The 72,089-nt window shown below is 32.4% G+C and overlaps 4 protein-coding genes across 4 annotated transcripts; all 4 read right to left on the bottom strand.

Annotated features, from left to right (window-relative positions):
* Positions 1-9,837: 9,837 nt before the first annotated feature.
* LOC145335468 (uncharacterized) lies at positions 9,838-11,398 on the bottom strand. Its single transcript, XM_080181229.1, has 2 exons — positions 11,344-11,398; positions 9,838-10,852 (listed from the first exon to the last, which is right to left on the bottom strand). Exons 1-2 carry the CDS (start codon positions 11,359-11,361, stop codon positions 9,947-9,949), a joined length of 924 nt encoding a protein of 307 aa, XP_080037355.1. The 5' UTR covers positions 11,362-11,398; the 3' UTR covers positions 9,838-9,946.
* A 7,552-nt stretch (positions 11,399-18,950) lies between these two features.
* LOC145304646 (uncharacterized) lies at positions 18,951-26,525 on the bottom strand. Its single transcript, XM_080146577.1, has 13 exons — positions 26,465-26,525; positions 25,776-25,880; positions 24,758-24,823; positions 24,242-24,319; positions 23,248-23,316; positions 22,822-22,866; positions 22,513-22,637; positions 22,260-22,385; positions 21,980-22,088; positions 21,463-21,546; positions 21,171-21,251; positions 20,798-20,893; positions 18,951-19,291 (listed from the first exon to the last, which is right to left on the bottom strand). The coding sequence occupies exons 1-13, from the start codon at positions 26,490-26,492 to the stop codon at positions 19,230-19,232; spliced, it is 1,074 nt and encodes a 357-aa protein (XP_080002703.1). The 5' UTR covers positions 26,493-26,525; the 3' UTR covers positions 18,951-19,229.
* A 12,251-nt stretch (positions 26,526-38,776) lies between these two features.
* Positions 38,777-41,296, bottom strand: LOC145335475 (U-scoloptoxin(01)-Cw1a-like). The gene is made up of 4 exons (XM_080181235.1): positions 41,236-41,296; positions 39,974-40,116; positions 39,407-39,532; positions 38,777-39,257 (listed from the first exon to the last, which is right to left on the bottom strand). Exons 1-4 carry the CDS (start codon positions 41,255-41,257, stop codon positions 39,144-39,146), a joined length of 405 nt encoding a protein of 134 aa, XP_080037361.1. The 5' UTR covers positions 41,258-41,296; the 3' UTR covers positions 38,777-39,143.
* Positions 41,297-64,994: 23,698 nt separating this feature from the next.
* Positions 64,995-67,821, bottom strand: LOC145304699 (pancreatic secretory granule membrane major glycoprotein GP2-like). Its single transcript, XM_080146642.1, has 3 exons — positions 67,762-67,821; positions 66,921-66,998; positions 64,995-65,660 (listed from the first exon to the last, which is right to left on the bottom strand). The coding sequence occupies exons 2-3, from the start codon at positions 66,988-66,990 to the stop codon at positions 65,233-65,235; spliced, it is 498 nt and encodes a 165-aa protein (XP_080002768.1). The 5' UTR covers positions 66,991-66,998; positions 67,762-67,821; the 3' UTR covers positions 64,995-65,232.
* Positions 67,822-72,089: the final 4,268 nt, after the last annotated feature.

The following is a 72,089-nucleotide window of genomic DNA, read 5'->3' as shown; positions in this document are numbered from 1 at the left end:
CGATGTTTAAGCTGAGCCATGGTTTCCTCAACTCTAAACTGCTCAACCAGAGTCCAAACACCAGCATGGTGGGGAATAGACAGAGCAACGGCGTTGTTGTATCCTTCACAAGTGTTGGTGGTAGTGTCATCACCAGCCTTCACTGCATCAAAGCAGGACCACTTGTCGTGGCTGAAGATTGGCGGTCTCCTGTCCTTGGACTTGTACTTCGGCGTTCCTATCCATGTTCTTTCAAAATAAGCAATAAAATTTAGGATGTTTTTAACATCTAGGTCATTTTCATCTTCCTCTGGTATTATGGGCTCAATGATCTCATTCCAAACTTTTTGAACATCAGAGGCTGGAACCAGTGCCAATGCCCAGAGGTGGCTGATAAACAGTTGGAAATAAGAATCTGTATCATACAATCCTTGAAGATGAAACTTCTGGATGTTCTTCCTTACTGCTCGCTTGAAGTGAACATCACAGCAGCGTATAATAGCAGATGGGTAAACCTGTGACACAGCATTGCTAATAGCATGTTCAAAATCACTGTAAACAGTGTTAGGTGTACACTTCAAATCTTTCAGTGCGGCAAACAGTGCTGTGTATGTCTTAGTTTCTTTATCAGGGCACAAGAAATAAGCACACGGAACAAAGGCACCCAGCTTTGTTTTTGCTGTAATTACAAAAACTTGCCATCAGCAAACCACTGCGACGAATTCCTTAATGTCTGAAGGCCAAAAGGACTAGCAAACCCAAGGATCTTCTTGGAGGTAACAGTATCCAACACCTTGTCCAAGATAAGGAACTGCTGGTTGTCCTTGGTCACCTTCAACTGGTCGGGCACAATGACTTCTTCCCAGGTGGTAGGGTTGTTTGGAGAGCCAATCACATCTTTCCGTTTACGCTGGACAGCCCTCTTAATGGCACCAGCCTTGGACATAAACCCAATGCCACGCCACATGGCACATCAGCTTTCACCTGTAAAGAATTACATAGTAAGTAACATATTATAAGCAAAGTTATACATGACTTAAATTCTATAACATTCTATGTATGTGAAACAATTAGATAAGGAAATCATTATTAGTTAACACCAATCCTATCTATAGTTTAAATTCTTGACAACTCATTTTAACAAACAATCTTACATATGGACATCACATACTTATAGAGTAGCCGAGTTACAAACTAAAGGATATAATTTACTAACATCTAAAAAAATCACCAAACCTTCCTTTTAAATTAAAAATACATATACCTAATCTTTTTAGACAGAATAAATACCTGGCTGGTTAGGTTTCCAATTATTGTCCTAGTTGAAACAGTTGGGTTTTTTGCAGCATTGTCAATAGCCTCCTGTTCTAAAGCTCTAACTTTCTTCTTCATAAGGTCATTATTATGTTCATGATTGCCATTTATTTTCAAAACTGCCTTTGTCTTGGCATCGATGGCCAGGGTCACTTTGCAGTTGTACCTGTACAATTTATCATTCAAAAATTTATTCCTTTCAACAATACAAATTGTAATTTGCAGAAGAATATCACAAAAGATAGCTTAATGAGCTTAATAAAGCGGGGTAAGAATAGTTTATGAATAAAATGATTAAATTTCCATAAATAAGTGTGCAAATATTTTTAACATTTTGTCGTTAGATATCATTGTATATATTTCTGTTAAGACAAACATTTTTACCTCTTGTGATCTCTACAGTGGTAATAGATTTTATTACCCTTTTGTAGCCTCTTGGTGTATTGAAAATTGTTCAATTCCAGACCAACACCACCTTGCTTCCGCTCCACAAAAGTCGGGATATTATTTCCTTCCATGTTCTCAGGTTGAAATGTTAAGAAACAATGAATAGTTTCTATAAATTCGAACATTTTTTCCATTAATTTTCGAACATTTTTACCCTAATTTTGGAAGATTTTATTTTTTACAAATTTTTAGGACGTTTTACTTAAGAGATGTCGCAGTAGGACGTTTGTCGCTTAGGACGTTTGTCGTTTAGGACGTTTGTCGCATTAGGACGTTTGTCGCATTAGGACGTTTGTCGTAGTAGGACGTTTGTCGGTGTACCGAAAAATCAACATGTTTAAAATGGACGTAAGGACATACTGGTAATGATTATAGAGTTGCTACGCTTTCTAAATCATACCTAACTACTATAGGAACCATCATGCAAAGTTTGAAATCGATAGGACAATTCTAACATGCCTAAATTAACGAATAAAAGCTATCTATCTCGGACGGACGTACGGACGGACCGATCCTAATTATAGAAAAGCTTCGCTTTTAAAAACTATTATACCTTAGATTCTAGAAAAATAATATTCTGCTTTATGTACTATGCGGTTTATGTGAGAACTTTATACACACAAAATATGTGCCATACAATTTCTAAAGGGATGCAGGGAAAGAATAAAGGAAGGCAAATTTATTTTGCTGTGCACTCATTATTGCCTCCTTTTACTAGCTGAAAAAGACATTAGAATTGTGTAATTCAACAAAACCAATTTTTCTAGCAATTTTGAACACCGAACCATCCTCTCCCGCTTTTTAAAAATTTTTTGATAATATAATGATAAAATTTCTGGAATAAATTTTAATTCAACACTCTTTCATACTTTACATTAAAGCTTAAATAAGGGTCTGCAAAATATTTTATCATTTTTTGTAGATTATGCATCAGCAGCTTATTCAGCAGCGTAGCTGCGTTAGCGGCTGCAAACAAACTTTACAGTTGTACTTACAGCTGGGGGCAGATTAGACTGAGTGTGGATGAGAGTGGCTTTATCTGAGAATAATAGTGACTGCGGTAAAAGGTTGCTGAATTAATTTTTGATGTTTGCGGTTAATGCTTCAGCAAAGCCGCTGTAAGTTGTAGATCAATGTTATTGTTAGTTTGAAATTACTAATTCTACGAAGCCACCATTTAACTGGACCCAAACAGTTAAGAAAAGTTGCATAAAATTATTTTAGATAATTTTTACTAAAATAATCCTAAAAGATCAACACAGAAGGGTTTTAAACATGTCACCTCAAAGTTAAAATATAGGATCCAATTTTCGTTATATAACCATAATAGGATAAAAATTATGAAGTTGGAATATTTAAAACCTATTTCGCTAGATCATTGTCTTATTAATTTTGTAGAACCTTGTAAAGTTTTACACCAATATTTGGATAATAAATGGATGTCTGTGTAGTGTGTACCTTTCTAATAGATAGATAGAAAGATAGATTTTGTTAGAGATAGAAAGATAAACACTTCTAACTTTAAGGAGACAAAAATGTACTGAACTATTAAACCTAAACAATCAGAGATGGCGTTTGACAACCACCCCCCTCCCCCCTCTCTTACACATTTTCCAATCTAATTTTCTGTGTGTGAAAGATAGAGGGCTATAATTAGTAGATTATTTAAATCACTGACTTTTTAAATATGGATATGACTATAAATTAGAGCACAGGATGCAAGCAAACATGGCTGGGTCATCCAGGTAAAGAGTAAACGTTTTGGTTTTTTTTTTACTTAAACTAAGCATTTTATGTGACAAAAGTAATAGATTATCCTTTTTATAACACAATATGAAGTGTTCAAGTCAATTTCAGGTTTTGATCCTGTATGTCCTTATCCTCCAGGTCTCCAGCCATCTTTACATGGTTCCTGTGACGGCAATTTTTTACTTCGATACTTAAATTTTTTACTCAATCTTTTCTAGCATGTCATGTAGACATAAAATGTTAAGTTTCAGTTTTCCTGCCGACCAACGACTTTAGTTTTAACTAAAAAAATATACTTAACTTTTCTGAAGTAAAAGAATATGTTTGTTCATAAAATATGTACGTTTTATTATGTTTGCCTACAATAAATTTATACACTACTACAACAGTGGAGTGTTTTCACTAAACAACTAAATTTTAATTATATTAAATTCTAAACTGTTAATTTAGTCATTTATATTTGGCCTAACGATTTCAAACTTTGCATAATAATTCATTTGACAGTTAGGTACGATTTGGGAAGCATAGCAACACTATAATCGTTACCAGAATGTCCGTACGTTCATTTGAAGTATATTGATTTTTAACCTATTTGACAACAATTTAATATGTTATAAAATATCCTTTTCATCTGACTTTTGGAATACTGATTTCTATTAAAACAATATTATAAGCGAAGCATCTTAATAATCAAGTCCTAAAAATGTAGGTATATGTCCTTAAACAGTTTTGTGTATTAAAGCAGTTTTGCAACAAATTTACTTACAATTTTGTTTCTACAAGTGTTAATGTTTGTTTGTTCTACCAGGTCAGAGCTTAGCTTTTATGGATGTTTTCATCTTGTTATTTTTAAAGAAAAAAAATTGCAAAATTGAAAGCACACCCCTGTATACACTATTGAGTAAGAAATATGATAAATTGTTTCTGTGTTTATAAAAAGTATTCTTTATTTCCGAGTTGTATGTTGTATATATTATTGTGAAACAACTAAATAAAATTACAATATAAACAAGACCCTTAATAGTAATAACTTGAAAAGATTAAATGGGAAGCATTTTATTTATCTAGAGGTTTAAAGTTAACTGGAAGCAGCAGTATTAGAAAAAAAATTCGGGTCATGTAAAGGAAACGAAGTTGCGGTTTTTGTCATTTTTTCACAGTAGCTTTTTTCCTATTTCCAGCCCCTGCGGTGGGCTCTAAACCAACGAGGCAATCACCTAATTTAACCCAACCTAACCCAAAATAACAAGCAAAGCCTATGTAGTTTGTATTAGTTTAACTTATTCTCGAGCATAATGATTAAATCTAAATAAGACTTCTAAAATTTCTGTACATGGAAATCTTTGTTTGTTTGGTATGTTCTATGTGTAGTAGTAGGTATACCAGTGTACATTCACTTCCACATATGTTTTACATTATCAAATCATCAGAACTGCATATTTCTGCAACACCACAAACTGATCTTCCCCTTGTGCTTAGATAATATTGTAGCGGGACCGACTTACCTGTGTATTCTATTATCCAAAGAGACAAAGGTCCTAAAGCGACATCTCTTAAGTAAGACGTACTAGGCCTTTTTTTAAATTATGAAATAAAAAAATCTTCCAAAATTTGAGAACAAAATCATCTAACAAGAAAACAATTGAACATCATAATCCAATATGGCGATAAAGCACATGGAAATAATTTTTAACTGCAATTTATTTCTTGGATAACTTTATACATATGTTAAATTTTAAAAGTCTCTCAGACAATTTTCCCAAAGTCTGATCTGGCTACCGAACAGAATAGTTTTAAAACTGATTCAACACTGCATAGCAAAAATCAACCTTATTTTTTTTAATTATAAAAAAAAATTTAGGAGGCTTAAGAAGAGAAGTTGTTTACATTTGTCCGATAGGATGTATGTCCTTTCTGGAAAACAGGACCCTGTTTAACCAAACCTATGTATAGTATTAATCTGGTTGTATATCTATTTTGGTTAGTTTATCTTTGATCTATATTGAAATACAAACAACTATTAAAATATTTATTGTTTGTGATTAAATATCTCTGAAGCGAAGTTATTGAATTGTCCATCTGTACGTCAACCGTTCATCGCAGCAGCTCGCAGACCGTTTCAATACAGGGAGGGAAAGAGGGGACATTGCGCTGTTTATTACACTAGTCCCCAAAGTTTTATAGTGATGTTTTCTTATTCGTTGGCTTAACAACTTTGGAGGCTTTTTAAATTTGATTTGTTGGTGCACTTTATTGAGTGTCAAAACGTTTCAACCACCAATGGTAATCTACAGATGGGGTAATTTGTGTATCATCATTTAGGATGTACATGAATTTATTGGCCATTGTCTTATATAATTATAATGGTTTTCAATATAATTACACAAGTTAAAAAATAACTCCTTTTCATGTATTGATATTATGTTTCTTGTAAATATGATTCTTTTGAATGTTGTAATATGTGGAAGTCATTGCACACTGCTAGTATAGTAGTGTTTATTAAGAGATATAAGTTTTCCGGAATTTTAATGTAGGGAGTAGATTTGAAATCTGCATCAAATTTTAAGGATTTTTTATAAAATTCGTTTTTTGTATAATTCTTTATCTAAAAGCGGAAATACATTTTAAGTAAATTAATTTTGACCAATAGGATAGTTGGATTTTAAACTACCTGCGCTCTAATTGGTTTAATGATGTACGACATCCAATCAGAGCGCAGATTTTTTAAATCCACCAATCACGGATGCCAAAATTAATTAACTTAATTTGTATTTCCGCTTTTGGATAAAGAATTATACAAAAAATGAATTTTATAAAAAAAATCCTTAAAATTTGATGCAGATTTCAAATCTACTCCCTACATTAAAATTCCGGAAAACTTATATCTCTTAGTGTTTATACCATTTCTCATTCCCCGGCTATAAATTTCAAGTGATTTATGAAATTGTTTTCAGTTTGTATTATAAAATGTATAAAAATATGTGTTTATATTTATAATTATTATTTTGTATGCTTATGTTGAAATACATATTTATCTAACTATTTGTTACAGATTGAAGCGTTCTGCATCTATACTAGGATTATTATTACATTTGAAAAACTACTATAAGGATAAACATATGAAAAAATTTCAATTTCATAGAACATTTTTTTGTTATATAGGCTTGTTTTGTATTGGGTAAATGTAAATTTAAAAGCAAAGGTCTAAAGGGATAATACAATTAACGACAAAATGATGTACAAACAGTTACACAATAATAGACCAAATGATCTCCTACGTAGAACAAAAATATCGGTGGAAAAGTATGCACACCGCAAGTTTAAAACAACCAATCAAGACCTTATTGAAAGAACACAAAATTGTTATGCAAAACAATAAGAGATCATATTTCTTTTTAATTTTGGGTACCAGTGTCCCCTTCCTCCATTGTAAAAACAAGGATGACAACATCCATAAAAGCGAAGCACTGAAACGGTAGGACAAACGGACATTAACACTTGTATAGTATCTGAACTGAAAAATCAGAATTTAAAAGTATAAGAGTCGAAGCTAAATTGTAAGTAAATATGTTAAAAAACTACTTGAAGCAGGATAATGTTTATGGACATACTTACATTTTTGAGCTTGATTATAGAGTTGCTTTGCTTATAATATTGTTCTTTGTTGTCCCAGGAATCAATATACCAAAAATCAGATCAAACGGATAATAAGAACACTTGAAAATTTGTTGTTAAAAAAGTAGAAAAATCAACATGTTTAAAATGGACGTACGGACATTCTGGTAATGATTATAGAGTTGCTACGCTTTCTAAATCGTACCCAACTACTACAGGAATCATCATGCAAAGTTTGAAATCGATAGGACAATTCTAACATGCCTACATTAACGAATAAAAGCTATCTATCTCGGACGGACGTACAGATGGACGAACGGACGGACGAACGGACGGACGTACGGACGGACCGACCCTAATTATAGAAAAGCTTTGCTTTTAAAAAGAGTACTGAGGATAGTAAATTTAAGATAACATATCTAAATAGTAAGACTTGTTTTCGTGGTATCAACTGTATGAGTGTAAGTAAGTGCTATTTTATGGCGAGGGAATGTTTGTTTTTAAAATTAGAAAATTATTTTTTATACAATCTGCCTTTCTTTTCAAGATTTTATAGAATTAAGAATGATATTATACATACAAGCGAAGATTTACAAATAAAATAGTCTGAACAAAAATTGTAAATAAATTGCCCTAAGAAAAGACATTACAAAAATCAGATTATTAGAAATACAAAAATCAGATCATTAGAAAAAACATATGGACATTACCTCAACGTCACAGGAATCCTCAGACATATTTTTTTCTCAATAGGATAAATCTAGAATTATTAAACTAATGATCATGTTCGTTTGTACGAACGTTAGGACGTTCTTTAAGAAATACAATGTTAAATCATCAAAAGCCTGAAACCTTTTCAGCACAAATTTATTGCATGCATGGTAAACGTACAAAGTGTCTCAAATAACAGCCATGTGACGTCATAAAATAAGGATTATCCATCTCTTTTAATAGGTTTTCTTTCCCACTTCTCCTCTTGTCTCCCTCATTTTTTTGACGTCACATGGCTGATTTTTAAGACACTTTGTCTAGTTACCATCCATGAAAATATGAACAACAACAATATATTTCAAAATAAAATCAAATCTTTATAGTAACAAGAAAAGTGTAAGATTTGAAAGTGATGGAAAATAAAAAAAAGTTTGAATAGTTTTTCTCTTTTTTCTGTGGAATCAATTTAACTTTTCACTCTTTTCCAGAGTCTTTACATCAATAGGAGTCATACAATATACTATAATTTTACAAATAATTAACAAATACGGAAAATTTTTCTACTATCTAATTTACGTTTACAAAAATTTCTATCAAACTATTTCTATAATATATATTTTTTGTCGAGGTTCTTTTTTTATTTTAGGCCAAGATAAATAGAAAAGAGTTTATGAGAGATTCCGTCAATTTATTATATGTCCATAATAGATTGAATTATTTACATTTACAATGATTTTTTCTTCAGGGATAGGACAATAGGGAGGGGACATCTCGGATCTTCCCAGGCAGTTAGAAAATGCTTGTGCAATTAAATGGTTGGTTGTCTCATAGCTAACTATTCCTTTCTTAGAAAGGGTCATTTGAATTATCAAAAAATTTAATTTAATGGTTATATCAAATCCTAATAAATTGCATGGAAAATGTTGGAAAAAAAAGAAAAAATAGCTGTCAAAAATTGTAATTTTTGTAGGACCTTTTCATACTAAGAATGGATTTAACAACATCCCAACATAAGTTAGGGCATACCTAGAAATTTAAACAAATAACTTTTATCAACATTATATTTAGATCTAATTAATTCTTCATTTTTTTTTATCTTTTATTAATCTGTGTTACTTAACCCATACTTTTATAGAAAGTTGTAGCTCAATTTTAGTAGAAATAGCTCAAAAACACGTAAAAGCCAACCCTAAGTTTAAAACCCTCCCCCCCCCCCATCCCAAAAAAATCCTTTATAATATCTGATTCCAAGCCAATAGAGGTTTACCACAACCACGCTAAATAGAAAAAAAATCTGCTTTGGGACTCTAGTGCAGAATTAGCTATTGAGCCCTTTAGACTAAAGAATTTTGCCAAAGCATTCCCTCTACTCTAACTATTTTTTTCGCACACCTGACATAGCAGCGGCAAGAACCCCTTTTAACATCTTTAGATATGATTCGGTGTTAGGCCGGGATTCGAACCTATCAACTTCCCTACAACGAGCTAATTCGCTACAATTTCAGGTTTACTGAGCCCTTTATCAAACAGGCCCTGATTACGCCTATATAACTCACACACAATCAAAAACACACAAGAGTGGCAAAAACTTTGATGCCATTAAAATTTCAAAAGATTTCCAACAAAATCTGTAAATTCCATTAGGAAAATTTTTCTTTTTTTTGTTTGTTGTAAAATGGGACAAAGATAGTTATTATGATATTTATTTTTAAGTGATTATCTTAAAATTATCTTATAATTTTTCATTTAATATCAAACACTCTTAAAACTTGGTTCTAGTTTTTGATAAAATTGGTACGCAGATAACTTTTCTTTTATTTTAGCATACACATAAAATCAGCTTGTACCAACAATTAAATTAATTCGGAAAAAAATCACAAAACTTATACGTGTTTTCAGTTGTCGTTGGGGGGCAACACATTGTTAAATTGACGAGCTCTCCATTTGCCCCCCAAATATTATTTTAGAATTATTTCGCTTGTTGGTTATACCTTATTCCTGACATAAAATAAAACAACAATATTCAAAAATTAAATGTATTAAATATCATGAGATTTATGTAAAAATATCAACAAATAAAAAACAAATAAAATAAAAAACAAAAACTAAACAATAATAATCAGACATAAGTTTACCCATTAAAATTTATCTTGCAAAACATATACATTGCAAAATTAAACATACGCTGATATTCAATTTCTTTACTTTTAGGCCCTGCTACCTTGGATTTCCAATAGAAGTTCCAGCTCCTGGAGTCTTTAAGTTCAGGAATAATCTGATACTCTTTGCCATCAATTGTTCTGTAGACCTCGCCAGGAATGTAATCCTTTTCAGGTGATTCGCCCATCATCTCCGATTCCTCAGTATCTCTTTTGGTTACATGTCTATGAAGCATCAAGTCCTCAGCACTATAGATGTGTAGATAATCTCCTTGGTTATAAGGTTTTAGGTTCATACTTTTGGCTTGTCTCCTAGGGACCCTTCTTTCCCCATCAGTAATAGGAGATGGAATCAATTTATGAAGTATATTTGAAATACCATTTAATTTAAGAAAAATTCCATTTTCTTTTTCATTAACTAGGCAGGGGCATACTACTTCAGTATTCAAATTTATATTTCTAATCTCTTTGTAAACTTTTGATGCCATGTGCCACATCTCTAACATGTGCATTTGGTGCATAATTTCTTCTAAAGTAGTTGTGCCCAGTGAAAAAAATTGATCAGTATTGTCGTTGTTAGACATGATATAATCAAATGCTGCACCACCAGGAAATTTAAATACAGATGGACGTGAAGGGGCAAATGGTAGAACTCGGGCGCCTGTTAGATCTAAATTAACAGTGGGTACATTGTTTTCAACAGGGAACTTGTCATCAAAAAAATATTGGATATCCTCTACTGATATGGAATGTAAACAATGAGCAACATTATCTGAATATGAAGTGAAGTTGACTCCAACTTGTCTAGCTGCCTCACATTTGTCGTCAAGGGTTGGAACAGTGGCTGAGAAAACTGTAGCAGATGCAAACAAACATATCTAAAAATAAATAGCATTACTAAACTGAAAATTATATCATTTCATTAATAAATAGGACTAAATTTAATGTACAGCCCTAATATTAAGTAAATGGATATAAAATATATGTTAGGTAATAAAAGCAATAAAATAAGCATGATAATATCAATTTTCTATTTCTTGCTAAATTTCCTTTTAAAAGATATATATAAATTAACAATTCAATTTAAAGAGAGAGAAAAAAATATGCTTTGATGTAATTATTGTTTTTTTTTGTGTTTTGATTTGTAGGCTTTATTTCCTAATACAAAAGTTTACAAGAAGAGGTGTATTAAAACTATGATAAACAATACAGAGAATTTTTAACAAATGTTGATATATTTTTATATCTTTTGAAAATTTAATGCATACCTAATGGATATTGATATTTTAAAAATGCTTTTTATAGATCTTATTGAACACACACAAACTTTAAACTAGTTATATAGTGTAAACGAAAAAAAGATACTTACAAAGTATTTAAGGACCATAATTGGTTTTGTATGTGAACTTAGAAGAACTCCAAGATCAACTGAACAAAACTCTAGACAGCTAAATATTTATACATTTTCACGGCCCAAATATTTTCCTTACCCTTTTTTAGAAACCCTATAGACATTCATAGATATTGAGGAAGTAGTAATACAGGCTTTATGTGTTTTGTAATATACATATGTGTGTAGTACCACAGTAGTAATTTTATAGATAATATTATTTTTGAAAGCCGAACTTTCTTCTGCAGTCGCGGTTCTAGATTTTAGTTTAGCCGCGTACAAGCTACAATAGAATCTAAATAATATTACATTAATACACGTTTGGCAGTACCTTGGCTCTTTATCGAATAGAATAGTTTCTACCTTAAAACAAACTTCCTGGTTAGATTTGAAATTTAAAGAACATAACAAATCCCTTATCCATACATAAAAGTAACAGAATGTCTGTGTCAGAACCCCCCCCCCCCTCCAAATTTTTTTTACTTTTTAACTTAAATTGAAAACAGGGTTGGGGTGAACTTTTCATTCCCTCACCGCAGTGTTTCTAAAGGCCTCTAGGGGCATATCCACTACATGTATATCAGGAACCAAAATTAATTTAGAATTTAATTTTCAGGTTTGAATGAATTATAAAGTAAGTTATTAAAAATTCCACTGTTAACCTATTGTGGTTTGGTTACAGTTTGTAAGTAAAACTATAAAAAACAAGGATGACAACATCCAAAAAATGGAAGCACTGAAACGGTAGGACAAACGGACATTAACACTTGTATAATGTCAGAACTGAATAATCATAATATAAATGTATAAGAGTCAAAGCAAAATTGTAAGTAAATTTGTTGAAAAGCTGCTTGATTCAGGATAATGTTTATGGACAATGACATACTTACATTTTTAGGACTTGATTATAGAGTTGCTTCGCTTATTACATTATACTTTGTTGTCCCAGGAATCAATATACCAAAAATCAGATTAATCGGATGATTAGATCACATAAAAATTTGTTTTTAAAAAAGTAAAAAAAATCATTATGTTTAAATTGGACGTACGGACATTTTGGTGATGATTATAGAGTTGCTACGCTTTCTAAATCGTACCTAACTATTAAAGGAATCACCATGCAAAATTTGAAATCGATAGGACAATTCTAACGAAAAAAGCTATCCGTTACAGACGGGCGTACGGACGGATGTACGGACGGACCGACCCTATTTATAGAAAAGCTTCACTTTTAAAAACAAGAATTACAACCTACATAAAATTTGGAACACAATACTATTTTCAGCTATAAAAACCTTTATTTTTTGTACTGAAAAAAAAAACTCGCTCTATTTAGCTTAAATTACAGATGTCGAAGGAGCAAAGTGATTTAAGTAGTTGATTTGTATTTTTAGTTTAAGAGAACTGCAGAGAAAATTGCATTCCCACACACAATTAAAAATATAATACATACCGTTCTTGACGGACAGTCGGACAAAGTTAGTGACCAAACAGTTGCTACGCTTTCTTAATTGTACCTAACAGAAAACAGCATGCCAAGTTTGAAATCGATGAGACATTTCAAACATGCCTGAAGAACAACGATAAGAGCTATCTGTTACATACTGACGGACGTAAAGACAGACCTACCTCAATGATGGAAAAGCTTTTTTTAATGGGGACTTACCCAACCACCTTTTTTACAGGGAGGCAAGGATGTGACATTGGCGTTAGAATTAAGCGTTATCAACCCCGTCCCCCCTCTCAAATTTATTAAAAGGCTTTTAGTATATACTTTTTTAAAACAAAAATTTGGGGCACAAGTGGGGGAAATTTATTGCCCATTATGCTATCCCTGCTTTTTTTCTGAGTGGGTCACTATAATGTCTTCGATTCCGCAGAATATTACATTTTCAAATCATTAGAACCTCAACATATTATTACAACAGCACAAACTGCACAGCTCCTTTACTACTTCGCTCTTATCATTAAACACATTCTTTATTTATTAGCTAAAACACTTGAGCATGTGATTTTATCCGGAAGTAAAGGAACACCACAACTTCCCATTTAAAACTTGATTTTTCAAGCGCTCACTTACCTATTTTTATCTTCCTGGTTAGATTGGAAATTACCAGTTTTCCTTTTTAGGAATGCTTTGAATAAGAAGTGGATTAAACTAGTATTGATATTTAGGATTTAGCTTTATATAAAGACAAATAAATGGCTAACTAAGTAGATTTCTAAATAAAGAAAAGAACCTAAAGACAAGGATTTCTCAATAAAAATGTGTAAAGATGCAAATAATGGGTCAGATTCTGTTTTAGTAGAAACTTCTATAGGAAAAATGAAACCACACAAACATTTATAAATTTATCTTAGCCCTCTTGCTCAACCAAAAGATGCTTAAATAGGGTTGAAAAAGACGGGCATCGACCGCTCCCCCCCCCCAAAAAAAAAAAAAAATATATACATATTTATTTAACAATTGCCGGGGGCCCGCTTTTTAAGAAAAAAATAACATACAACATATTTTGTAGTTATTAATCAGTGATCTACTTCCAAAAAAAGTAATAGAAATATAATGTATTTTTTCATAACATAATCTACTGAATATTAAATTGTATTTAAGATATAAAATGTAGAATAAAGTTTGTAAGGTTTAGCATGGTATTAGCATTGTCTGAATAAATGGAAAAGCAATATCGAATTTGAATTTACTTAAATTAAATGTGCGTGTCTAATGTTTTCATAGAGAAAGAGAAATAAGAGTAAATTTATTCAAGATATTAAACATCATTCTTTTTTAAAGTTCAAGAAAGTTATATTTTTATTAAAGATTTGTAAGCTCTGCCTCCCTCGATTTTGGGTTAACAAAATTTTCCTATTCCCTGGCAAAACCCTGTGCATGCCACTGTAAACGAGAAAAACATGTACAGAGTAATAAAACTGCGGTATTTGCATAACGTGGCAACGCGGGGAGGTGTTGCGATTCTGGACCAAACCTTGTCTTACTAGAACGTCTAAAAGTGTACCTATTACTGCTATGTCAGGCGTGTTACATTAAATTAATAGTTAAAGAAGTTGTAATGCCCTGTTTAATAAACAGGCGCACTTATTAACATTCACAGAATTACAGACAAAGGTAATGCAATCAAATTTGTTGGATGGTACATTACATAATGCTCTGGGGGTTTGGACAGAAAAGGAGACATTGCTCCCAATATCTATCTTTGGTTGTTGGACCTGATGTAACAGTGTCATAGATAGAATGCTGCCTCGTCTACTTGAGCTAATTTATAAATCTTATTAGAAATCTTCGCATACAAATCCTATCCAAAAATATAACTTGTAATTTCTCTTATTTATTTCGTCTGTGGAATAGAATCGTGCTGAGGATTTTAGATGGATTTCCAATATCTATTTAATCAGGATCTGTCAGCACAACACATCAGGGAGGAATATTTAATTTCAACAATTTATATTTTACCTTCATCTTATCTTATAATGTAAAGTAGTAAGGTTTTTTTAGTCTGTAGCTCAAGATTTCGATAACTAATGAACCGATTGAGTTCTCCATATTATGAAAGTTTCTTATAGGGCCCTGGATAGTTTCAGGCTATTTATGCTTGTATCTTTTATGTTTGGTTTTAGGCCATTTTCCTTCTTTTCTTTTTCCTTCGAACACATAGCTCCTACATGCTAGGAGCGCAACCGCTAAGTCAAAATAAAACCTTCAAAACTTTACTTCATTGGTATAATTAATATTTTACTGGAAGCTATTAAAGACTATCTGTATAATGTCTTCCCTCTTAAAATTACCTCGTAGGCGGGATTCTCCTTCGATTTCAGTGATAATCTAAAGAATCCAGAGCATCCATAATTAAATCCATCAGACAACCAACCCTTTGATTGCACGACCTTTGTCTGAGAAGTCCTAACTGTGCTTGGTAATGAGTTGAGCCTATTTATGGGCCAAGGCATTCCCCCTACTCTTACTATTTATGTCGCGCACCTGGCATAGCAGCAGTAGGAACCATTTTTAATGTCTTTAGTTATGACGCGGTGTCGGCCCGAGATTCGAACATATCACCTCCCCGGCGACGAGCGAATACACTACGTGTTGAGCCACGATCATGGGTTATGTCTTTCCTCTTAGTAAAATTCTTGAACACATCTTCACTTGAAAGTTCCAGTGCACGTACGCTAGGCTTTGGAAAATAAAATAATAAATAAATCATTTTATACCTCAAAAAATATTTGATAATTAAACTCAACCCTTAAGTAAAATTAGGAAAACTAGGATAATTTTTTACGTTGTGTAAACATAATGTGGTGTGTGTGTGGGGGGGGGGGAGGGTTATTTTGGTTCAATTGTTGTCTTTTGAGATTGAACTAAATATTCTAGTAAAGTTATTCAGAAATTTCCATTTGCATAACTCAATATTTTATGAATATTTCTTATCACATAAAGAGTTATTTATTGTATGAAAATGAAAAGGATTTTTTTGGCAATTTCACCACAACAAAAAGGGAATCAAAAATCTTTTTGCTAACAGCAATGATGCAATTTTAGGTTGAGGTAAAACGTTGTTAAAAAAGGGTTATGAAAGCTACGGAAATAACTACATACACAGGTTTAAAACATTTTCGAAAAAAAGATGTTTAAAAATTGGAGTGGGATATTTGTTGTCCACTTGGTTTATCCTCCAGACTATGAGTAACAAAATTACCACTCATTTAAATTAATTCTTGGATGTTTTGAAGTCAACGAATATTGCTCATAAAACACAGCCAAGAGGGGTGTCAGGGTAAAAAGTCACATCTCTCTTAAACTTAAGGGGGTGATAGAAAAAAAATTGAAATAAGTAATAATACACCCCTATAGTTGTCCGTAATTTACCCCCTTCAGTTTTGGATCTATGACCAAAAGTAAAAAACCAAATGAGCGCCACTAGTTGGGGATAAGTAAAACTATTAAATCGGTAAAAAGTTAATCAATATTTGTCAAATTTTATCAATAGAAACCTAAATCTACCATATCTATTTCCATAGTAACATTATCTTAATACTTTACCTCATCAATTACCTCATACGGGCGGAGATGCTGTCAATGACATTTAATCGCCATGGTCCAACAACCCAGGATAACCCAGGGGAGCCAAATGTCTCCTTTTCCTCTAAACACTCGGAGTATTAGGTTAAGTTACAAACATCAGACAACCAACCCTTTTTTTGAGAAGTCCTAACTGTGCATGGTAGTAAGTTGCGTCTGTTTAAGGGCCAAGGCATTCCCCCAAATCTTATTATTAATGTCGCGCACCTGACATTGCAGCAGTAGGAACCATATTTAACGTCTATAGTTATGATTCGGTGATAAGCCAAGATTCGAACCTATCACATCCCCGGCGACGAGCCAGTAAGCTACGTGTTGAGCCACGGTCGCGGATTCCTTTTCAATACCTTATGTTGATCAGTAATACAACCTAACACGGATTTATCAGTGTATCAATATTCGGTGCAGGATGTCAATTCTAACAAATTCCAATCAGAATCAACATTAAATTTTCATTGATGAAATATTTCATAGATTACTTGTGACGTGAGTACTTCTGTCCTTAAATGGAATTTTAGATCTTAGATTTTAGCGTGTTAGAATCGATCTATCGATTCAAAACCTTACTTAGTTATTAAACTTATTTTTTTAACTGAAAATACTTAGATAGTGGGACAAAGTGACTTAAAAATCAGCCACGTGACGTCATAAAATGAGGGATTATCCATCTCTTTTTTAGGGGTTTTCTTTCCCACTTCTCATCTCACCTCCCTCATTTTTATGACGTCACATGCTGATTTTTTAGTCACTTTGTCCCACTACAATGCTTATGGGACATAAGGGATAAGATAATGAATGATAAATTAATATTCGTCCCCATCAAGATAAACAAATGTAAATTATTGATTAAAAGTTTGGATGCTATTTGTTTAAAACCAATCAAACAAAATTCAATAAAAGTATCAAAGCTTTTGAGCGAATTAATAAGATAAAAATTTGGGTAACAGTGTAATTTACATAAATAATAATTACTATCTATCATTATCTTTTTATTTCTTGCCTAATTTTTTTTTATGCAATAATCTACAAGGAGGGGGGGGGACATTGGACTGTTTATTACACCAGTACCTAAAAATTTATAATAACACTTTCTTATTTATTGAAGGTTGATTGGTTGGTTCAATAAGGTGGGTGTCCAAACGTTTCAACCATATACTGTAATGTACATTGAACATCAAATTATCAGCCATTGTCTTATCCCTTAAGATCCCTGAATAATAATATCTATGTAATGTTTAATCTATGCTATTTTACAATTCTGCACAGAACATTGAGGATGAATTTTGTCAATCTGTTTCTCTATTCTCTCCACAGGCCTGAGCCAGGGATCTAAAGGAAAACGACAATTTAATGTACATCCCCATTGATTATACAATTTTCCTTTCTGTAAATACAATTAGTGGTCGAAACGTTTGGACACTCAACACAATAAATCAACTAATCAAAATTTAATAAAAGTCTCAAAAATGTTATTCTAAAACTTTGGGGACTAGTGTAATAAATAGCCCAACGTCCCCTTCCACCCTGGGCCTTTGCACAATTTATATTCTTTGTTCTTTAAAAGACTGTCCGGGCTAAAAATATTTTTTTAAAGTAAGAATAATCTCTCTCCAGTAGTGGCGTGCACAGAGTTTTGTCAGGGGAAGCGTGAGTACCCTCGAAATTTGACACTGTCCCAAATTTTTACATTTACACTTAGGTGTGTGTTGCTCCTTCTCAAGGGGGTATAGTGGGGTGGAGTGACACCTGGAGGTGGGTTGTTTTTTAACCAAAGCGGGAAATTTCACATGATTTATACAAATAATATACACATCTGGTTGAAAATGAAATAGTCCAAAACTAACCACCCTACTAGGGGTGTTGTTACCCTCCACCTTCTGCACGCCTCCGGAGACGATTATATTCAGAGAAGCGCAAAACAACAGTGTGGAATAGATTTAAAGCTGTATGAGGCAAGAAGAGGTAAAACTGGAATAAGAAACATTTAAACATGGAGATGATGACTGAAATGTTACTGGTTAAAATTGTCAAAGGGCTTAAATCAGGTTGTTGTAAATATCATCTATTCTGAAAATTAAGCAGAGGTCAATAGTTTACTTTAGGATCTTCTTACAGGTTTCAAACAATGCATGATGATTCTTGTGACGATATTTCTAGTCGTTTATTTTGCCGATTTTCTGACTTATTTATTAACACAGGAATAAATTATGTTAACAATTTGATATTTAGAATGGTGATTCCTAATATGATAAATCACGCAGCATAGATGTCTATGTTACTTTCTGTTTGTAAAAAGGACCTCGCTAACCGATATGGTTTTCCCAAAGATTCTCATCGGGAAGGTTATAACTATTTTGAGGATCGGAAACTTTGTTTTCAAAACTAAAATTGAAATTTAGAGTGGAGGGCCTTTATGATCAAAGTTGCTAGTTATAAAAATATGACCATTTTTGAGATTTGTGTCTGTAAAAAAAAACAAATTAGACATCACTTTAAGCATAAATTACTAATATTTATTAAATTATAATAATAAATAAAAACAAGTAAATAATCACAATTTTTATTTGTTTTTGATTTCATGGTAGAATATAATGTATTTTATAAATGCCCTTTTTTCTCTTTAATGCCTTTTAAAATTTAATGAAGTAATGAGTTGAGGTAATAAAGTAAAAAACAAAAGCAAATTATCTAGCAAACAAGCAACATACATATTTATAGTAGCATAGCTACTCTACAATTCCAATGGTTGGTAAGTTATGCACTTGACAGTCTAGAAAGCATTGGCATAGCTGGCTAGGGGAGGTAGAGCTTCATCATTGGGAGCTCCATATCCTAATATTGAAAACTTGTCATTTAAAAAAAAGCATTTTATTATAAAGAAAACAAGGATGACAACATCCATAAAAGCGAAGCCCTGAAACGATATGACAGACGAACATTCAATATTGTTGAGTGTCAGAACAGAATATACAAAATATGATAATATAAGGTTTTACAAAGTTATACGTAAATTTGTTGCAAAACTTATAAAATGCAGAATTATGTTTAAGGACATACTGACATTTTAATACTTGATGATAGAGATGCTTCGCTCATAATATTGTACCTTATTGTAATAGGAATCAGTAATCAAAAAATCAGATCAATCGGATGATTTAATCACATAAAAAATTGTTATTAAAAAAGTAAATTATCAACATGTTTAAAATGGACGTACGGACATTCTGTTAACGATTATAGAGTTGCTACGCTTTCTAAATCGTACCTAACTACTACAGGAATCACCATGCAAAATTTGAAATCGATAGGACAATTCCAACATGCCTAAATTAACGAATAGAAGCTAACTATCTCGGACGGACGGACGGACGGACGGACGGACGGACGGACCGACCCTAATTATAGAAAAGCTTCGCTTTTAAAAAGAATGGGAAAGAGGAATTATAAGAGACAAAGAGCACAGCAACAGAGACATATTTTTAATTTAAGTGTGTCGAATATTCAATATGTATATTGTATAAGCTTAATGAAATAAGAAAAGAGAGAGAGGTGACAATGAACAATAAATTGAATTATATGAACTAGTTTCTGTCTTTGGTAAATTAAAGATTGTGGGGAGGGGGAGGGATGTTGAAAGAACAGAGGACAAAGAAGACAAAATATTTTTTTTGTCCCATTTGTACCTCCCACTAATTTTTATCTAACAAAAAATTGGATTTAATTTTTCATAATTGAGTGGAAGAATATAGTATCCTCTAATGTACTATCCATGGAAATAAAAGAACAAGGATGACAACATCCATAAAAGCGAAGCACTGAAACGGTAGGACAAACGGACATTAACACTTGCATAGTATTTAAACTGAAAAATCGGAACATAAATGTATAAATGTCGAATCAAAATTGTAGGTAAATTTGTTAAAAAACTGCTTAAAAACAGGATAATGTTTATGGACATACTTACATTTTTGGACTTGATTATAGAGTTGCTTCGCTTATAATATTGTTCTTTGTTGTCCTAGGAATCAATATACCAAAAATCAGATCAAACGGATAATTAAAACACTTGAACATTTTTTGTTAAAAAAGTAGAAAAATCAACATGTTTAAAATGGACATTCTGGTAATGATTATAGAGTTCCTACGCTTTCTAAATCGTACCCAACTACTACAGGAATCATCATGCAAAGTTTGAAATCGATAGGACAATTCTAACATGCCTAAATTAACGAATAAAAGCTATCTATCTCGGACGGACGGACGGACGGACGGACGTACGGACGGACCGACCGACCCTAATTATAGAAAAGCTTCGCTTTTAATAAAGTACTTTTTTACCTGTTTGTGGCTGAGGACGCCTGGCAGGTAGTTTGTTGTTGCCACCTGATGATGAACCACCTCTTCTAGGATTGCTGGCACCAGAACCTGTGGATCCTTAGAGAAAATAGTCATCTCTTACATCTCAAAATTAATTTGGAGCTTATCCAACATAACACATTTACTTCAAACTAGTACATTCTTCTGGAAAAGAAGATAGTTCTGGAAAACAATTCAAATCGTCACAATACATTTTTGAATCTTCCCTAAAAACCAGAACCCAATAAACCCTTTCTAATTATTGTGCTTAAAACAATAATAAAAATCTTTATTACTTTTGAAGTCTGAGAAATTCATTATCAAGGGCTTAGTGTTTAATTTTTTTGTTAAATACCTTGTCCACCCCGTCTGGGAGCTGTGGGGGAGTTGTAGCCTTGCTGTGATTGAGAAGCCCTGTCTCCATTGTTGGCTGGTCCTTGAACAAGAATATAACAATACATTATTTCTTTAATCTAAACTTGTCTTCTTAAAAGTTTAAATTTCTTCAAGATATAATTAGTAAGAAATATAGAAATGCAGTTTTAAAAGCTCCTAAAAGTTCCGTTTGACAATGAAATTATTATTAAAAAGAAATTTACTTCATTTTCATATAAAATTAAGAAATAAAATTTTAATTTTAAAACAACCTTGATTATTTCTTCTGTCTTGCTGTCCTTGGTTGCCCTGATCTCTGGGACCTTGTCCTTGACCAGTTGTCTTGCCACTAGCAGCTAGAGCATTTAATGTTATGAAGAAAAAAACATTGGTTTAGCATGTAATTTTGTGTCAACCTGCAGATTTGTATTCATTAATAGTGAATTTTAAATGCAGGTATCATAACTTTTGGGCAGTCTTTAAAGTTGTCAAATAATTTTACAGACTTCTTATTTTTTATACCTTTACTTAATTATCAGATTTAACTAATAATAAAAGGAACAGGCTCACCACAATTTCTTTTATTTGTCTATCTAGTTCAGATCTAGCTTGCTTAATCAGGTTCATAACCATTTGGCCAACACCCTTTAATTAATTAAATGACCTTTTTTCTTGTATGGAGAAGTGCCTTTTTTACAAAAGATATTACTACTACTCTTACAGGTTAAATCATCATCAACAGGTTTAATAGCAAAATAGAAATATTATTCTTATTTTCAAAACACATACCAGCCTCATCTACAGCCTGGGCAGCAGCAGCATTCTCATCATTCTTGCTGTAGAAGTCCTCAGCCTCAGCACAGTCAAAGTTGAACCACCAATCACATATGAAAAATTCCTGAACATGATAATGGTATTGAAATTAAGATAGGGTTAGTGCCCATTTACATTGAATATATCTGGTATGGTACAAAAATAGACTCTACACAATAGACACTTGTGCTTAACCTCTTGAATTCTCAATCCAATTATATGTTTTCTAAAACATCCCAATCTAAAAAAATGCAACCTGGTTGAAGATGGTTCCATTGGGGCAAAGGAAGTTAAAGTTGAACAGCTCTCCTCCTGGGCCTCCAGCACAAATGTGGAACACCTGGCATTCACCCTCAGGATCAGCATAGTAACCTCCAGCAACCTAAAAAGGTCCTTATTGTTAGAACAGTACCAAAAATGAATATTCAGTTTAGTTTAAGCTAGTTTAAAGATCATAGAAGATAACTTTATTTTAGAAGAACATGTGAAATGTTTGATGGTTGTTATACCTTTCCCTCACAAGTGAAGCCAGTCTCGGGTATCTGTGCATAGATAGGGTAGTCAGTGCCAGGTACACCAGGAATGGAGTCCTCCAGGGATCCCTGTCCAGCACCACCATCATTGTAGTCTCCACCTAATAATATTACCCTGTGGGATCTACAATTTAAAATTGAACACTTAGTAAAAAATTTACTACTATATTTTAATACCAAAAAAGTCTCAAACTAACTGTTTATCTAAGCTTACTTACCAATACTTTACCACAAATGACTATTGAGAATTAAATTGTCTCTAATTTATTAGTTATTCAATCTTACCATTGTTGTTACGACCTTCATTTGTACTGTAGTCATCATAGTAATCTAAAAGGATAAACTTTTCGGTTTTTCAATAAGAACATTTAACATTTTTATTTCAAATTTTAATAAATATCTTAGAAAGTTGAATGTTGTCAGGCCTCTATAATGTAGGCTCCTGTTAGAGCTATATATCTAAAACTGGTAGGTTTTCTCTTTTGTTGAAACAATTCTTTTATCCAACCCCCAAAGAAAATAGCCAAAAGCCACCAAGGAACCAGTAGGTATATTCCCTAAATAGTAGAACCCAATTGGTTCAGCGGTAACCGAGATCTTGATGTTCAGAGACAGACGGACAGATAGACATCATCTTACTTTGTATTATAGTTAAGCATGGACAATTTTTGTCTCCTATCAAATTCTTTGAATTCTAATTGTTAATTTTACCTGATTCATTTGCACCAAAATATTCTGGAGAGGCTCCAGCAGCTGCACCTCCAGCTCCACCTCTTGTACCTGCATTTTTTTATATTTTAATAGTTATTTAAACAGCTTTCCGCAGATATAAAAATGTACAATTATAAGATTTAAAACCAGTTTTGTTAGCCCCAAAATGCCAAAGGCACGGACTAAACTGGTTTTACTTGTACATTTTTATATTCGTAGAAAACTGGATGTAATACGATATGATACATGACTTTTCAGTTTGGATAATAAACGGTTCTTATCCACCGGATTTTAGTCAGTTTCGAAAGCAGTACTGTAAATAGACATCTTGGATGTAATTCCAATTGCTGGTTCAAGGTACTATACCAGATATTACATAAATGAACCCAATTGCTGGTTCAAGGTATTATACCAGATAATACATAAATGAACCCAATTGCTGGTTCAAGGTACCAGATAATACATAAATGAACCCAATTGCTGGTTCAAGGTATTATACCAGATAATACATAAATGAACCCAATTGCTGGTTCAAGGTACCAGATAATACATAAATGAACCCAATTGCTGGTTCAAGGTATTATACCAGATAATACATAAATGAACCCAATTGCTGGTTCAAGGTATTATACCAGATAATACATAAATGAACCCAATTGCTGGTTCAAGGTACCAGATAATACATAAATGAACCCAATTGCTGGTTCAAGGTATTATACCAGATAATACATAAATGAACCCAATTGCTGGTTCAAGGTATTATACCAGATATTACATAAATGAACATAGCACCTTTAAGTTTTCTCCTACTTATAAATTATTAAGACAAAAAGGTTGATTTTAGATCACTGTATTGTGAATCTCAAAATTGTTTAGGCTATTTTCTAACCAATAGAAAAGCCATTGGAGGATTGAGGGTAGCTGCAAATTATTTTTACAGAGTGATAGTTTTATGATAATTAATCATTCTATATAACTCTAGCTTACTACTTACCTTGAGCTGACCCACTTCCCCTTGTTCCAGTTCCCCCACCACCTGTGTATTGGTTAAGATTTCCTCCCCTATCTCCACCTAATTAATTTTCTAATAAATTTTCATTAGAAAAAAATAATCTAAGTATAAAGAGATTTGCAAATGGCAGATCAAATTATAGTAACCAAAATCAAGAATAAAGACGCAAATTCATATAAGTATAGATTATAAAATTGCATTATCATATTGTTCTGTAAATTTTGCATGAGTTTGAACCTTTACAAGTACAAAAAAATTTTGCAATTTAAAGTTATTATAGACTGTAAAAATCTAAATTTTCCGTCCATAAACAACGGAGCAAACTAAAAATTAATAAGTATTCATCAAAGACAGACAGGCAGACAGACAAACATTCTTTTTGTGGAGAAATTTTAATAATGTGGGTTTCGCACCCCTTCCCCCTTTTTACGAGACTTTAGCGGACATGCCTTAATAAGACAGACAGGCATCCTGCTACTTTAGAATATAGAATATTACTCAAAGTAACAGGAGGCAGTACGCCAGAATATTGGTTTAGTTCATTTCCATGGCCACTAGAGCTACCTAAAAGTTATTAATAATATAACGCATAGTGTTCTAATAATTTATCTATCACCAGCGGCTACGCACCTAAAGGCCTCTTGAGGTGAGGAAAGTTAAATTCAATAGCTCTATTTTTTGTTTTAGATTAAAAAGTAAACGTTTAAAAAGTTTGGGAGAGGTTTTTTTTTTGGGGGGGGGGGGGATTTTTTTCTAGTGGCGATTTTTCCCTGTCCTAATTAGAAGCTACCGTGTAAAGGAGAACCATACCGGTTTAGCGGTTAGCGAAATCCTCCGGTACAAACAAATATACAGACCATAGACGTCCAAGGGGGGGGGGTAAAGGGGTGATTACCCACCCCCCCCAAATAAAAAAGCTTGGACGCCCCTGATACTGACAGACATCCTGTTACTTTATTATAAGGATTGTTAGTTAAATATAAAAGCATATTGTTGTATATTAATCAATCTATCCATAAGTCTATTTTACAATCTATTTTTTAATAGAATGTTAAACCCCAAAACATAGATTTATGATTATTTTATCAATCCATCTCAAAACCACTATCAACTGATGTAATAACTGATACATTTGTTTATTTTGTATTCTGTTTACCTATCTTTTTATGTATATCATAAATATTTCTATAAATCTTTGAACTATACTTATAAATCTCAAAACTAATATAACTGTTATAGAGAATTATTGACTGATTAATTATAGTAATTCTAGTATTTAGTTTGTTATCTGTGTTTAGTGCCCTATGAAAATGGGGATAGAAATTAGAGCTTTTGGTCTACCTATTATATTGACGTCATAGTAGAGGGAAAGAGAAAGGAAAGGGAAAAAAACAGCCTAGAAAAGAGGGTATTTCCTGACGTCAATAGAATAGGTAGGTCAAAAGCAGTGACATCTATCCCCATTTTGCTAGGGCACTACAAACAACTTCTTTAGTTTGTCTATCTGTTTCTGTACCTGTATCATGACCCCCGCCAGAATGACCTCCGGAAGGACTGCCAGCCCCAAATCTTCCATAATTTGAAAGGGATGTATCAGCAAAAGTTCCAGCTATAGATATCACTTAAAATAAAGGACAATGTAGCTAATTTGTACTGGTTAACTAAATTAAACCTAACTAAGTAGTTAGATATACAAAGTGTTTCAATTGACATTATTTCAATGAATGTAAGAATGTAAGGTTACTTCAGTTTTACTTAACAATTTAAACTTTTTAATATGAATGACAAATAATTAGAGAATGCTTCGATTCTACTTAAAATTATTCTACAATTATGATATTAAAAGTTTTTAGAAAAAATTTCCATTAACTTAAAGTGGGATTTTGAAAAAAAATATCTCATATTTTCAATTCCAATCTTTATATTTTATCAGTTACAAGTACGAAAGTTCAGTTGGCTGAAGTATTATATAAATCTACATTTGTTATATGCTTATTCTATGCTAGGTTAGGTTAAGTAAAGGCTAGGAGTGTCCTACAGGGTTAGATTCACAACATGTGTTTTAGGTTAAAAAAATTAATGAAGGAGGAGGGGGGGGGGGGGGGGCGTTATTTTCGTCTACTGGTCGGTTTGGGTATTATACCACATTTTAAATCAAAGCTTTAAAATCACTAGGTTGAAAAAAAACACTGTATCTTTTTTTACCTAAAGATAAGCATTTGAGGCTTCTCATTTTTTGAGCTTGTGTTAGATGAATAGGTAAACGTTAACTGAAGAATATTAGCACATACACCAATATTTATATAATTAACAAATACAGGTTTTTGCATTAAATATGCCTCCCAAATTTTTTATTTTCATTTTTCGGAGATTTTTTTATAATTTAATTTTTTTAGTTGCAAAAAATCCTCCAACATTTTTCGACAAATGTATGAAATGATATCTAGCCCTGTTGGGGGAAACGGAAGATTGTCAATTTCTATGATAAACTTTTTGACATGCGTCTTCGCTGTAATAAAAACAAGGACAATTATGATATAATACAGCGCAAAATATGCTCCTATCTTCTATTCTTAAAATAAGATATTAGCCTCATTCAACCAGCAAAACTTGTAGGATTTTTTTCAACAGACTATCTTGTTTTGACTATATGTCATTGAATAATTGACTGACATATTATTAAAATACAAGATTTTTAGCTTCAGACAAAAAACCTTACTGCTTTGCAATATAGGATTATTATTAAATTGTTATAATAACTGAATAATAATCCTCCTATTTTATAAAGTAGTAAGCGTTTTTTGTCTGTCCCGAAGGATCTCGCTAACCGCTGAACCGATATTGTTCTCCTTTTTATTGAAACTTCTTATTTGTCCTAGGAAGGTTTTAAACTATTTTTGAGGAGGGTGTTTACACCCCCAACCCACCCCCCCCCCCCCCCAAAAAAAAATATTTTTTTACTCTTTTGAAACTCAAATTTAAAACGGGATGTGGTCGACTTTTCTCCCTCCTACCTTAAGTGCCCCTAGAGGCTTCTAGGGGGCGTAGCTGCTAGTTTTAATTAAACTAATATGAAAATATTGACTTTATAGATCAGAGCTTCGCATTGTTTCTTAGATCTTTCTTAAGTATGTAGGGTTGCCGAACTTATTATTGTAGAGAAGGTTGCGATGATAATAAAATGTTGGTGTTTCCATAGAATAGGGATGCTATAGAGCGCAATGGTTTTTAAGAATAACTAGGATGACAAATTCCATGAGTTGCCAAACACAAAAATGATCATGGATTGACATCTTACATAGAAAATCACAATTCTCCCATAGCGATGGACTTACAGAATGACAGAGAGACAGATAAAGTAAATTAAAGAATAAATTTGCTACAAATAATAACTAGCGACTACGCCCCTAGCTTTCAGGGGAAAGCGGGGGGGGGGTCAGAAAAAAAAACATTTGTAAAGCTTCTCTAAAGGGTACATTTCGTTCGACCTTGCAATTTCCGAGATCATAAGCTTCAGAAAAAATAACATACTACTTTATCTTATATTCTACTTTGTATTATAGATTATATATATAAACACAGGTTATTTTTTTAACATTTTATTGATGGAAGACAATTGTTTCACTATTAAATAGATCATCAGTTCCAATTAAGATGTATAAAATCGTTTAGGAAATCTTTAGTATATTGAAGACTAAATCAGTTTTTTTGGTGGAAGACTTTTGTTAAGTTGTTGACCAATAACCCCTAAGAAATTTTAGCTGCTATTAAAGTTTAAAATAAATCCAACTTAAAATCTACTATATTTGTATCTATGGTGGTTTACAATTTACCTAATATTATTTTACTTGAATCTCTTCTATATATAGCATTGTATTTTACAAAGATTTAATTATGAAAATTATGAAAATTATTTAAAAAGCAAAGCAGCTTATATAGAATGACAACAAACAAATTTCTAATATTATCTTTTCTTTTGAAAAAGCATAGCTTTTTATACTATGGGTCATACCTCTCTCTCTTAAAAAAAGGGGTTTTCCTTGAAAGTGCCATGTTGATCAAAGAAAAAACCCAGCCCTTGTTCAAAATAAAAATTGACATTTTCGTTGGTTGGTTAGGTTAGGTTATGTTAGGTAATTGTTAGCCCCGCATGCAGCGATTAAACCTAGGAATAACCACTATTGTTAGTGGTCGACAAACACCAAATATTTAATTTTAGCTTTTTTCACTATAATTAACCACAATAGTTAATTATCTATGTTAACATATTAGCTTAGCATATTAGGATGTTGTTATGCTTGGTACATTTTTTTCTGTTGTTGGATAAAAAATTAGTTGTTAAGTAGACACTTTCCCCAGAAGTATTTGGCTCTCCTAAGAACTTTTAACTTTTCAACATTTTAGTGTTAAACAATAACAACAAAACATTAATTCTTAAATTCATACTGAAATCTGCTTCGCGCCTAGCCTTTAGGGGAGGTCAAGAAAATAGACTAAAATCCACCTAAGACACATAAAACTTCTCTAAAAGGTACAAGTCACTACAGACCAGCATTCTTTTAGATCTTTAACTTGAGACAAATTCTATATACTAAACTAGCTGCTTCGCCTCTAGCATGAAGAGCAGAAAGTAATAGTTAGACAATTATTATCCTTTTAATAAATTAACAGGATGTTTAGCTGTTTGTCTTTCTATCTGTATGTTTGTACCGAAGGATCTCGCTAACCGCTCAACCGATCGTATTCTCCTTAACAAGATATCTTCTCATAGGTCCCGGGAAGGTTTATAACTATTTTGGGGGAGTGTACCACCACCCTCCCGAGATAAAATCAACCCTAGAAGAACTCCCCCACTCCTCAAGTGCCCCTAGAAGTCTCTAGGGGCGTAGCCGCTAGTAATTCATAAATCTTGAATAAACACCCTACAACGTACGTAACAATCAAAGAAATGTATGACTTCAAAAATCTAACCCAATATTTTAACATGTTTTTGCGATGCAGCAAATTTAATAATAATCATAGCAACAAAAAATGAATTTGTTAACTTACGTAGTCGAAAATTTTTCTAAACATTTTGCTTATATAAGAGTAACAGGAACTACGTCTGTCTGTGTTGTCCGAAGGATCTCGCTAACCGCTTAACCAATATGGTTCTATTTAACTGTAAAGCTTCTCATAGGTCCTGGGATGATTACCTTTTTTGAGGGAGAGTAAAACCACCCTTCCAAGAGAAATCGTCTCTAGAAACAAAATGACCATATAAGGTTAATTTAGGTATTCTTCTTTGAAATTTAGAGTTCAGCCCCTCTCCCCTCCCCCCCCCCCCCCCTACACATCCCTTCCTTCAAATGTTCCTAGGTGCGTACATGACATTACTGTATGCACACCAAATATTTTACCAATATTTGCTGAAAATTTGACAAAGACAGAGAGAGACATATGGATGACGCATAAGCAGAATTTACAAAGTTCAAATGATAATGCTTAAAAATTATATATAAACAAGGATGACAACACCCATAAAAGAGACGCTCTGATATGGAAGGACAAACGAACATTAACACTTGCAAAATGTCAGAACTGAATAAGCAGATATAATGCATAAGTCTAAACAAAATTTAAGTAAATTTGTTGCAAAACTGCTTATATACATGTTACTGTTTAAGGACGTACTTACATTTTTAGGACTTGATTACAGAAAGGCTTCGCTTATGACAATGTACCTTGTTGTGATAGGAATCAGTATACCAAAAAAACCGGATAATAATACAAAAAAATTGTCAAAAAAGTAAAGCAATCTGCATGTTTTAAATGGACGTATGGACTTTCTGGTAATTGTTAAGGAGTTGCTGCGCTTTCTAAGTTGTACCTAACTGTTAGAGGAATCATCATTCAAAGTTTGAAATCGATATGACAATTTTAACGTGGGATTTATGTAACCCTAATACTACTTCATCTGTAAAAGTGAGTTTTTCTTATTAAATATAAATAGCTCGTTGTCTTTTAAATAAAACACATATTCAATTAATTTTTCAAACACATAATTAAGGATTTTAAAATAGTTTGATTTGATGAAAACAGCTGTCCTATGAAATATTCTAACTCCCCTTAACCCCCCCCCCCCCCACCCTACCATAAAAACCGTAAAAAATCATGCAATTTATTAGACGTGTTTCCTTTATCATACCACAAAATTAGATTACAAAAAAATGTGTTTTAGCACATGTTAAATGTAACGTTTTTTAGGCCACTAGTTTGTAAATTTTTTCTACGTGCGACAAACGCATACTATTACCCAAAAACACGGGGTTTTAAATTTGTATAGGGTGGCGCAAATCTACTCACAAGGTGCGTCATAACTAAAGACAATAATAAGTTTTTTTATAAGTGCTTTACCATTAGAGTAAAACACTAGAAAGGGAAGGGGTTATCTCCTTTTCGCAGTGTCCTTGTGCCGACTCTCAATTAGGCCATTGAAAATCCACCAATGGTGTCGTTTATATTAACACAGCCAAGTAGCAGAAAACAAGTTGGTAGTAGACGAAAAGGGTAATTGAAAAAGGAAGGTAGTTAGTTTTCTGTATTTATACATCTATACTATAGATCTGTTTCTGGGACTAATGTAAAGCTTCCGTGAAAAAGAGAATTAAATAAGTTCAGCAGTTATCGAAAGCTAAGGGTATAGACATAAAACTTTGCCACTTTATATATTAGGATTTGTTAAATTGGACATAAGCGTGCATGTACTTATTTCATAAGGCACTCTAGAGCAATAAAAACCAAATAATTGTGTTTAGCACATTTTTGCATGTTGATTAGGGGGGTGATAAACGAATTGGAGTGGGGGGAAAAGGGATGCGTGAAAAAAAGAGTGCTTGCTTATTTGAAATGGTTTTATGAGGAGCATTAAGAGATGAAGATTTAAGAGTAAAATGCGCTATAGAAGTTTTTTATAAAACAACATATTTTTAATTTTAGGTAAAAAGCGTTTTTATTTAAAAGTATGTTATGTGTCCATTTTTAAGGATTACAATTTTTCGCATGACAACTATTTTGTCAATTGTAATTGATATAGTTATGTTGACATAATTGATAACAACACAAATCTTTGACAGATATACTTGATCATAAAAAATCCTCACAAGGATTGTAAAATTATATTTTAAAGCTAAATCGTAAATACTGGTCTGTGTCATACTATGGTTTAATAATTTTTTAAGGGGATGGAACAACCCAATTTAAGAAGTGACCACCCCTCCAAAAATATGGGTATGTCGCCTCGAAAAATGTATACCACAGCCTTGTAGCTGTCTATAGTGCCCTAGCAAAATGGGGATAGATGTCACTGCATTTGGCCTACCGTTGTTTCTATTGACGTCAGGATATAAACCATATCCCATCTCTTTTCTAAGTGGTTTCTTTCACCCTTCCCTTTCTCTTTTCCTCTACTATGACGTCAATAGAATAGGTAGGCCAAAAGCAGTAATATATATCCCTATTTTCCTAGAGCACTAAACACAGCTACACTAATTGCCCAATTTTTCATTCTTGTGATTGTTTATTAGGCTGGTTTGTGTTGACACCCAAAATTTTGGTAAGATGCGTTCTTTATAACAGTTCCTTTCCTGTCATAACTCTTTCAATGCGCCACAATTCTCAAACAAAGCGGGTTCCAACGTCGCTATGGTAACATACATTACATTACAGCTGTGGACAATTTTAAGCTGATATCCTACTGTAACAGCAAAGCATAATGTTTGTGAAGTAACTAAGTTTTGACAAAATTTTGGAAGATTTGATTTGATGTTACATATGTGTTAATAGGAATAAGAGGAAATTTAAATGAACTAAATAAATAGAAAAAAATGTATGGGTTTAGAATAGATGGATATTATGAAGGTGGAAATTTTTGGTTGCTATTAGGTGCCCATTTTTTTATCAGTTCGTTTTCAGGTAAAAGAGGAGGGGATGGGTTAAAGGGGGTATATATCATTTTTTAGACAGCTATAAGTAATATTGTATCAAAAGGTACACTATCCACGTATTCTAAATGCATTTAAACTACATTCATAAAATTGGACAAACTTAGAATGCCATTGCTTCTTTTTTAATCTTCTTCCTAAAACTGATCATGGCTGAAATGAAAATACATACGTTTTGATTAAAGAGTTGCATTGCTTATATAATCTTCTTTTAAAAGTCCTAGAAGTCACTATTTTAAAAATTAGTTTATAGGAAAAGAAGTATATGTTAAAAGATTTTCAAAATTGTTTCATCTTTTTAAATCTATTCTTAGATTAAAATCAATTGGACGATTCAAATAAGCACAGATTTTATTTTGAATTGTTGCTATAGTCGTTTGAAATTTCTGCTCTATATGATTCTTCCTTTGTACAACTTCAAAATCGAATGGGTGTGTTATTATTTGGAATAGGTGTGTTTCAGTGTGTGCTTTAAAGTGGGCCAATAAATATACAAAGTCTAGATAATCAATCTCTTAGGATCAATAGCAACACAATACAGGAACAATCAAAATACATTATTGATTATAAGGTGTACACATTTTGGAAATAGTCCCTTTCATGGCAACGCCTCTTAATTGGCGTTTCATCGTATTTTCACAGTGACTTTTCCCATATTTCTAGCCTCTGCGGGGCAATCACCTAACCTAAAATAACCTATCAAAAGCTACTGTGAAAATACGACGAAACGCCCCTTAAGAGGCGTTGTCACAAAAGGCACTATACCCCATAATTTTGTATTAAAAGACAGTTCTATGCTCATTTTATACAAACAACAAGTTTATAGATAGTTGAAATCTGAATAAAGCTTAAATATGCGTAATTAAACTTTATAATTAAACTAGATATAAAAAAAAATCTAGAAATCTACTAAAAGGTTGCCCCGTTTATTGCGTCTGATTGATCATTATTGGTACTATACCTAATAGTACGCCTTATTGAGAGGGGACAATAACAGATTTATAGATAAAACAGAGAGGTTTATACAAATGAATGGATTTAATAGCGAAAAGTTATTTGGAATATAGTTCCAAAAATAAACAAAAAGCACCGACAAGAGAAAATGCGCGAAAACATTGCTTGGTCTTTACAAACTCTTTTTAATTGTTACAAAAGTTCTTCATTATATCAAGATCTTTTGCGGTTTCCCTCAAAGTGCCTAGTTGAACAAAGAAACTTCCTTCCTTATATTAAAATAAATTGAAAATAAGGTGGGTAGATAACCTTTCTTTGTTTAATCATTACTTTAGGTGTGATTGGGTTATAGTTGACAATGGAAAATATAAATAGGGTTAACTATCAGAAGATTAATCACAACTTTATTCTAGGGTTGGGCCGGATACCGGATATTAAAACTATCTGGCCGGATATCCGGCAATAAAATATTTTCTATTAGTCTAAAAATACCTACTTTTTATATTTGAAATGGCTGTAAATTTTCTTAATTTTAAAGGTTAATAATTTTTTTCAGATAATGTTTATTTATATGAAAATTTTATATTAGAATTTTCTGAAAACATGATATTTGACGGCTGCAGCTGTACTTGGCAGCTGCCAGCCGCCGCAGCTGGCACTCTGCAACTAAACAGCAGCCAATTTTTATAAAGATATTTTTTTGCTACTTCAAAATCCGGTTATTAGAAATCAGCTGGATATCTGGCATTAGATATCATCCTGATATCCGTTATCCGGCCAAAAAATTATCCGGCCCAACCCTACTTATTTATCACTCTGTCATTGTCATAACTGTTAAGACAAAGAAGAAAGGAGATAATTAAAAAGAATTCAATCTATGTGGCTTTTCATTTGAATATTTGACTTTTATACCATTTCAATTGATGTCTTTTGTAATATATGGGGAGTGCTAATTAAGTTTGCGTGTGATGGGTTTGGAGAGTGGGGTCCACTACCCATAAAAAATATTAAGAATGAATAACTTTCACCTTTTTTACCCTCTAAATGGGAATACCCCCCGCCCCCCCCCCCGCCCCTCAGGATTCACTAAATTTGATTTTCAAAATATTTTTAGGATCAATAAAGGATAGAATTAAGTTTAAAACCTACACAATCAATTTTATTTCAAAGTTATTTCAAATCACGCATAAGAAAATCCAGTTTCACTTATACACTAATGGAAGAGTGAACAATTTAGATTGCCTTCCACTTTTACACGTCCTTATGGTTTTCACACACCTTGTACTGTGCACGCCACTGGTACAGACAGAGCAAGTTATCCTATTCTAAAAAATTGTAAGGATTTTTTGTCTGAAGCTTATGATCTCTATAACCATTGAACTTATTAGGTTCTGTTTTTAGGTAAGCTTCACATAGGTCCCGTCATGGTTTGAGGCTATATTATTTTTAGATTTAAATCATGGTATGGTTTTAAGCTATTTTTAAAGCTTTTTTCTACCCCTTACAGAGCCCCTAGAGGCTAGGGGCGCAGCTGCTAGTATGGTATAAGATATAATATCTTATCTTTGTATAAATTATTTTATGGAAATATGTCTAAGATTTTGTGTTAATAGGCGTCTCATATGATATCTGTTATGTCTTTCTTTTGTCTATAACAGAAAGCACAGCTAACAGTAAACAAAGATGACAACATACATAAAAGCAAAACTTCCAAACAAATAAAAAGTTACAGTGCTTGTTGTATCAAAGGAACAATACTTTTGAAACAAAACTGCTATGTCGTTAAGTTTCTTACAAAATGCATGACATACTATTTGATTCATTACAAAATTATACCAAATCTATCTAGGAATCATAATATCAGGAACCTTATTTAGTTTGATATAATGTGCAATTAACATTAAAATTCATTAAAAGTAAAAATGTTCCGGGCTACCAAAACTGGTAATTATTTTATGATTTTCGTTCTATTTTTCCCTCAAAAAAAAATTAAATACAATACAAAAAGGATTTTTCAGTATGGATAAGAACCGGTGCTAATTCAACGGTTATTAATAGGTTGGAAGACTTACTGGAATAGTTATTTTTGCGCATCATCAAAGACAGCTTTCCGCGGATATTAAAATTGTCTGCAATACGATGTTGTACATGATTTTACAGTATGCCTTATCTAGTTAAAATTAATATGTTTTGAAGTAATACTGGAATATAAATTTATCGCATTGTATTTAAAACAGCTTTCCACGTACATAAAAATGTACAATTATAAAATTAAAACCAGTTTTATTAGCCCCGAGATGCTAAAGGTACGGTCTTACAAAACAGTTTTAATCTTAAAATTGTACATTTTCATATTTGTAGAAATTTAAATATAATATGATATGCTATACATAATTTTTCAGTATGGCATAGAACCTGTTCTGGTCCAGTGGATATTAATCAGTATCGAAGCCATACTGGAAATTATATTACTGAGCCAGGTATAAAATATTGAGGAATTCTGTTTCTGATGATGTTATCATTACCAGCCAAGAGGAAAGCATAGGAAATGATGAAGAAAGTGTTTCCGCAATAAAGCAAAGCTACTTTACAAGTAAACACACTGTGTCAAAGAGACGTCCAAGGGTGGGTTTGGGGGTGCCTCAGGCATTCAAAAAATTTTATTTTTTACTCCCCCCCCCCCCCCCAAAATAAAAAAGCTTGGACGTCTATAGGTTAATCTGTAATGCTTGTAATTATGCAAATCGACATGATTTTTTGTGGGTTTTTTTCATACAAACCTGAAAAAAAAGGCAAAAGTATGTTGGTCAGTTGGTATGGAAGGAATATATTGTATTTTCGCTAATCATTGAACTTGGTATTTCTAAAGGTGTCGTTGTCCAGATATTTGAAAATTCGTTATTTTGATTTGTTGATAGATTTTTAAAATAGTTTTTTTTAGTAGCGAAGCTACTCGATAATTCCAAATTTCCGTCCGTCTGTCCGTCAGATACTAATTGGGGGAAACGTGATTTTGAAGATACACGGTTGAAACTTTTTGTCAACATTCTCATCATTTAGGAGCTTAATTAACTATAAAACATATACAGCAGTTGGACTGCTTTTAGCATGTTTTTGGTTATTTGATATTTATTACATGTTTCCCCATATCATGGGTCCGATTTTTTAAATTTTTGGATATAATGATATCAAATTAAATTTCCCGTCGTTCTAGGGGAAACATCCATGGTCGGACTGGTTTTTGGCTATTTTTATATTTTTCTCTATTTCTTTGCCGTTTTCGGTCCGATTTGAAAAATTTTTGTAGATAAGAGTATCAAAATTAAAATTCCCGTTGTTCTGAGGGATTTTTGTAATTAAAGATGATTCCCCCATTCGTGTTTTTGGTCCGATTTTCATAATTTTTGTGGACAAAAGTATCAAAATTAAATATCCCATTGTGCTGAGCATACAGTATGTAAATTACTTTTACCATCAGTCATTATACAAAATATAGATATCAAAAGGTTTTGTGATTTTTTCTCCAATAACCCACCCATTCTTAAATCTAACAGAAGCTCTTTCAATTTCCTTGTCCTTTTTCATATCCATGATTTTTTGTGCTTTACTCCTTATGGATGATTTCATCCTTGTTTCTTATTAAAACTTTATTGACATACAGGATCATTTATCATGTCTTATCACTACTCTATAAATATTATTATTATATTAAAAGTACTGGTGGATGCTTCGCCTATGTCTTTAGTGATTTGGCCCCCAGAAGGAGAATAGGTTTATACCTAATGTTCAGGTAAATTTTTTATATTTTTACTAAAAATGTGGTTTTGACCCCTTTCAACAAAAAACAAAATTTAATGTCCCAGATTTTTTATTATCAATTTATACACTACCTCTAGGAGCACAACCTAAAGCATCCTGAATCTCTCATAGTTGATATAATAACAGCAAAAAAGTTTTACAGGGGTAACTTTAAGGTAATCTAGAATCAACAAAGTTTTCTTTCTCCATTTAACTGTTATTGCTTGTAATAGAGTCACAAAAGAGTAATATTTTCATTTTTGTTTAGAAGAGACGCTAAACAACAAGGTATCTGCTGCTATAAGACAATAGATGATAAATTGATGTTCATCTCTGATGATGATAAACAAAATTACCCCTTCTATAGATTAAATTACTTGTTGAGAAGTTTGGACTCTACTAGTTTTAACTAAACAATTAAAATTCAATACAAATACCAAAAGTTAAAGCAAATGCATGAATAAACTTTTTATAAAACTTTAGGTACAAGAATAAATTAGAGTCTAATATCCCCTTCTTATTACATAATAAAACTAGTGTGGTGCGTCCCTGGCATCTATGGACTCTGAAACGGGTCAGAATAGATAGCCCAAAACCATCCCGAGACCTATGTGAAGCTTCCCTTATAGGAAGAACTCAATCAGTTAAGCAGTTTTAAAATCTTAACCGTCGGACAAAAGAAAACCTTACTACTTTATATAATAAGTACTTAAGTTAGGGATGGGAAAAGTCGACCTCATCTCATATTAAATTTGAGTTTCAAAAGGATAAAAAAGAATTTTGTGGGGGGAGGGGGAGTGAAGACACCCTCCCCAAAAATAGTTTAAAACCTTCACAGGACCTATAAGAAGCTTCATTGTAAAGGAGAACAATATCAGTTCAGCGGTTAGCGAGATCCTTTGGGACTGGCAAAAAACGCTTACTACTTTATATAATAGGATGAAGGTTGATCATGTAGTCATTCTAGTTCCTAACTCTGTGTATTTCCTGATAAGAAAGGATTGGATTGAAAAAGTTTAAATGATTCCTATTCACACAAATCTTGGATAACTGGACCACATTTACAGGAATTAGATCCTATACACTGTAAAAAAATATATTCTGATTTAAAGGGAAGGATATAAATTTGTAATACATGTTGTGTATAATGTGATTTTGCAGTGCATGTCCCTTTTAAGGTGTCGACTACGCCAACTTTCCATGTACTCTTTGCAGATTTTTGTTTTGCCGAAGGTCAAAGTAAGTTTTTTAGTAGAAGAAGCTAATTGATTGATGAATATATCCTTATACTAAAGTAACAGGATGTTTGTTTGTCTGTGTGTCTGTGTGTCTGTACCGAAGGATCTCGCTATCCGCTGAACCGATCGGGTTCTCCTTAACAGGGTAGATTGTCATATGTCCCGGGAAGGTTTATAACTATTTTTGGGGAGGGTAACACCACCCTCCCAAGAGAAATCACAATAAAATCAAAAATATTAGATATTTCCGTCGCATAGTGTCGCTAGCATAGTCGCACTACGTAGTCGCGCTGCGTAGACGCATGAATTTAACAATTGATAACATAGACAAGTTATTTCTCAAATTAGATTTTTAAAATAAAAATAAAACATTTAAAGGCCACTAGAGGCCTCTAGGGGTGTAGCCACTAGTACATATACATAAAACAGCAACATTTATTCTTTAAAAGCTTCCAAGAAAACGCCATAAATGGATAGACTAACATACAGATGTACAGAATTTACTTTAGAGTGCAATAACTACTAAAACAAATATAAAAATAATTATTCTAAATTGATATATTTCTAATATAAATAAGTATATAATACATAACAAGGATAAATGACAAATATAAAAAGCAAGTAAAATAATGCCCATAAGAATATCAATAAAAGTTTCATCTAATATATAATCTCTGTGCAAAATATATCTATTTGGCAAATTTTCTAAATTATTGGCATTTTTATGTTTTTTTAAAGCATTGACTAGCATAGATAAACTAAAAAGTCTATTTATTGCAAGATATTTTGATACAATAATAATGGCTTTATAATCTGTTATTTTTTTATATTCTAAGCATACATTTAAAGGGAATTTGCACCAAAAAAGTTTAGTAAAAGTTTGAAACAGATTCCCTCTCAGTTACTACGTTTCTAAACAATTCCAGCAGTGTAAAGTCGTCTTTCTTCGAGAACTTCAATATTTCTTCCATAGAATGTGGTGGCTATAGAACAGTCAACATTAAACCACCAGTCACAGACAAAGTACTAGCAGTACAATTGGAATATATCATTTATTTATAAGATTTTAAATCGATGCTGAAATAAATATTTTTTGATTTTGAACTTTTTTGTAAGACACACGTTTTAAAATTATCTGAAATTAATTTCATATGATCTATGATATATTCCATTGCCTGTTGTTTGAAGATAGTTCCATTAGGGCAGAGGAAGCTGTACTTGGTGAGACCACTGTGTCCATCGCTGGCACAGATGTGAAAGGCCTGGCAGTCAGCTTCAGGATCAGCATAGTAGCCTTCAACCTTGGATATAATAAAATTTTAATTCACATTTTAAACCCTTAAAATCAAACTCTTACAATTTATAAACAGGCCTTCTTATTATGATAAAATTATAGTACTATTTAGCCAAAATAAAGTTATATTTCTTTTTGTTTGTGAAACATGACTAAATTATATTTTGTCACTTGTATTTTGAATTTAAATCATTGAAATTTCTTTTAGTCCCTTACTCTACCTCTCTACCTTAGAATTAGGATAGTCAAAATGTTTTTTACAGCAAAAAACTTTCAACATTCATATACTTTTTAAATGCATAGTAGTTTTAATATCCAATAGTATGCCAACTTAGAATAAAGATTAAATATTACATATCAATCTAAGTAAAAATTTTTCCCATTTTGATATTTTTAGTACCCATTCCCTTTAACAGCATGAAAAAGGCAAATTCTCAAAATTGCCTACCTGGTTATCACATGTAAAGGAAGTGAGTGGAACTTGAGAGAAAATTGGATAGTCAACAGCTGGTATGCCAGGTATAGCTGGATCCTGGAAGCTGTTCAAGAGATCTTGTCCAACAACCTGACAGGTCATCACTAGGCCGCACACTAAATAATTAAATTCTTGTCAACTTATGTTATGACTTTTATAAAAACAATGTAACTAAAATACATGTTTAGTTAACTTGAATGGCAATTTGTATCAATTTACAAACCCCACAGGACGAGAGCAGAGTAGAGCCAATAGCTTAGAGCTAAAATCTGTTTCATATTATATTTAAAGTAGTTGTCAATCTTATTATATAAAGCACTAAGGATTTTTTGTCTGAAGCTTAAGATTTTGATAACCACTGAACTGATTCAGTTCTTCATTTTAGGAAATCCTCCCATAGATCCCCAGGAAGTTTTAGGCTATTTTGTTTTTAGATTAAAATTTTGGGGCTGGTTTTAGCTGTTTCCGACCCTTTGCATACAGAGCTCTAGAAACTTGGGACGCAGCCGCTAGTTTATTTTATATAACAAGCGTTTTTAAAAGCGAAGCTTTTCTATAATTAGGGTCGGTCCGTCCGTACGTCCGTCCGTCCGTCCGTAACGGATAGCTTTTTTCGTTAATTTAGGCATGTTAGAATTGTCCTATCGATTTCAAATTTTGTATGGCGATTCCTTTAATAGTTAGGTACGATTTAGAAAGCGTAGCAACTCTATAATCATCACCCAAATGTCCGTACGTCCATTTTAAACATGTTGATTTTTTTACTTTTTTAACAACAAATTTTTAAGTGATCTTATCATCCGATTGATCTGATTTTTGGTATATTGATTCCTAGAACAACAAAGTATAATGTAATAAGCGAAGCAACTCTATAATCAAGTCCTAAAAATGTAAGTATGTCCATAAACATTATCCTAAATCAAGCAGTTTTTCAACAAATTTACTTACAATTTTGCTTTGACTCTTATACATTTATATTATGATTATTCAGTTCTGACACTATACAATTGTTAATGTCTGTTTGTCCTACCTTTTCACTGCTTCGCTTTTATGGATGTTGTCATCCTTGTTAAATAGTATTTTGATTTACTTAGATTTATAAGAAATTTAAAATAATCTTTTATAACCTTAGATTATTGTATTTTTTCACTTATTATTACAATACTTTATGATCAAGAAAGTTATAACGGTATAATAATGTGTCTCTCAAAGAAATTTGTCCAAGGTATCCTTACCAAAAACTACTTTGGCTAACATGATAGAAGATGATATGAGTTTGGATGTATCTAACTGATTGAAGGTAATGTGAACTTTGCTCATCATTTTATATACAGATACAATTATTCATCTTCATGTAATAGTTAAAACAGGGACAAATATATTCTACTATTTTCAATTATCTTATTTGGAACATTGGACTCTTAATTACACTGGTACCCAAAGTTTTGCAACCAGGATATCTAATTATTTGGCTCCAAACCTTTTGGTACTTATTGATCGGTTATTTTCATACTGGTAGTGTCCAAGCTTTTCACTAAATAACTTCAATACATCAAAGGTATAATTTGGTTTATCATCAATGGAGATGTATCTCAAATCTCAAAAATAAACACTATAAAAAAAGTTAATAAACTCCAACTTAATTTTGGCTCAATTGAAAGTCCCATCATTAAAATTATATGCTACGAATGTACGAAACAAGGTAACTATTTTTACATAAATATTAACTAAAAATCTTAATATTTTCGACATTAATCGAAATTTTTATGAATTAGTTGTCTTTATATCCTTCATGTTCATTGATTTATATTTTCAGCAGGTTACCTAGAAGTGCAGATTTCACTAAATAAACAGCTGTTTTTTTTTATAGAAATAGCTGTTTTATTCATTACACTAGTACCCAAAGTTTTATAATAACGTTTATTATTTGTTGGTTTAACAACTTTGGGGACTTCTATTGCATTTTTATTGGTTGGTATTTTATGTTGAGTGTCTAAACGTTTCAACCACTAATTGTAATCAACAGAAGGGGTAATTTCATGGGGATATACATCTATTTATCGGCTTTACCTTATCCCTTCAAATCGTTGCCGTTTTAGTTAGTTTAATTAACACAAATAAATTAACCCATTCATTCTTACATAGACATCTTTCTTTGTGAAAATCTTATCATTTTTTGTAGAGAAAAATTAGCCCTGAAAACATTGGGGCCTCTTGACCACCTTTGCCCTCTTAATTACACTTGAATTGTTTTAAATGGAAAAATTTTAATACATACACATGAGAGATGCTCTTCATTGTGCTCTAGTTTTGTACAAAATAAACTGTGCATGAAAGATGCAGTTTTCTTAGGGAAGCTTAATCCGGACATATTATAGTGTAAAGTTTTTTATTTCTTTTTTAGAAAGGGTTAATTTATACAATTTTCATGTAGGCCTTGTTTGATCTAAAACTAAAACTGCTTAAGCAAATAAATTTTCATTGAAGCTAGAAATGGTTATTTTTGTGTTAGGGCAGTTCGACATTTTCGTAAAGACAAATATGTACCATTCCCAATATCTCCACGTGTGATTGGTTGAGGGAATTAGACAAAGATCACCTCAAAAAGTACACTACCGAAACTAGCGGCATCTAGCGGAAAATTGCTTTAACTTCAAGTGCACTATATGCAGGTTTCAGCGATTTTTTTTCTGAGAAATATTACAGTTGGATTTAAGTCTGCGAGTTAAAGTTAAAATATTGTAATAGTCACTTTTAAATCACATATCAGAGAGACTAGATATGAAAGGCATAGGATGTCTATGTGTCCATCTGTACCGAAGAAGATTGCCAACCGCTGAAATTATATGGTTTTCCTTTGCAATGTAGCTTCTCAAAGGTCCAGTAAAGGTTTATATCTAATTTTGTGAAAAGTGCCAACACCTTATTAAGAGAAATCGCCTCTAGAAAAATTACCCCCTCCCCCCTTCAAAAAAAAACTTTAAATGGGGGATCGACTCACCCCCCCCCCCCTCCTCCCCAAACCTTAAGCGACCCTAGAGGCTTCTAGGAGGCGTAGATGCTTTTAAGAAAGGAAAAATATATCCTCTCACCCAACTTTTTAAGGATTAATTCTAAGAACTAGGCGCAATGTACAACAATTATTTATTCAAATTCATTCATACATTTCATATATGAAAAAATGATGGAGGGGTTTATTCTGAGTAAGATTTTGTACAGTATATATTTTGTACAAAAGGGGTTTTCTCGAGTTCTACACGAGAGTATTAAAGGTGTATTTTATAAACTATAAGAATATTTGAGTATAGTCCCTTTCGTGACATCGCCTCTTAAGGGGCGTTTCGTCGTATTTTCACTGTAGATTTTCTCCTATTTCTAGACCCTGCGGTAGGTTCTAACCCTGAAGGGCCAATTACCTAATCCTGCGGGACAATCACCTAACATAAACAACCTATCTAAAGCTACTGTGAAAATACAACGAAACGCCCCTTAAGAGGCGTTTTCACGAAAGGGACTAAGCCCCAATATTTTTTGTTTAATTGCCCTTTTACTTTTTAAACTCGCGTACATTTACAAACTTCTGTGTGTCTGTCATCGTTATAATTATCAGGATATTATACCAATGGATGTAGAATATAATTATACGTGGATATTATGACAGGGAAAAAACTGTCGTCAATTAAGGGTGCTAACATGGACATCGTTTATTGGTCAATTCTTTCGTCCATTAGGAGGGGAGGGGATTGGGTAAAGGGCTTCCAAGTGCCTAATATAGCTTTACCTAATCTGACCTAATATAATAAAAAAACGACCCCCCTTTAATTTCAATTTATTTCAAAGTTAGTAGGGGAGGCGTTTCAATGCTCAATTTGGCACTTTGAGTAAAACTACCAAAAATTGTATTTGTTTTTTTTTCATATATGCAAGCATTACTAAATAATTAAAAGTTTATTATTTAAAGTAATTATGGACATATGTACATGTTTTTTTATTTTAGTTGTTCTACCTATGAACATTGAACATAATTGTACTTGTGTAATACGTACATGTAGGCTTATTTATGTTATGGTAAGTGGAATATTGCTCCGCTACATATGGACATAAATTTCCATGTTTTTGTGGTACTACATATGAACATAATTGTGCTTGTTCAATACGTGCATGCACGCTCAATTGAATTATGGTGTGTGGATTGTTGCTGCGCTACTTATGTACATACATTTTCTTGTTTTAGTTGCTCTACCTAGGAATATGATTGTACTGGTTTGATACGTGCATGCACGCTTATTTGAATTATGGTAAGAAGATTTGTGCTGCGCTACTTATGGAATAAATGTTCTGGTTTGATACGTGCATGCACGCTCAATTAAATTATGTTAAGTGAAATTTTTGCTGCGTTACTTATGGGATAAGTGTTCTTATTTTTGTTGCTCTGCCTGGGAATATGATTGTACTTGTTTTAGACGTGCAAGCACGCTCAATTGAATTATGTTAAATAAAATTTTTGCTGCGCTACTTATGAATTTAAATGTTCTTCTTTTAGTTGCTCTTCCTATGCACATAATTGTACTGGTTTGATACGTGCATGCACGCTCAATTGAATTATTGTAAGAAGAACATTGCTCCGCTACTGATGGACATACATGTTCTTGTTTTAGATTATCTATCAGTAAATATAGCTGTACTAGTTTTATACGTGCAAGAACGCTTAATTAAATTATGGTAAGTGGATTATTTCCTTGCTACTTATGGACATAAATTTCCATGTTTTTGTTGTACTACATATGAACATAAATGTACTTGTTTGATACGTGCATGCACGCTCAATTGAATAATTTAAAGTGGATTATTGCTACGCTACATATGGACATAAACGTTCTTCCTTTAGTTGCTCTTCCTAGGAATATGATTGTACTTGTTTAATACGTGCATGCACGCTCAATTGAATTATGGTAAGTGGATTGTTGCTGCGCTACTTATGAATATGAATTTCCATTTTTTGTTGTAATACATATGAACATAAGTGTACTTGTTAATTACGTGCAAGTTCTTTTGGACATACATTTTCTTATTTTAGTTGCTCTTCCTTTAAACACAGTGTACTACTCCGCTACTTATGGACATAAATGTTCTTCTTTTAGTTGCTCTTCCTATGCACATAATTGTACTGGTTTGATACGTGCATGCACGCTCAATTGAATTATGGTAAGTGGATTATTGGCGTGAATATTAATACATATCATTCCAACAAGGATGACAACATCCGCAAAAGAAAAGCTCATAAATCAAGCGTTGGGACAAATGACGCGACGCGATGTAAACAAAAGTCAATATTGAAATAACATTAGAATTTTTAGTTGATCAAAATATTATTCCTTATCCGTAAAGGAATCTACAATTTAAGAACTAACTCAATAGTACTATTTATAATATAAAAAATCATCAAATTCAAACGCGAGTATGGACTTTCTAATAATAATGCGATGATGAACGCATATACTATAGTGCAGAAAAGCTTCATATAATTTTAATACATGTACCAAAAAACTTTTTTACAATGCATATAAAATTTTTTAGATAGAACTAAGCCGACGTGTTTTAGAATTGTTTTTCCTCATATGCAAAGCGAAGCTATAATATCAGACTTTAGGATAAACGACAATTAACACTTGTCCGAACTTGATAAGCAGAATATGAAATTATAACTCTAAACTAATTATATGTAAATTTGTTGCAAAATTGCTTAGATACAGGACTTCGTTTTAGTAATTACTTTTTATAACTTTATTATAAAGATGCTTCGATTATAAAATCGTACGTTGTAGTCCTGAAATCATTAATATCAAAATATAAGATGAAAAGAATAATCATATCATATAAAAAACTTGCTGTCAAAAAAGTTTAAAAATCAACATGTTTCAAATAAATGTACAGACTTTCTGGTAACGATTTTAGATGTGCTAAGCTTTCTAAATCGTGCCTTATTGTCACATGATTCATAATGCCAAGTTAATAATCTATAGGACAGTTCTAACATGTCTAAATTCGCCATTAGAACTATTCTCTTTCAAAAACATTCAGAATGAAGATATTCAAGGTGTTTTATTAATCAAAAGCTCTCCTTTAATTCAAAATGTCTGTAAAAGTTATTTCTCCGCCAGTATTTAAGATAGATGGTAAAACATACTATAAAAAGAGTTAGAGCTAGAACACGATTAGGAAATGATATAATCATCTGATTATTTCTTGTAATGTTATCTTATCCGAAACGGAAAAAAAGTCCCAAAATTTTGTTGTTTTACGGTATACACAGTATTGTATTTAATAAGCATGATTTTTTCAAATTTTTTATATGTAAATCATTTTCCTCATTTTTAAGCAATTTTTATTGAATCATGACATAATCTTTTGCCTTTATTTGCATATAATTAGTGCTACATTTTATAAATTCCCAACATTTTAATAAAGTAGAGGTTGTGCCCCAAGCATCTAGAGGCTCTATATTTGAAGAGATATGGAGGGCACAAAATAGCCTTAAACCTTACCAAGACTTATTTATAAAAAATGAAATACCATAAAATCATCTTTGGTCCTATAAGAAGCTTCAATGTAAAGGAGAACCATATATGTTTAGCAGTTAGCGAGATCCTTCACTAAAGACAAAAAAATCCTTATACTTTATTTTATAAAGAAGTTGTATCAACTTTTTTGCTTTTTATTTAAGATAGCTAGCCGGTCCTTTTAGTAAGTAGTAGATGTAAAATTTTTCATAGAATTCAGATATGCAATCGGTTTTTTTGTAGACCTCTTATTTTTTAAGTAATTTAAGTTTTTAGAAAAAATAATTAAGTCGGTTTTAAGGTACTAAAACGCAACAAAATAAAAGAAGAAAATAGCCAGTATAAACAAAAATAGTAAGATCTTTAATTTGACACCTTACTTTTAAAATTCTGTTGAGTAATTGTTGAAAAAATCTATTTTTTTAACCTCGGTTTAATCAAAACATTAAACCTAAATATTTTCTCATACAGACATAAAAAATATGGGTTCATATATACCATTAGAATGAGAAAAATAATATGAATCCATTGTAAGCAAAATTGAAAAAGTTTAAAAAAATTGTAATAAAAAATAGAAAAAATAAAAAAGTTATTTTAAGAATTGTAACTACTAAACTAGCCAATCACAAATCGCAAAAATTGACGAATCGGGAAGCTTAATCTATAAAATTAACCTATAGAATTGCCAGAAAAAAAGGAGAACGTTCATACAATGTATACAATAGATACTACAATAAATATAGTGATATTAAAGAACATGTAAAGAATGAAAAATTATGAACAAATATGCATCAGTCTGTTTATAAACTTCAAAACAATGCAGTTAAAAATACATTATTGTTTCTTGTGTTTAAAAAATATCTGCTACATTGCATTGTCTTTTGTTTAGGTTTTGTTCAGGTTTGGTTCAAGCTAACCCTTTAAAGCCGAAAATTATGATTCTTAAAATAAACTTATTTTTTTTATTATAGTTTTATAAAACTTTTTCAATTTTGCTTAGAATAGATTCGTAATATTTTTCTGATTCTAAAGGTATACATGAACCCATGTTTTTTATGTCTGTTTGAGAAAATATTTAGGTCTAAAGTTTTTATTAAACCGAGGTTAAAAAAATAGATTTTTTCAATAATTACTCAACAGAATTTTAAAAGTAAGGTGTCAAATTAAAGATCTTACTATTTTTGTTCATACTGGCCATTTTCTTCTTTTATTTTGTTGCGTTTTAGTACCTTAAAACCGACTTAATTATTTTTTTAAAAAACTTATATTACTTAAAAAATAAGAGGTCTACAAAAAAACCCATTGCATATCTGAATTCTATGAAAAATTTTACATCTACTACTTACTGAAAGGACCGGCTAGCTATCTTAAATAAAAAGCAAAAAAGTTGATACAACTTCTTTTCAGTATAACTCGAAACTGGTTCTAATATCCCCTACCATAAAAATTACCCTTAAAGCGGTTTTGACATACATATGAACAAAGTGGGTTACAAGTAAGATTGGCAAGGGAAATCTTATATAACAGAAGAGGAGATCTTGTTCCCCCCCCCCCCCCCCACCTTTCTCCAAACCGTTTCAACCAGATGTACATACGCTATTAGTATATTAAAAGCGGTCAGTCTGATCGTCCGTACGTGTGACCGAAAGTCCGTTTGGAACGGATAGGTTTTTTCGGTAATCTAAGCATGTTAGAATTGTCCTATCGATTTAATACTTTGCATGGCAATTCTTATAATAGTTAGGAATGATTTAGAAAGCGTAGCAACTCAATAATCGTTACCAGAATGTCTGTACGTCCATTTTAAACATGCTAATGTTCGTTTGTCCTACAGTTTTAGAGCTTCGCTTTCATGGATGTGTTGTCTTATTCTTTTAACATACTAAGTGCTTAACTCCAACCGTTAGAGTTTTGTTGAAAAGACAGGAAGATTGAAAGGTTTTGTGATTTTATATACAAAATATAATATTAAAGCTAGTTTCAGTTGGTGACAGCATGAATTGCATCGTGTCATCACATAGCGTCGTCATAATGACATTATATGACACTTTTCCATTTGCCACACGTGCATAAACAAATTAGTTTCTTCTAGCGCAACCACTCGCTGTTCGAATCTCGGCCAAACTCCTCGTCATAACTAAATACGTTAAAAATGGTTCCTACTTTTGCTACGTCAGATGCACGACATGAATATTTAGAGTAGTGTAATGCATTGGTACAAAACAGTTGCAACTCATTACTATGCACAGAAAAGGGCCGTGCAATCAAAGGGTTGGTTTTCTGAAATGTACAGTACAATTACGGAATAAGAGATATAAGTTTTCCGGAATTTTAATGTAGGGAGTAGATTTGAAATCTGCATCAAATTTTAAGGATTTTTTATAAAATTCGTTTTTTGTAAAATTCTTTATCTAAAAGCGAAAATACATTTTAAGTTAATTAATTTTGACCAATAGGATAGGTGGATTTTAAACTACCTGCGCTCTAATTGGTTGAATGATGTACGACATCCAATCAGAGCGCAGATTTTTTAAATCCACCAATCACAGATGCCAAAATTAATTAACTTAATTTGTATTTCCGCTTTTAGATAAAGAATTATACAAAAAACGAATTTTATAAAAAATCCTTAAAATTTGATGCAGATTTCAAATCTACTCCCTACATTACAATTCCAGAAAACTTATATCTCTTATTACGGAAGTCGAAACACACCCAAATATATAATCTGCAGGGGCTGCTATCCAGCCAATTAATTCCATTTGAAATTGCCGAAAAATAAATATTTTGTTGGCGTAGAGTTGGCGTAAAACTTGAGTTTTTATATGTAGCTGCAGGGAGGTGGATATGAAGGAAAGAAATAAGGGAAGAGGGTTAAGGGGGAATTTTCACTTAGAATTGTTTGTCTGAATTACATTCCCTAGTCCCTGATAATCTGGAGGAGTGTTTGTAAAGCTGGTCTTGACATAATAATTGGTTGGGTGGCTTTCTTGGCAAATATTGCAAACAGAAATAAATAGATAGACAAATATTATATAAATATATCAGCGAGTGAGGGGACATTGGGCTGTTTATTACACTAGTCCCCAAAGCTTTATATTAGTGTTTTCGTATTTGTTAGCTTATCAACTTTGGGGTATCTTATTGAGTTTTGATAGGTTTGTTCAGTAAGTTGAGAAGTCAAAATGTTTTAACCACTAATTGTAATCCACAGAAGGGGTAATTTTATGTATTTTCATTGGGTATGTAAATCAAATTTCCTTTATATCCCTGCATATATATAGAGTCATTTAAAATTTAAGTTAAGTATCGACTGCACTCCTAGCATCTAGGATAATACTGCTCTAAATAAAAGGACTGGTTGCCCAACACCTTTATTTCATGAGACATTAAAAGACATTGTTGAAGCTTTGCTGAAAAGTACATTCAATAGGAACCAGCAATTTTTTATGTCCGCAGCTTCAGACAAACAATTCTTACTACTAAAATTTTGTACTCAAAAATCAATTTATGTTTAAAATTGTCTCAGATACTTTATTGTATGCTATAGTTAAAAGTTGTATATAATCGCTAAGGAAGTGTTTTAAATCGATAGAACGATTCTTATATGCTTAAACTAACGTTAAAAGATATAATTTGCGAAAGATATGCGCAGTAAAGCTATTTAGTACGAATTTAGCCAGACAGTATGTATCAAATGCCTTATATAAGTCAGAAAACAGTAAAAAGTTTCAAATAAATTTTACTTATAATCTCCCCGCCAGAATATAAGTTTTAAGAAAATTAAATCAATGTAAATTTGGTTGTGTTCTATCTTATAGTCAGTAAATAAATTATCCTCGCTAAGTCACATAATGTTTTTACCAAGAAACCATTAAATTATTATTTTTTTATTTGTTTATTTTATAGAAATGTTCCTTCACTCAAATTTTGGAGATTTTTATCAAAATTATGATAGGGTTGCATAAATTAGCAGTGTCCAAGCTTTTCCGCCAATAATTTTGATGTACAGAAGTGTTGATTTTGTTTATCTCTTTAACATGAAAAAAAGAAATAGTTGTAGTTTTTAATGAACACCCCACAGTCTTTCTAGCTAGATTTATTATCTTTTTGCTTCCAGCTCAAAGCTTCTATCTCTGTGAGCATTTCCATATAAATCCTCCCAGTCAATTAGGATGGAATATTGCACCTGAAGGAAAAACCATTCACCTATAAACATATATCATAGGGGGACAATGTGACTCAAAATTCAGCCATGTGACGTCATAAAAATAAGGGAGATGAGTGGAGAAGTGGGAAAGAAAACCCCTAAAAAAGGGATGGATAATCCCTTATTTTTTATGACGTCACATGGCTGATTTTTAAGACACTTTGTCCCTCTACCTTTTATCATTGCCCTACTTATGACATTAAAATTTATTTAGGAGAATTTATGTGTAATTTTTTTTTATTCCAAGATTTTGTAGGATTGGGACAAAATGGTTTCAAGATTAATTGTTTCCAACCCACATCATTGCAAATTCTTTAGACAAAGACAGATAGTAGGATAGACAGATAGATAGTTGGACAAACATATAGCGGACACATTAATTGTTTCATACCCACATCATTGCAAATTCTTTAGACAAAGATAGATAGTTGGATAGACAGATGATTGGATAGACTGATAGTTAGATAGACCGATAGCTAGTTAGACAGATAGTTATATAGTTTGACAGACAGATACACGAATTATTAATTGTTTTTAACACACTTCATATTCTTTAGATAAAAACAGATAATAGGATAGACAGATATTATTTTTTAGTTAGATAGAGAGATAGATATGTGTTTAGTTTAGTTAGATAGATAGTAGACTCATATCCCCCACTTTTAACAATTAATGTATATAGGTTTTTACATATTCGTTTTTTTGTGTTGGGGGGTGGGTGTTGATTTCCTTAAATGGTGGTTTCAAAACCCAAAGAAAAAAAAGGAAAAGAAAATCTTTTGTATGACTAATGGGATATTGACTGAAAAGTAGAATCTAATCGGGTCGAGCGGGAATTGAGGTCTTAGAATTTAAGCCCTATCCGGACGACCGGACATCGTATTATTTTGTACAATATTTCGCTCTTATGGATATTGTCATTATTGTTAATTCTAAGTTATTCTAAGGAAAATGTATTGAAAAATAATATAATTTTGTTGAAAAATATATTGAAAACATGGTAACAAAATTATAGGTTTATCGGTGAATCAATTTGCTTAATTCAACTACATAACAAGCAGGGAGGGATAAAGCACTCTTTTAAATATTTCTGGTATAGTCCCTTTCGTGGCAACGCATCATAAGGGGCGATTCGTCGTATTTTCAAAATGGCTTTTAATAGGTTATTTTAGGTTAGGTTAGGTTGTATTGGGTTAGGTGATTGCCCCGCAGGGTAAGTGTCCTCGCATGGGGTAGAAGTAGGAGAAAATCTCCTGTGAAAATAAGAAGAAACGCCCCGAAAGAGACTATACCCAAAATTTCCATAACTTTTTCAATTGTGAATCTTATCTTGATATTGTAAGAAATTAATAAGGGTTTAATTTTTATGATTATATTTAGTTTGGTGACAAATTTATTAAAGATGCTATTACCCTTTCCCTGAATTAGAGTACCTAACAGTCTGGGCTATGGTCTGTATAGCATTCTATTTATCGAATTTTTTTACCCAGTAAACATAAAAGTCAGGGAGTAAGGGAGGGGACAATGGATCGAATATTCAATTTTTAGGAGTCTCAGACTTTGGGTACTGGCTTAAAGGGAATGTGCAAGAATTTAGCAGTTTCTGACTGAGTTTGGGGACTTGCGCATAGAATGCCGCTACTCGTTATGTATGTTTTGAATATTGCAGACGGGGAGAAGGGATAGGGGAAGTGGGGGGAAGGGAAATAAACACTCGTTGTGTTAGTTTGGAATGTAGCAGACGGGGAGAAGGGAGGTGGGGCAAGGGGCAAGGGAAATAAACAGAATAAAAAGGGGCAGTCATATTCTTGCTAGCAGCTGGCCGGGTCCAATAATCTTTTTATATAAAAATCACACCAAAAAACCTCAATATATTTCATCAAAAACAAGTTGTGATTTCACTTTACATGACGCTATGGAAATCTATTATTCAATTAACAATCCCTTTATAATTTCCTACAAATCTATTGGATTAAACTGGATTTCATGCCCTTTCTTTGATAACTCTTATATTGAATTAATTCCCATTGTCCCCTCCCTTACTCCCTGCATAAAAGTAGCGTTTTCTATAGTTCGGTATCATTTTAGAAGTTCAGTTAACTCGGACGTTCTAGTGATTCAAAGTAACAGGCATATACAGACAGACAAAGAGACAACCAATTGATAAATAGATAGGCAATTCAATTGTGTGCTTTTTAAAATTCTGAATCTTTAGTTTTTGAATATCATCTAATTAATTTAATAAAGTATATTTTACATTAGAAGTTTCGTGACTTTAATGCAATTTAGAATATTTTTATCATTACCAAAATATCATTACCGTTTATCTATTTCATAGATTTTAATATTTGTAATATTAATAGTAGGTAGAACTTTAAAATAACTTAAAAATTTTGATGTAGATTCCAAGAACGATTAGACACAAAAAAAATGTGTTATTAATATATATTATACTTATCTTTTTTAAATTTTATATCTATATCTATAATTACTTTAGTATAAGGATACATAGTAAAACGATGTCTGTCTGAATGTCTGTTGGTTCGTACCAAAGGATCTCGATAACCGCTGGACTGATCGGGTTCTACTTAATATGGTAGCTTCTCATAGGTCCCGGGAAGGTTCATAACTATTTTTGGGGAGGGTACCACCACCATCCCAATAGCAATATCCCTGAAAAAAAAATATTTTTAATTAAAAATAAAAAGAATGGGTTTTGAGATTCAAGTCTCCCCTCCTTAAGTGCCTCTAAGGGCAAAGCCGCTAGCAGTAAATAAAATATCTAGACAGCATTAAAATTTAAATTTCCCCTTAAAATCATCTTATTGAAGTATCTGAATCATGGTCGGGGATAGGACATCAAAAGAAAACAATACTCTTTAAATCCCTTGCCTTTCAGGAAACAGTAAGCTTATTATTCGAGAAAGCAGCCGATTTGCAATATTTTTGGAAACTTAAAGATTGAACCTAAAACATTATAATAAAGGCCGACAATTTGACAGCAACTGCCAAGTTGTTTTTAAGATACAGCCGTCAGTTAAACAGACATTTTGGCTAACCGGGGTGAATTTTCTCAACCAGACAAATTTAAAATTTTTGTCAGCCATCATTGGGATGGAATAGTAAGTGTAGGTAATGGAGAATATAATATTCTAAGTGGACATATCCCTGTACCCCCCCCCCCTGGTCTGGATGTGTTGGGCAAATAAAATTTTCACTCTTGAAACAAAGAAATCAAACACAACACAAACTTTGAAATTTTGTTTGTATTTGTTGGTCGTAGTGCAGCTACTCTACACTTCAGTATAGCAGTATATTTGTTGGTAGTATAGTAGTGCAGCTACTCTACAGTTACAGATTCGAAGAACGTCTGTATGTCCAACATTTCTCTATTTATAATTTGAAAATTTAAAACTTTTTACATGAACCGAATTTCTCTGAATGGTCTTGATTAAGTGGTCTTATGTTATACATACAAAACAAAGATGTCCACGGGGGGGGGGTGTTGGGGAGAGGGTAAGAGTATTTACACCCCCTAAAACTTTGAAACCCTTCATTTACCTCCCTCAAATTCTTTTAAATATATTAGATTATATCCCCCTCGAACCTTTGTAACCACTCATTTTACCCCTCTCAAAGAAAAGCTTGTACAAACAGTTCTTTAATTGCACGAATTTTGTCTGCAAGTTTAATTTGTTCGTTGTAATCGGTTGCAGCTTTTTACGTGTCATCAAGAGCATTCCCTGTCTCATGGAAGCTATGAGGCAATTTTTAACGTATTTTATGCCGAGATCAATCCCATTACCTTTCAATTTTTTGTTCATTAGTGCGTCCAATCGAGTATGTTAGCAAAAACGACAAAAACTATTTTGTGCCTCGATGCTGTCGGAATTTTAAAAATGCCTTTCAATGATTTGTTAATAATAACTGCTTAATTGTAGGGATCAACTGCAGTTCACGGTAAAATGTTACTGGTAACGAATATCTCCGAAAATCTTTAAACTTTAAAGACTGCTAGCTGCTAAACGGCTAAACATACATAATATATCTTGCCCACACACCGTTTTAAGCGGCATAAGAAGGCCTGCAAAAAATCTAAGATAGCCCAGGTGAAATGGTGCACAGGGAAATCTTCATTGAAGAAAATACGCGTAAAAAATATTCCAGATTATTTGTAGGCCTTCTTTGGTCGGTTAAAATTTTCTGAAAGCATAATCTATAACGTTCCGCCGTTTGGCCGTTAGAAACCTCTAAATTTCATAGATTTTTAGTAACAGTCATTAGCAGAAACATTTTACCGTGAACTGCACTTGACCATAATGTAGCTGCGTTACTCATGATTAAATTTGATCTTGTTTGTATTTGTTTTAGAGCAAGTGGTAGGATTTTACAATAAAGATTTTACAAAACTTTGCACCTATACCAAGTCTAGTATGCATAATATATATTTCCCCATATTATGAAGTTTTACAAAGTGTCTCAAAAAATTGCTGTGTGCCGTCATAAAAATGAGGGATGAGAGGAAAAGTGATAAACAAGGCTGACAACATCCAGAAGTAAAGATGCACAAAAAAAAATTTATGGATAAACAGACTAGGTGATTTATAGAGCAGATGTTTACATATAAAGAAAGACTAGCGGCTTCGCCCCTAGCCTCTAGGGGCTTTACCCCAAGAGGTGAAATAAAAAAAATGCTTCGTCTTCTTTAAAAAAAAGGGAGGGATTTTTATGTTTTTGGGGAGGTTGGGGGTGTCCCACCCCCGAAGAAAATAGCCTAAAACTACCAAAGGTCCAGTAGATATATTCCCTAAAGAGAAGAATCCGATCGGTTCAGTAATTTCCGAGATCTTAAGGGACAGACGGACGGACAGACTAATGGACAGAGGGACGAACAGACGGACGGACGGACAGACAGACAGACATCGTTCTATTTTGTATTATAGAAATTATAAAATAACCATTTCTGTCTTAAGCATTAACGAGGGACAAAATAATGTAAGATTAAATGCGCACAGGTCTTATGAATTTTCATTTTTCTATCTAAAATAGCAGGTGGGACAATCACATTTCCCCCTTAGCGTTATGGACTGAATATGACGGACATAAGGACAGTCAACGTGAATTATAGAGAAACTTTGACTTGTAATAATTTGTGGTTCTAATAATTTGTTATTTTAATGTGGAAGTGAACGAACACTAGCAATTTTATTTATTTTTCCAGATAACATTGGGATAAATCAAATTCTTTAAAGTTTTAAGTTTTATAGAAAAATCGACAACAAACTAAAATTCTTAACTTTATATATTTGAGCTTAAATTGAATAATGTTTCTACGACTTTTCTTAGTTAAATGATAATATCTTACGGGGTTAAGCTTATTGGTAACGGACCATATTATTAATTAATTATCATGCATAATTTAAACCGATTGTACCTTATTTTGCGCCCAGGCATTTTAGTCTACAGTAAGATATCTTAAACATCTTTAGTGTTGACATTGTGGACGATTTTCGAACCCATCCTTTTTCTGGGTAGCAGCGGAAAAATCGAAAGTTTAAAATATCGAAAGTCTCGTGTTTTCCTTTGTTTGTTGACAGGTTTATATATTTCAAAATGCCTATTAAACGATTATACAAAAATTTATTATTGGTCGTCCTTCATCAAATAAAGTTTGTCTTCAATATATATTTGTTAGTTACTTTGTCCCTATCCTCTAGGGATGGGTAATGGAGGTCAGGAAAAAAGCTAAAAACCCCTCTACGACATGTATGAACATTCCCTAGAAAGTACAATCAATTACGACAAGCATTTTTTGAGATCTTTAGTTTCTGACAAAAATCTTTTTGCTTTATACTATGCTAGCATTATAGGATTGTTGAGGAATGGTGTCAACTCAGAGTGATAGGGGACAATGGGTTGTTTATTAAACCACTCCCAAAAGTTTTACGATAACGTTATCTTATTCGTTGGCTTAATAATTTTGGGGACTTTTACTGAATTTTGATTGGATGGTTTTTAAGTTGAGTGTTCAAACGTTTCAACCACTAATTATAATCTACAGAACAGGGTAATTTATTGTGTCATCATTGGGGATGTATAACAATTTATCAGCCAACGTCTTATCCCTTTAGATCCCTGGCATCAACTACTTTTCCATTAAAAGATAGTGTCAAGTTTCATCAAACTAGAATCTCTTTCACGATCAACTGAATTTGAGTTGCCGATTGTGTACATAGTTTCCTCATCCTATCTCAATATTTACTACTAGTTAAAAAAGCTTCAAACTTCCAAAACTTTTTTTTTGAAGTTTGAAGTTTTTAGCTAGTAGTAAATCTTGAAATGGTATGAGGAAACACCGAGGAAACTGTGTACACAATCGGCAACTCAAATTCAGCTGACCTCTTTCACTATACGTACACAGGAATGCAGGGATTGGACAATGGCATATTAATTAATCTTTCCCCTATTAATATGGATGGGATGGGTCAAAGATAAATAACGTACGACAGCGCCTATGATTGCAAAGCCTTTTTCTAGAGGACCTATTTCAAGAAATTTCTCCAATTCTTACTATTATTGTCTTCCAGAAGTGCAGGAGAGACAATTTTTAATGTATTTAAATATGACACAATTTATGCCGGATCTTTGACATATTTAAGGGAAGGAGAGGGTTGTAAATTAAAGTTTCCGGGTATTGTCCCTTTCGTGGCAACGCCTCTTAAGTGGAGTTTCGTTATTTTCACCGTAGCTTTTGATAGTTTATTTTAGATTAGGTTAGGTGATTTACCCGTAGGGTTAGGTAATTGGCCCAGCAGGGTTAGAGCCTCTCGCAGGGGCTAAAAATAGGGAAAAGGCACTGTGAAAATACGACTAAACGCCCCTTAAGAGGCGTTGCCATAAAAGGGACTATACCCAAAGTTTCTCCTCCCTGATAAAATCTCAGTAACTCGAAGTTAGATGGACTGGGGGGAAAAGTGTCAACTTATATCAAATCAAAACTAAACAAGGAGGACAACATCCATAACTGCGAGGAATAAATCATTCTTTTGAAAAAAAATAACATTAATAAGTATACGATTGTAGTGTATTTTATTTAAAGAAAATATATTTTTTAGACGCTTAAACAAAGCATCAACTTAATCTGTCGTTACATTGTCTCGTATTAGAATCTCGAGATTTTATTATATATCTTAAATCGTCGTCCTAGAATCAAAATTTAAAAAATCTATATCATATAAAATTTGAGCTCATGGTAAGTGGTACAAAAATAATGTATATTTAATTAATAAGGGAGTGGGGGTTGCCAGCTATTTAGCTTCTATTACCATGAAAAAGCACTTTATTTTTGTCAAATTCTTGTTTATTAATTCTATTCTATTTATCCTTTTCTTTGTCTGAAGCATAAAATCTTAAACTACCTATTAAATTGAGTTCTCGTTTTTTGGGAAGCTTCACATAAATCAAAGTATGGTTTTTGGCCATTTTATTTTTAGATTTATCCCTTGAAATAGTAGTAAGGCATGTTTCTGCCCAATCTATACATCTTTGAATGCCGAGCCTCTAAATACTAGATACAGCCGCTAGTAAAGAAATGTTAAAAAAAAATTTCTGGCTAAATATTTAATTCTAAAATTGTCAGTTAAATTTTTTTGTTAAAAACTTGAATATATTTTGCTCTTCCCTCAATAATTTTAATTCTTTGACTTCTCCCCTCACAATATTGTATATTTATGAATTGTTGGAAATATGAAAATATTGACATATTTCAGCATAAATGCTGTCAAAATGTCAACAGCATTCTTCATAATATTCAAATTCAATACGATAGAAACAATTTTATTTAAGCATCACAAAAAGAGGGAAGAACTGGAATTTATCTTGCAATTTTTATATAAAAAAGGCAGATTTAGCTATATTATTCTAATTATACAATCAAATGCTTTGTTTTTATCAAACATACATAAACAGTAAATAAATAATTTTGATTTCATTTATAAATAGATGAAACTGTTTTTTTTGTTTAAAGTTTTATCTTATATTATTTGAAGTATTTTTAACCCTTTAAAAAGAAATATCTGATTAAGGTTTTATTTGAAAAATTCAATATCGTATTATACTACTTTTTTCGTAAGTTAATCTGAGCTCTAAGATGCAGCTGCAAAACTAGTAGAATTTTGTATATTTTCCAATAGCTTATGTCGACTTATGACATAAAAAATCGTAGCATTAGCGTAAAGGATAGCGTGCCTGCTTGCTGGCAGGAAGGTTAAGGGTTCGAGTCTGAACTACACAACCTCATACTAGATATGTTAAAAATTACTGCATCTGGCACGTGATTCCAGTAAGAGTAGGGAAAAACCTTGGGACAAAAACAGTCGCAACTTATTACCATGCAAAGTTCGGACTTTTTACAAATGCCATGCAATCAAATGTTGGGTTGTCTGTTGAATGTTACTGAACCTAATATAGAGAATTACATCCCATTGTTCTAGCTTTTTCTAGATAAAACCTACAAATCGTAGAAAAATCCAAACCCAGTAATATGATATAAAATGAAGTAAGGGCTAAAGTAATGACCATTATTTAGATCGACTATAATATCAGATGAAAGTAGTCGTGACTAAAAAATTATGGACAGAATTTTCAATAAATTTTATGTACTCTTTGGCTGCTGTAACCATTTTTCCATTCTACTATCATTTATTCTATGTTGAATGATAAGAAATATCTAAATGGGATTTATAAAAGTTTGTTTAAGAACAGATGATTGAAAACATAATCCAATTTTCAACAAAAACTTTTCTCTTTTTTCTTCTTTTATAGTGGAGATACTCTTCAAATATTTTTTGGATTGTCGGTTTTAAGATAAAATTTATATTTAACATAATTAGGCTCTAGAGGCCTCTTGGGGCACAAGAAGAAAGCGGGTAGGAATCATCAATTTTTAATTTTCAAAAGAATAAGTAGACTAAAATTTTTTCTATAGATTATTTGCCTTGGGAAGGTGGTGGTACCCTTCCTCGAAATAGTTATAAACCGTTCCTGCACATTAGAGAATCTTCACTGTAAAGGAGAATCATATCGGTACACATAGACAGACAAGCATTAGGTTTTTAGGTTTTAGTAATGTGTAAATTATTAGAATTGTGAGCTGGACCTAAGTAAAGCTTCTCTGAAATGGAGATCTTAATCGTGTTAGCGAAATTTTAACAGCCAAACAAAAAGACTTTCTTATATGGTATAATAGAAAAGCAAACCTTTAAATTACTTTGCCTTTTTTTAACAAATTTGGGTATAATCCTCTTGGAAATTTTTTATACCTCCCCCACCCCCCTCGCCTACAAAATAATGACCATGGCGGCAGCGCGCGGTTCCCTGGCCTGCCTTGCCGCAGCACTCGGCCACCTAGCCTGCCTAGCTGCGGGCGCTCGGCCACCTAGCCTGCCTAGCTGCGGGAGTTCGGCCCCCTAGCCATATAAACTAACCTAACCTAAAAGTTGTAAAAGATAACGAACCTGGGACGGGGGGAGGGATATAAAAAAACTTCAAATTTGGGAATAAAGAGGATAAAATTTGATTAATGCTCCTTTTTGCATTACCATCCTTGTTTCTTTTTTTCTATCAAACACACACTTTTACAACAATTATATACAGAGCAAGGACGTTCATGTCCATTGATTGAATATTTTAAGTGATTTTTACATAAGAGGCTAAATCTTATGAATTGGTCCATTTTTTGACAATACTTCAATTTTGTAAAAATTTTGTTTCAACTAACATGCCTTAATTAAGTCTATATGTTATTGCTGTACAGAAAAAAAATCTAAATGTTTTTAAAATATATTAGGTTTACGTTTAGCCTGTCTTATAGAAACACTTCCAACAAATAAAGTAAATTCTTGAGCAGCTTTGCTTCACAAATAAAACAACCTAAGTTTTAAACTTTTTCCTTTGTAATATGTTTGTTGGTACTGGCAAAAATCCGCCTAAATATAATTATTTAATCAGAGCTGGATCTTTAAATCATTTTAGTGGTGAGCCAGATCGGGGTGAGCCAACTTTCCACCAATGAGAGCACAACATTTTATGAAATGCCGCGCTGTGATTGGCGGAAATTCGGCGCACCCTGATCTGTCTCACCACTAAAATGATTTAAAGATGCAGCTCAGGTAAGACGTGTTTATGCATGTCAATTAAAATCTCCCAGTTCAGAGGTAGATTGAGTTCTTTTTTCTTTGCATATGCTTAATATAGGTCCAGGGCTGTTTTTTCCATAAAGAGTAAATGAAACCTTAGAGCAACGGTACTGAAAAAAAATTTCAGTATGGCTCCAAAACTGATTAATACCAGGTGGATTAGATCTATTAGAGTCATATTGAAAAATCATGTATTGTTTTGTATTTTCCACAAATAATGAAATAAAATAAATCAATACCAGTTTAGTATGCCCAGCTCGGTGATTCCTTGGTGTCAACTAAACTGAAAATGATCTTATAAAATTCCATCTGTATAACCTCGGAAAGCTGTCTATAATACGATGCGATAGATTAATATTCTCCATCGAAAAACCTAGTTTCTTCTGAAACTATGGTCTAATATGATGGATTTCCCTCAACCATTTATTAGATTCTTCCAAATGATATTAAATCTAATGAAAACTCGTAGCTGGACAAAGTGTCTCGAAAAATTAGCCTTGTGACGTTATGAAAATAAGAGATTATCCATCTCTTTTTTAGGGGGTTTCTTTCCCACTTCTCCTCTCATCTCCCTCATTTTTATGACGTCACATGGCTGATTTTTTAGATACTTTGCCCAGCTATAAAAAATCTCACTTTCATGAGTTTTATGATTTATTTTTGCAACGCATTTTAACAGAGTTGTATTTCTAAAAGAACCCAATTTGTGCCAATAAGAATTATTCTGCTAGAATAAACTTTCTTTCTACTTTACAATCATCATAATTCACTTTGGATAGATAGATAGTTTACAACTAAAAACCAGGTGAAAGGAGAATGTCGCTCAAAAAATTCTAATGTCATAAAAATGAGGGATGAGGAGAGGACCCCTAAAACCCATAAAAAAGAGAAGGATAATCCTTCATTTTTATGACGTCACATGCTGATTTTTTGAGTGACTTTCTCCTTTCACTAAAACCAGAGACAACGCGTCACACTAGATACAGAAGAAATGTTACCAACTGCTGGTATGTCTACAACATGAAACTATTAGAAATAATATGGGAATACATTGGCCCCTAAACACGCACAACGTATTGCCATGCACAGAAGCACTTCTATAGAAAGGTCGAGCAATCAAAGGGTCGTTTTTCTATCTAATGTTTCTTAACCCAATATTCTATAATGGGCGTTTCATTACAAAGGAATTTTGCCCTTGAGTTTTCTAATTGATATCTTGGAATTGAAGGTAAATCCCGTCCCAACAAGGTAATTTTCTAACATAGATTTTCTAACTTTAACATAGGCTTTTTAAGTGCTTAAATTATATACAAGGCATTCGAAATGTATGTCAACGATACTTTCTTTTTACCAGAGCAAAAGAGTATATCTAACATTAAAATAGGAAAAGGATAATTGAAAGAATATAAAAAAGAAATAAATGTTCTAAAATGGATGGATAAAACTCTTAATGTCTTGGCATTATATTTTCAGCAAATCTTCTATTTTATTAATTTTTTTCGCTAAAAGCCAAACCAATTATATAAAAACAAGGACAATTCTGAAAGAGAGAGAGCGAGAGAGAGAGAGAGAGAGAGAGAGAGGAGAGAGAGAAAAAGAGAGAGAGAGAGAGAGAGAGAGAGAGAGAGAGAGAGAGGAGAGAGAGAAAAAGAGAGAGAGAGAGAGAGAGAGAGAGAGAGAGAGAGAGAGAGAGAGGAGAGAGAGGAGAGAGAGAGAGAGGGAGGGAGGGAGAGGGAGAGAAAAATAGAGAGAGAGAATGAGAGATAGAGAGAAATAGAGAGCAAGTAGATGCGAGTATATGAAGATGAAGATTTAACAACTAAAGATGGTGCTAGGTGTTTTATGTAATACCATCTGTTTCGCCCCTAGCATCTAGAATGGAAGGATAGAAAAATAGCCCAAAACCAATTTATGACTTGAATTTAAACAATTTAGCCTTAAACCATCCCAGTACCTGTAGAGAAGCTTCCCTAAAATGGAAAACCCAATCTTTTCATTAGTTATAGAAATCTTAAACTACAGACAAAAAAACTTACTACTTTATATTATAGAACTAGCGGCTTTGCTCCAAGAGGTTTAATCAAACCAATTTTTCGTATTTTAGATTTTTTTTTGGTGGGGGGGTTAGTCGATCCCACCATTTTAATTTTAGTTTTAAGAAGAAAAAAAAAATTTTATGGGGGGGTATTTTTAATTTTTTGGGGGGTTGGGGGTGTCTCCAAAAAAATAGTTAAAAACTTTCCCGGGACCTATGAGAAGCTATCCTGTAAAGGAGAACCCGATTGGTTCAGCGGTTAGCGAGATCCTTCGCTACAAACAAACACACAGACAGACACACTATGAAATATATTGTGCTTGTTAATGTTTAAAATGGACAAGGACAGGTATACTGAAGAAAAAATGTTATGAAATGAACGTGCATGTTATAGCTAAAATTACATTGAAAATTAAAGTACAAAGTTATCCCAAAAGACGAATCTCAGATAAAAATCGACTCAATCCTATATCTTTCGTAATGGACAGACAAATGAAATTGGCCAGGGGAACAGTTAGAGCAGTATATCTTCAATATCAGTCAAGTTAATAATATTTTTGCTTATATTATTGCTTACAGACAGACATACAAACGCTTAACATTTAAACTTTTAACCGTGCGGTTTTGCACTAAACATTAGAGAAAACACTATAGAGGGAGAAAGAGTTAATTTAATGTACCTCCCTATTGCATCAACCTTCTGCAACCTTTCTATTGGGTCATTGAAAATCAACCAATTGTGTCGCATATATTAAAACAGCCAAGTAACAGAAAATAATTTAGAAGCAGACGAAAAAGGTAATTGAAAAAGGATGGGGGGTAGTTTTCTGTATATACATTATAAATAGATAATTTTACTCAACTGTATTGGCTAATTATCTTTAAAAGGCTTTGCTGCCATTGTACTTAATAGTCCTTGTTTCCAGAAAATATGTACATATATCCCTGTCAGGATTGGTCAAATGATAATGGGTAATAAATTTCTCTAAATCTTGGAAACCTAAGATTAGAAATGAACATCTTAATGGCTTCAATGGATGTATAATATACGTGGATGATAAAACAGGAGAAAAATTTAGGTTACAATTTACCCCGGATTTATTGGTCGGGCCGTTTAACCAGTAGGATGAAAGAGGATGGGTTAAAGAAGGGGGATGGGGGAGATCGTTATTTTAGCACGCTACAGAGTTTACTTTATTATAAAACATGAAAATCTGGTGTAAGATCCAAGTAATTATACATCCATTCTGACCACCAAGGTGAGCATACAATTCCGCATCAACACCACAATATAGCATGATCATAACCGCATAATTTTTCACATTATTCTTTTTTCTTGGCCAACTATCATAATCCAGGACGTCCAAGCTATTTATTTTGCAAATAGTTTCCATTTCTTGTTTGTTTGCTATTGTGACTAATTGCGAAAATGAAACAAAAAGTGGATGTGAATACTGAAATATTAATGGTTTTTCTTTGTTTTAAAGTATGGGCGTGTTTATTGGTTGGGGTCGGGGGAATATTTTTTGGTAAAATCCCTAGAACCGAAATATGTCCCTTTTCCCAGGCATAGCTATTCTAATAATTAATTCTAAAAAAAAATCACAAAACCTTTAAAAGTATGGTGGAAGTATATCTTGTTTTTTAAATGTAACTGAAGAGGGGTGGGTAAGACGGGGGAGGAAAGGGGGAAGGGGATTAGGGAGAAATTTTCCTATAGAATTGTTTGTCAGAATCACATTCCCTTTTCCCTTCATAGCACCTTCATAAAACCCCTTTTATTCTCATTCCATTTTTTCTGTTTTATTAACTTAAATTGTATTGTTTAATAAAGAAATATTTCGTAAGGATAGTTTTATAGCTTAGTTAGGTGTTATAAAAATTTATTTTTAAGAAGTTTGTCTACCACCACTATTGTAATATCATATATCACTAATGAAAATTACAACATACAACTCTAGGAAAATTAACTTATATCTAATAAGAACTTCAGTTTATTAAAATTTCTTTATTCTTAATTTGGTAAAATATTTAAATCATGTGACACAAAATTTTAAACATAAGAATTGATTTATGATTATCAAGATTAAATATTTTGTTAAATATCAAAGCAATTTTTTTTTCTTCTGATGGTTGACTGCCAAAAAAGGGTTTTATTACAAAATCAAATTTTGAAAGGAATTGACTTGGCAAATGACATACAATCATTAGTCATATATGAAAGTGTTTGTCTACTTTTGTGTTATGCCACAGTATCTGATATTACAACCAGGTGTATTGACAAAGTAGTAGACAAAGTAGGATCCACAGTTGGTAACTTTGGCCTGGGTTCTAGTAAAGCAAACATTATTTCTCCAGTGGAAGCAGACTGGGATGTCTTTTCTTTCATATTGTCTGGCTGGTAGTGTGGCCATGGTCCATCCAGTTTGAGCAGTGCCACAACATCCTTGGCAAGGAGGTGACATTGGTAGTATTGTGCCAGCTGGCTCCTCGAACCGGTACCATCCAGGGGTTTGCCAATCTGGTGAAACATTGGTAGGCAGATTCATTGGCGGATTGGTATAGTCACATTTGTGTCTGTTGCCATTGTATTTTACTGATCTTGTTTGGTCGTTCAGCACTCTGTACACCAGGTCAGAACATTCTGGTGCAGGAAGTTCTGATAAAAACATACAGATAATTATTTTTTACAATTACATTTCTGATAGACCAAAATAAATAATAATTGTATGTATTAATTCCTTTAACTTAATAATTATCCAACATATCTATTTAAAGACCTCTTTCGTCTGCTTCTAAATTATTTTCTGCTACTTGGCTGTGTTAATATAAGCAACACCATTGGTTGATTTTCAATGACCCAATAGAAAGGTTGCACAAGGTGGTCGTGATGGGGAGATACATTTATTTAACCCTTTCTCCCTCTAGTGTTTTACTTTAATATTTATCCTATCCTAGATATAAATTTTCAAAAAAAATTAATAGATTATAATAGAAATTTGATTGTATTGGAATTAATTGTGAATGTCGTCTTCCATAGATTTTCTTTTATAATTCCAATCTCATGGGATTGCAACCGAAAACTGCCCTTAGCCCTTCTACAGTCCAGTAGGTAAAAACTTAGAGGAAGCCTGCAAGAAATACAAAGCTTTAACTGCTGAAAGATTGCCACAAGTAGAACCAATACCCAAAATTTGAAGCCTTCAGCTTTAATAACAAAAAAGTTGTAGACATTTTAAAATGACATTTTATGTACAATGAAAATTTTACAAGATTTGAAATTAAACTATGTAGCCTAGAAACAAAATTATAAGCTTATTTTTGTCATAAATTTAGGTTGCCACTTAATTATATTTTTAAAATAAAAAAAAAATATGTTTTAGTCATAATCATTAAAAACATTATGTAGTACCGAGAGTACTGTAGTATTTCCAGCCAATCAGAAGGCTGAATCAGCTCAACGACCAATCACAGCTGAGCCTATTTTAGTTTCATTTGTTTCCGCTATGATTTTATGCTTACAAAAACAAATTGAACCAATTTTTTTTCAGAGATTTTGACTATGAAAAGTGGTGTTTTTATTGTAAAAAAGTATTCTGTTACCGGCAATCTAAGTTTCTGACAAAGATAACTTTACAATTTTGTGTCTAGGCCACGTAATTTAATATTATAATTTATTTTATAAGCAATGGAAATCTTTAAAAATTTTCATTGTAGATAAAATGTAATTTTTAAATGCCTAGAACTTTTTTGTTATTGAAGCTGAAGGCTTCAAATTTGGGGTATTGGGTCTACTTGTGGCAGTCTTTCAGCAGTTAAAGCGTTGTATTACTTGCCGGCTACTTTTAATAGCATTTTAACCACTTCATGAAATATTTCGAAAATTTTTGTATTCCTCCAATTCGAAGATATTTTTCACCTGGTTTTGGGCAGTTGTCACCTTGAGAACTGGCAATGACAAACAACCACAACAATACAAAAATCTTCATATTGATACCTAAATAAAACTGAGTAATATAATAAACATGATATTACTACTAACCCCAGTAAAGAACTTAAAATTTTGAAACACAAATTACAAGTTTCTTGTGTTTTTAGTGATAACGTTTTTTCAATCCCATGAAATCCTTTTGTAAGTCATTTTAAAAAAAAATAATTTAGATTAGCTATAAGCACAACCAAATGTATTGTGAGATTTTATTGAATCAAACATTATCTTTCAATGGTGATATGTTATAATCTGTTCGGCAAATAGTAGAAATGAGTAAGGCTTACATTTTAAAATAAATAATTTGGCCCTGGAAGATTCGACATCCTTATAATAAAGTAACAGGATGTGTGTTTGTGTGTCTGTGTGTTTGTGTGTTTGTTTGTACCGAAGGATCTCGCTAACTGCTGAACCGATCGGGTTCTCCTTAACAGGGTAGCTTCTCATAGGTCCCGGGAAGGTTTATAACTATTTTCTTGGGGGGTGGGACACCCCCAACCCCCCCCCCCCAAAAAAAAATGAGAAATCCCCCCCCTCGAAAAAATTTTTATTTTTTATTTTTTCATCTAAAATTAAAAATTAGTGGGGGGGGGGCACCCCCACAAAAAAAAATTTCCCTCCCCACCGAAATTTTTTTTTACTTTTTCTTTTAAAATCTAAAATAAGAAATTGGGTTATCAAATTCGACTCTCCCCTCCTCAAGTGCCCCTAGAGACCTCTAGGGGCTTAGCCGCTAGTATATAAAATAGCAAGTAGAATATAACTCTCTTACCTCTATCTTGAAAGAATCAATAGAGACTGATATTTTCAACTTTTCAATTCACTAATATTAACTTTAACAAGTGTTTTGTATAAAATATTAGTCACTATTTCCCCTTTCCCTAACAAAGAGAAATTGTATCTAGAAAAATATTAACCACCGCATAAATTGTTTTTACTTTTCCTTTATAAAATTGCAACTATAGATCGACTTAATCCCCTTCCCTACAATCAAGCCCCACTTGAGGCATATAAGGGGGTGGCGGCGTCACTAGAAAACAGACACAAACAAACTATGAGTATAATTACAAGTATAATCATAAGTATTTTACCATATACAATCAAACACAGGCAAAAACTTAAGAAATAAGTTTAACATGAGGTATTTTATGACTAAAAGCTTACATTAACCATGGCACTCAACACGTAGCTCATCCGCTCGTCATCGGGAGGGTGATAGGTTCGAATCTCGGACCAACACTACATCATAACTAAAGACTAAAAATGGTTGCCACTGATGCTATGTCAGATGTGTGACGTAAATAGTTAGAGTGGAGGGAATGCCTTGGCCCAAAACAGACGCAACTGGTTACTACGCACAGTTGGGACTTCTCATACAAAGTTTGTGCATCTCAGAGACTTTCTGGTAGTTATTATTTTAGTTTTATCGGGCTTTATTAATTACCTTTTTTATACTAAATTTATTGGGTCATCATTTTTATTCTTTTTTTAAAAGATGGTTATCTTATTTGTTGACTTAAAAAACTTCTAATGAACTTAGATTGGCAGGTGGAAAAATTTTCAGCCAAGAATTTCAATCTTCAGAAGAGGAAAATGAAGGAAAATTATTAATTTGAAAATGATGTGTACCTTCAGGGATTTAAAGGGATAAGACAAGGGCAGATAATATTATGTAGATCCCCAATGTTGTTGCACAAAATTACCCCTTCTGTAGATTATGATTTAGGTTAAAATGTTTAGACATTCATCTTTACAAACCAACCAATCATTTTCAGTTAAAGTCTCCAAAGTTGTTAAACCAATGAGTAAGAAAACGCGTTTATGTATCTTTGGGGGATAGTATAATGAACAGCCCAATGTCCTCTCCCTCCCTGGTGTTCTGTACTAAATAGTTTTAATCATCTGAGTTTGGAAAACTGATTCCTGGGACAACATAGTACTTTGTCATTGGCGTAGCTTATCTATAATAAATTCCTTAAACATCATCCTGTATTTATCAGTGTGGCAACATAATTACTTAAAATTTAGTTTAAACTTATAATTCAACTATATTGATAGCATTAATTAAATTCAAAGATAAGCATCACTTCAAAACCGATAATATCCAGTGGATTATAAATGGTTTCTCAGCCATACTGAAAAATTATATAACATATTATTCTAGTTTTCTACAAATATAAAAATGTCCAATCATGAGATGAAAACCAGTTTTTTTAGACCCATGCCTTCGGCATCTTGGTGCTAAAGAACTGATTTTAATCTTATAATTTTTTTTTTTTTTTCACTGGTTATGATGTGATGCAATAAATGACTATTAAAGGGAGTGTGAATGTAAGAATTTCTCATCATATTATCAAATCTTAAATTTTCTAAGCACCTTTCACTATACTGATCAACCTAAAACGTCCTATTAACAAAAAATATCGAGGATTTATGCCTTTATTTTAAGGCATTTCGTGAGGGAAAAATGGAAAAACAGGGAAAATCTGATTAATTTATTATAATGTTTCTAGGAATATTTAACTTGTCATACATAGTTTAAACAATTTACTTACTGTTAAGAATTTATTTTATGGCATAAAATTGCAAATTAATGTTTTAATAACGTAATTAGGTAATAAAGATTTATTTTAAATTTGTAGAAGGATTTTCATGGACGTCATAGCGTATCATGGACAGGTGTAGGTAAGGATACCATAAAATTATTATTTTGAAAAAGATGTTTATTGTCAAGAATCTAAAGGGATAAGACAATTGATAAATTGATGTACATTATATATTCCTAATGATAAAGCACAAAATTACCCCATCTGTTGTTCCCAATTATGGTATGAAACGCTTAGGCGCCCAGCTTAATGAAACAACCAATCAAATTCAACAAGTCTCAAAAGTTGTTAATTTAACGAATTAAAAAATGCCTTTTTCAAACTTTGGGGACTAGTGTAATAAACAGTCCGATGTCCCCTCTTTCCCTGGTGTATTTTACTGCTCCAAATATTTTGAAGCAACCACGGCTCAGCTTACAAGTGTATATAGTAAAAAGATTGCTTACGTAATTGTCTTACTAATGTAACAAGGATGACAACATCCATATGGGCGAGGCTCTGAACTGTAGAACAAACAAACATTAACACTTGTAGAGTGTCAGAACTTAATGATTAAAATATAAATGTATAAAAGTCGAAAAAAATTGTAAGTAAATTTGTTGAAAAACAGGATAATAATTAAGGACATACTTACATTTTTGAGAATTGATTATAGCGAACTTTGTTGTCCTATGAATCAGTATCAGATCAATCGGATAATTACATCACATAAAAAAATCAACATGTTTAAAATGAAGGTACGGACATATACTGGTAACGATTATTGAGTTGCTACGCTTTCAGAATCGTACCTAACAACTACAGGAATCATCATGCAAAGTTTTAGGACAATTCTAACATGCCTAAATTAACGAAAAAGCTATTTGTTCCAGACGGACAGATGGACGTAGGGGCCTACTCTAATCATAGAAAAGCTTCGCTTTAAAAATTATAACAATTGACTTAAATTTCCAAAGATATTTTGCAGAATCAGGGAGAAACAAGTAATTGGAATCTGAAAAAAAAACTATTGCTAACCACTGAACCGTTATTGTTTTCCTTTGCGATTTATCCTCTTTTAGGTCCTAGGAGTATATAACTATTTTATTTGAGGGTACCACCTCCCTGGCAGGAGAAATAGCCCCCCCCCCCCCAATTAATAAAAATCTGTTTCTTTTTAAGATAAATTGTTGACTTCATTCCCCTCTCTCCTCAGGTGCCCTGGAGTCCTCTAGAAGCGTAGCCGCAAGAATATAATAAAATATAAATGATTTTTACTGATGGCCTTATCCATTTTTTCTCTGATACAGAGTGCTGATGTAACTGCTTGCTATTCAGTAATCACTTTTGATTTATTGATCTTAGCAATAAGTGCAACATTTCTTAGAAAATTAATATAATTTTTGCAAATAATAAAATTTCAACAAGAACGATGCCTCTATTAATTTTATTAAGCAACATTCTATTACTTATATAATGATTAGCATATCAATGATTAGCATATCAATGATTAGCATATCAATGGTTAGCATATCAATGATTAGCATATCAAGTATTAGCATATCGATGATTAGCATATAAATTAATAGAATATCAATGATTAGCATATCAATGATTAGCATATCAATGATTAGCATATCAATGATTAGCATATCAATGATTAGCATATCAATGATTAGCATATCAAGTATTAGCATATCGATGATTAGCATATAAATTATTAGAATATCAATGATTAGCATATCAATGATTAGCATATCAATGATTAGCATATCAATGATTAGCATATCAATGATTAGCATATCAATGATTAGAATATCAATGATTAGCATATCAATGATTAGCATATCAATGATTAGCATATCAATGTCTGGCACTAAGAGGTCTTTAGAGGTACCTCATACAAGGTTGACCAACATTACATTGATATAATCTCAAGGTGATAATAAATAAGGTAAAGATATTATATAGAATTAGTATCCTTACAGAGTCCGTTTGTTTGAACTGTTTAATAGATTAACCAAAAATAACATACTGATGAAAATCTTCCCATGACCTACTTGAACCTTTTTAGCACATTAACAAGCTACATCTTAATGGTCATTCATAGTAACAATTATATTGCTAATCTTAATATAAAAAAAATATCTAAATTATATTTATTTACAAAAAATAACAGTTTTCATGGTTAATCAATGAAAGGTAACATAATATAATTCTTCAATTTACTAATTTTTTTTTTCATTATTCCATGCCTATAAAGAGAACTGTGTTCATAAGTAAGTAGCAAAGGAACAAACAATTGACCACTTTTTTTTGAAAGAAAGAATACTAAACTGGAATATAAAAATAAAATTGTGTGTTTTAGGGATTATAAATCAAATGATCATCTATTAGAGGAATATGATTGAATAAGATTTTTGGCAGTTATTGTATTTAATTCAAATTATTTCAAAAAAACATATATTTATAGACAATTCCCTTTATTCATCCAAATGTGTAGTAACAAACAGAG

Source organism: Acartia tonsa, chromosome 13, assembly GCF_053477335.1.
Source record: "Acartia tonsa isolate MP-2025a chromosome 13, ASM5347733v1, whole genome shotgun sequence".
Lineage (NCBI taxonomy): Eukaryota > Metazoa > Arthropoda > Copepoda > Calanoida > Acartiidae > Acartia > Acartia tonsa.
Note: the sequence above shows the minus strand (reverse complement) of the source record. Positions and strands in the feature narration are given on the sequence as shown.

Excerpts from the sequence above, each read along its gene's own strand:
- LOC145304699 (XM_080146642.1), bottom strand. The coding sequence starts at position 66,990 with ATGAAGATTTTTGTATTGTTGTGGTTGTTTGTCATTGCCAGTTCTCAA. Across the intron at positions 65,661-66,920 it reads TGACAACTGCCCAAAACCAG|AACTTCCTGCACCAGAATGT; the intron begins GTGAAAAATATC and ends TGTTTTTATCAG.
- LOC145335475 (XM_080181235.1), bottom strand. The coding sequence starts at position 41,257 with ATGTTAGCCAAAGTAGTTTTTG. Across the intron at positions 40,117-41,235 it reads GTTAGCCAAAGTAGTTTTTG|TGTGCGGCCTAGTGATGACC; the intron begins GTAAGGATACCT and ends TTAATTATTTAG. Across the intron at positions 39,533-39,973 it reads CCTTTACATGTGATAACCAG|GTTGAAGGCTACTATGCTGA; the intron begins GTAGGCAATTTT and ends ATTATATCCAAG.
- LOC145304646 (XM_080146577.1), bottom strand. The coding sequence starts at position 26,492 with ATGAGAAGCCTCAAATGCTTATCTTTAG. Across the intron at positions 25,881-26,464 it reads CCTCAAATGCTTATCTTTAG|TGATATCTATAGCTGGAACT; the intron begins GTAAAAAAAGAT and ends CTTTATTTTAAG. Across the intron at positions 19,292-20,797 it reads GCGTCCTCAGCCACAAACAG|GATATGGAGCTCCCAATGAT; the intron begins GTAAAAAAGTAC and ends TTTCAATATTAG.